The sequence below is a fragment of the Atractosteus spatula genome, unplaced genomic scaffold (assembly GCF_055471065.1).
Source record: "Atractosteus spatula isolate fAtrSpa1 unplaced genomic scaffold, fAtrSpa1.hap1 Scaffold_108, whole genome shotgun sequence".
NCBI lineage: Eukaryota > Metazoa > Chordata > Actinopteri > Semionotiformes > Lepisosteidae > Atractosteus > Atractosteus spatula.
In genome coordinates this window covers 52,111-124,199 of record NW_028296662.1, presented here as the reverse complement: position 1 = coordinate 124,199, position 72,089 = coordinate 52,111, and the positions used below count along the sequence as shown (strand labels likewise).

The following is a 72,089-nucleotide window of genomic DNA, read 5'->3' as shown; positions in this document are numbered from 1 at the left end:
AAGCACAGCCATAAACACACTTTGAACTTTTTCCGTTTGTTTAGGTAAATGCAAAAGAGCATGACAAGTATTGATCGAATAAAATATCCATGGCACAACTCGAGAAAGTACTGAAGGACTACACATCGACTTTTGATGATTACAAGAGATTCAAGAAACACAACCGTCCGCACCTGGGTTTGGATCCTGAACGCTAGAGTTAAAAGAACATAAGCGACGGATATGACCTATAAACTCTCTTAATTGTCTTATAGTTTATGAAATAAAACAATTTCTTAATAATTTCTTACTGTTGATAGACGATTTATTGAATTTTAACAAAATCACAATTACAAACTTTTTCGGTTAAACTGTTATTCACATACTCTAACGTAAATAAACGTTAGTGTCTTCCGGTGTGTGAGCCAATTTCTCCAAAAAATATTTGTTAGTCTGTCAGGAGGCTGTGCAAGGTGTTAAGAAATAGAATTTCTAAAAGACAGGCTCCCTAAGCTTAACATCAAGGCAGAAAAAATGCTGTTTTCTCTACAGAAATGCTCTTTAAATTTCAGCACTGTTGCAACTCCCTTTATAAAGGGTGTGCACACATATACAACCAAGGCATTGAAAGTTTTTTTTTAATTATTGTTCCAAAAAATGTTCCATTTGTTTTCTTTTTAATGTTGTTGATTAAAAGATTGTATTAAATGTGAAAAAAAATCTGAATGTGAAAAAAGGTCAAAATGCTATTGAAAAAATCAGTAATGTGAGGAAAGATTAATTGCGGGAGCCCCTTACCTCCCCATGTCATGCTGTATTTCTCACTCATTCTACTGGGAGTGGTGCCGTCGCTTCTGGATAAAGTCTGTCAGTGGTCATTCCAGACGGGTCAGGTATGACTGCTCTTCGGCACAAGAGACACGTAACTTGCGAGGATCCCGACAGTGTCGACTTTCTTTCAGAGCCCGTATAGCTCAGTCGGTAGAGCATCAGACTTTTAATCTGAGGGCCCAGGGTTCAACTCCCTGTTCGGGCGGTTGTACTGTTCTTAAGTCTATTGTGAATGTCATTCTAAATAGTCTTTTATCTTTCACTCTTCTAGCTTTACTGTGGTTATTTTAAATGTCCATTGCTTGTATTTTCTTTAGTGTTTCATTTCACAAACCGAAAATGTTCAAGTAGATCATGTTACTACACTCCACATAGATAATCTAATTGAAATCACAGTAGAGTACAGGACACGCAGTGAGGAGCTCACACAGTGAGTACTCTTGAATACGACAAGAGGAAAGGCACACTGCACATCTGCAGAACATCACGTCCGAGTTCACAGCGACAGCAGAGGTTGGAAGCGAAGTAGTTTTTTATTACTCGCTCGCTGAACGATCTCTCAAGAAACCTCGGTTGAGATTTAACGGGTGTCTAATAATCACGTTCAAAAAGGTGACGATAAGTTTTGTTTTTAACTAGGTAGCCTTAATGGCAACACGGTGTGAGTAGATATTAAAGCAGCTGCAGACAGAGTACCCGTAATGGCAACACATTTCTGCTTTGAGTTCGGCTTTTCTTATTTCTTCTGCAGAACCAGTGGTATCGGAATATACTGATCCGCATAAGAAGGCTTTCGGGTTCTGATCATTTTTATTAAGCGCTGCTCTAAACTTTACATTTGCTCGGGCTAGTTTTCCCCATGAAAAAAGGACATATCCCTAATTACATGATTTCACTTTTCTTATCAACGAGTAGAAATAAAATATATACTTCATTATAAGTACCACAGGCAAGATGGCTGGTGGTCTAAGGCATTGCGTTCAGATCGCAGTTACCCCTGGAGACGTTTGTTAAAATCTCACTTCTAATAAAGAGGTCTTTCTCGTTAGAGTAGAAACGATAGAAGCCTTAAGCGGGAAAAAAATCACAACATCTCGCATTTCACGTGTTCAATGTTAACTGTCTCAGTGGTTGCCTCGGTGATTGATGGCTCTTCTCCCTCGCAGGGTGACGGCAAACTTCTTCAGAGAGGGAGTCTCCCACGCACGGCTTTTCTTTATCAAGAGCTGAGACAACAGAAACAGACTTCAAACTGACATGAATTACTTCTTGAGCGTTTATGATCGTCTTTAAAAGCTGAGAGCAGGTGAAAAAGTCTTTGGAAATGAGGAAATGACTGCTGACAGTAAACAGAGCTGACGCTCAGCTGCAGACAAGCGCTCCTCGTTAGTATAGTGCTGAGTACCCCCGCTTGTTGTGCGGGAGACTGGGGTACGTTTCTGTGACAGGGCGCTGGTTTATTTTTTTAACAACCTGACTTTACTTAAAAAGTGTGTACTGTATACTACGTTTCGGACTAGTTACTGCGGTAGAATATGGAGATCATCTCCAGCTTTGAGCTCAACTGCAACAAGAAGTCATGCTAAATGTAGTATTGTGAGTAGACATCGTGAGACAACAGAACGAGAGAGTAGAAGGCGGGAATATAAGGTGTAAGGGCGTGATCTGTGTAGTTAATAAAATAGTTAAAATAATATAAAAACGTCTCTTTATTAAGATACACAACATTTATGGCGACGAGAGATGAGTGCTTGACGGACTCAAAGCGAGCAGAACACTGCAGATTTTAGTTCTCTTGCTGGTAGAAACGAGCTTCTGAATTTTCGGACTTTTCGTTTAGCTTGCGCCATGGAAGATATGGCAACCGCGCCGAGAAGCTTTGCTTATGCCCAGCTTTTTCCACCGCTTCTACTGAACCTCGGAGCTGCAGGAGGAAGGGCTGACTTTAGAAAGAGCTCTTAAAGTCGCTAGAATTCATGAAGCAGCTCAAGCAGAATCAAGAATGCTTTCTGACCACAGTGACAAAGTGACACTGAACGGGGCGCTCGCTCAAACTTTACAAACAAAAGCCGAGCAGCAGGACGCAGTCATGCTAGAGATATAGAAGAACAGGGGACGGCTGACATTACATGTTACAGGTGCGGACTAACAACGCACAAAGCAGATGAATGCGGAGCGTGAACAGCAAAATGTCTACACTGTAAGAAAACAGGACATTATGCACACGTCTGCAGAACATCACGTCCGAGTTTAAGGACAGCAACATCAGAGATTGGAAGCTAGGGAGTTTCAGGTCTGTGGTTGTAATATAGGTTCTAGAAAGTCTGAATACCTTTGCAAGAAGTATTTCAGAATCCCAGTCAAATCCAGTACGAATGCCGCATAGATCTGCATTGTACAATTAGTATACTGTTTGTCCGTTGAATCAAACACGACTTATGAAGCATTTCTAAAACAGGAGAGATCGTTAGGGAATGCGTCTTCCTGTAAAAATAAAATGACTTCAAGGGCACTATAAGCAGAGGTGTGAAAGCCTGCTCTACTGAAGAACTATAGCCAGAGATGCCAAAGAGGTCGAGATTTCACCACGTGAGAGAAAGCATCTCAGAAAACGAAGTTGCGGTCGTTTCCACGCGTTATAAAACCACTAGGTCAAACAACAAGAGCTGAAGAGCCGCTGTTGAGAGTAACGCGGCCGAGCGCTCTAAGGAGCTGGCTTAAACCTCCAGTCTCTTCAGGAGCATCTGTTGGAGTCGCACTGCTACTGCGTATCTCCTTGTTAAGTATCCCTTTTATTGTTGTTGCTGCCTCCAGGCGATGTAAACCAGATTCAGAAAAAAAATAATTTGAACAACATTATTCCCCTGTTTGTTTGAAGGCGCGGTGGCCAAGTGGTAAGGCGTCGGTCTCGTAAACCGAAGATCGTGGGCTCAATCCCCACCTGTGCCTGTTTCACTTGTCACTGCTTTCCTTTAGTTTCAAAGTCTTCAAAAACTCGCAATGTAGGAGTCTCAATAGTAAGAGAGCATAACTGTCGCCAGTGATTAGTATTCTTGCATATCCTGCCTTGTTTTTTAGTCGACAAAGCTTGTTTCTCTTCACACCCATCTTCCGAATGATCACCTCAGCATTGGGAAGGAACGTGCGCTTGGTACAGCCCCCCACTCCATGGTCTGATCACAAACAGATCGGGTGAGCTGTCAGTCCAGGTTGGAAGTAACGTTCGAAAGCACTAAAAATCTGACTTAGGAACGAGAAGACCGTGTTTTTTTAAACGAGTAAACGATAAAATAATATACTGCCTGCAAGACTATGTCAAGTTCAAGTTCAAGTTTATTGTCATTATACTTATACACAGGTATATGGTATAACGAAATGCTATTTAGCTAGCTCTCGGACATAAGTAGTACAAAGAAAAAAACACAACAACACAACAACAATACAATTGTATTACAAAAGAAAGACAGAGACAACAGCCGATGTGCAAAAAACAACAACAGGCAGTGTGCAAAACAACAAAAAGGTAACAGGTTATGTGCAAAAACATGCATCAAAAGAATGAAATAAAGGGATAGAAATTATGGGGAGTGAGCTTTTGACATGTATGGTAGAGGTAGATTTTCAATGTGTGTTTGGGTTTTTGGTAAGAAAGAAGGCACTGTGAGGTTCAGATCATAGGTGAGAGTGAGAGAGGCTGGGAGTTTAATAGTTTGATAGTGCGGGGGTAAAAACTGTTTCTGAGTCTGGTAGTCCGGACCCGAATGCTCCGGTACCGTTTTCCATGTCATGCTAAACGCCACAAATTTTGTTCGTCCAGTCGTATCAATCGTCCTAAAGTTACGGAAAATCGGATGCAACTGGTGCAATCAGCACCCATTTCTTCAGGATAGTCGAGCGTTTTAAAACAGCAAATTCACAGATTCGTGTCTTTTAAGCTTTGTGTTTCGCTCTCCAAATAGAGGCACGGGTTCAAATCCCACTCCCGACAGTCAGGCGTTTTACCCTGTCTTTTTTACCTGCCTTTACACTGTTTCAGTCTTGTTGTGCTCGCTGACAATCACAGTACGAGGAAAACGGAGAAACTACTTAGCAAAAACATAACTGACAGAAAAAAGCTTCGTAAACACGTGAATGTGATTAGCAGCAGTAAGGTATGCATTCAAATGTTTAAGGCTGATTTATAAAAGCAGCAGAAGAAAGGTGCAGCCTTTGTGAGAATTCGCGGGTTTTTATGCTGCTTGGACTTCTTTCAAGCCTATGAAGTGACCCCCGTTTTATTTACATTTTCAAACTTCAGAACCGAATAACAAAAAGGTTTCATGTGTGACAGCATTCCGTTGCAAATACCGTTTCCACGATGTATTCAGCGACGGGAATGAAATATTTTAGTGCTGGCTCAAATGCGAGGAATTTCCGAAAAGCCTGGAAAAGCAACGCTTGCAGTAAATGACAAATTTAAAGCGTATAGTCAGTATGAACAGAACAACGTAATGCTCTGTAAAAACGATCTGAAGCCGCAATTGCTCTTTTATCTCGGGCAGTTCATTCCGATACGATATATCCGAAGAATAAATGAAATGCCGAACTCCAAACATGTTGTTGCCATTATTGTTACTCCTGCTGCTGTAGTTTTAAGCTTTAATCAGTGGGTATGTAATGTTGTAAAGGGGCTGGACTACTTTGTTCAGTCCAAATTCCATTATGTGAATGTATGCTTTTTTAATATAAGCATTAACAATACAATGCGTGCTCAAAAACCATTACTTATTAGCTTAAGAAGCGGCAGTGTTTTGACAAAGTGTGGTATTCGAACAGTAAATGCTGAAGTGTTTAATACTTGCTTGTGAGCAGATCTCCCTCTGTTTAGACAAACTCTTGTTTGGCCGATGATTTCAGATCAAAATCTGAATCAAGTGGAAAGAAAGCTGAATTACGCAAAGGTCATATAAGGCACTGGGTATCACTGTTACGCCATCAGGTCCTGCTAGGAGGATTGGGGGGATCAAATTGACACAGAGGGACCCAATGTGGGGGCTGAACCCACAGTTCTGAGATTAAGAGATTCATGCTCTATTGACTGCGCCTGTATAACTCTTGTGCTACAGCAGTAATGTTTCTGGGTGTGGATGGACATGACATAATAGGCTGACAGCAGGAATACGTGGCCCACAGGCAGTGACAGTATCGCTATCACATTTGGCTGCAGTATATTGTGTTGAGAGCAGCAATAACTTTCCTGCAGAGATGGGAGTGCCTTTAATACAGCTCTTTCAATCGGACAGAGTAACAGGAACGGACCAAAAGTTTCTGCTGTGGATCCATCTCCACGTGGGGGAAAGAGACAGTAAAATAGCGATGAAGAAACAGAAAGAATTGTGCTCTCTGCAAAGTAGGAGAGAGGTGGTCAGACACATAAAACAGCTTGGTGATAATTTGCAGCAACAGTTTTATGTTATTTAGTACAAGGATTTCTCTTCATGTGACTTAAGATGTGTAATTTGTATGTTGGTTGTATGAGAACAGTTTCTTCTAAAGTCCTGTCAATTGACAGTGGAGAGCTAGCTGGTGCACATCTTCAAGAAGACTCTCTTTAAGGCGATTACAAGTTTCTTGAACAAATCTGTGTCATATTTTTAAAATAATTTAGCTAATGAGCAACGAGAGTATAAATGAATTCTCCCACCCTCCATTCAAAGATAAAACTCCATGTGCGAGTCTAAGTTTCCTTGGAGCTACTGATGTTCGTCATTATTGGACATTCCCGGTGATATTGACTAAGGAGCTCAAATTTTACGTGTTGTAGTTCAACATGTACAAAATATTCGTAACCCCTGCAAATATCGGCAAGATCAGTGATATTCTCAACAATGTGTGCTATTGCAATTCGTGCAATTCGTGCCATACTTTTTCCCAATGTATTCTGACATGCCAAGATCAGAGGGTCATATTTAAAAAACTGGTGCATTAAAATTTTTTGTACTTCAGGATTTTGATAGTCTGTTACATTGTCTTTCACACGTCGGTGTCAGAACTGTGAGACATTTTCATAATTGGGGGGGAAGGCCGTAGCAATAAGCAGAAAGTGCAATCACCTTTTCCCAGTGTAAGTCCGTGTTATGGTGAGTTTTCAAAATTGGTTTGCGATTTTCTGAAATATATTCCATACAAAAATATAATTTGGACAGTCGCTATTTATTTGGATATTCCCTTTCACTGAGGATGTCTACAGTATTCCAGCCGGATTAGTACTGATCGAAGAGATCCATCTACAGGCGAAAGGCGACATAACATCACAGCAGCAGCATTTAAGGTGGAACGAAAAACGCGAAGAAGAAGCTGGCGAATAAGAAGCCAACTTCAGCCTCGTAGCAGACCCTGGGAGGCACGCTCAAAATAATCATCTTTCCCAGTACTTTAGAGTCGTATTTAGAGCGCTTTACTGCAATTTTATGTGATCGATGGAAGATGTGAAGCCATCGAGCCTGTACTGCGATTCACATTGAAATTGAAGCCATTTCTCATGCTTTCTCTCAGTTTCGGGGCTGCAATTGCGTGTAAAGGAGGCGACTTGAAAATGAAACATGCAATCACCTTATAGAGGGTCTTCACGACGGGGTTCAACAGCTAGTTCTCCATTATTGTCAATTTACTGGACTTCTGAAGAAACCGATCGACATCGAAAATACAAACTGCACAGCTTAAGGCACATGAAGAGATCCGTGTGCTGATTGACTCAAAAATGTCCCTACAAATAATCCGCCGGGTTGATTTACTTGTCCGACCACCTCCCTCCGTCCCTCTTTGCTGTTAGCACAATTCTTTCAGTTTCTTTTCTTGTATTTTCCTTGCTATTTTACTGTTGCTTTTCCCCATGAGGAGATGGATCCACAACCGAAACCGTTTTCACCCTTTGTTTCTGCAGCGTCAGTCTGTATGAGGAGCACAACTTGCACAGCTCCAGTGGCGCAATCGGTCAGCGCGTGGTACTTATACAGCAGTGCACAGCGGAGTCATGTTGAGGTTGTGAGTTCAAGCCTCACCTGGCGCAGTATCTTCAGCTACTGAAAGCAACTGTCGAGTTTAGATACTCTTAGGTATTTGATGGAGATAAATTAACATCAAACGAACAAGTAAAGGTTTATTTCGAGTCACAATCAAAGAAGGCTCCACAGCTGAAACATTGTGTTTCCTTCTCTTTTCAGCATGGAATGTGTACCTCCAGTTGACCTGCACACAAATATATGAGAGAGGTCTACTGAGGTGAGTGGAGCACTGAAGACTTAATAAAGCTCTTGCATTAGATTCTGTTTTTGTTGTTCCCCAGATTTGTTTTTAAATGTTCTTTTTCTTTTGAAGTTGTTGCGTTTGGTTGTTTTTTTATAGTTGTTAGACAACTACAGGGATTTACCTAGGTTCCCGGAAGACTTCTCATTTTGTGTTTGTTGTGTTTTTGGGTTACAACTATTTTTTTTCTGTTAATAGGACCCCACGCATTACTCTGGGACTAGTTAACTTTAGTTCTTACATTGTACCTGAAATGACCTCAATAACTACTACTCTGTTTCCCTTTTTTTTAAAAAAAAGGCAAAACTGATGTTTGTTTCTCCTTGTTGCTGATTGGTAGCTACAACGGGTCAGTTGCAACAAACTTGGCCTCTGAAATTTGTCAGCAGCTCTGTACTGAACCTGTTCTCAATTGCAACAAACCTAAAATAACAGCAGCTGCCCATTAGATGTTACTGAAGTAGCAGACTAAGCGGAACAATAGATTACATTAGAACTGTCCTGAATGTAGTGGAAATAATATCGTCATTAAGTAATGAACTGATGCACCACTTGTTTGAAAATTATTTTTATATTTAACTAAAATTGCTTTCCAGACACTACAATTATTCACAAGGAATTTTATCAATACATATTTTATTAATAAAAGTGTGATATCTAAATAATAAAGTTTAATGTTATCTTTAACATTAGTACTTTAGTAGCTGTATTATGCTTTTGTGAATTTCCAGGTATCCCGGTGGAGAGAACTGAAATTAAGGAAATACATATTTAAAGGGGTGTAAGTCTTAAATTAGTTCTGTTACATCTGGGTGTTAATTGAATAGATTTGTTGTATTATGTAATTTGATTTGACTCTATACTTCTGTTTCTCATGAGATAATATTGGGGATTTGCAGATACAGATAATAAGTTGTACTATACAGGCAAATGTATGGTTACCTTAATGAAGAAACTGTTATCATTACCCTTTTCAACATTATTATTTAAGACAGTCTTTCAGAACAGTATTCTCGTATTAGTGGCTATAGTCTAATGATAACGGTGGTGAAACAGGCAAAATGTGTGGAAAGATTTGGAGATGGAACAGGAGACTCATACAGTCGATAGAAAGGTTGGGTAGGATTGCACACACCACCATGCCAGTGCTTAGTATAGTGGTTTAAAAACATAATAAGTGATTTAACAACATCAACTGCACTACTGAGAGCTCAGCTCCACTACTACTAATACATCGCCCCTTTTTGTCAATTAGATAGATGTGTTTTCTACATGTATTTAATTAGTGCTTCTTTCGTTTTAACTGATTTAAAATAGAATCTCTATAAAACAGATAAATGTGTATGTGTCGCGCTGAAATTCACACACGAGGGAAGCCACACGAGTAAGGAAAGATATCGCGTTTAGGAAGAAATCTAGGATGATGACCCCGCTGAATGGAAACAGCCTCATACATGAGTGGCATGTGCTCTACCACTGAACTGAACTCCCGACAACTACCTTTATCTGCAGCACTTTTAGGAAGAGTGAGGAGTCTACAAGCCCAGAAAACGTGAGGAGAATTCAGAACAGGAGGCTCTTCACCTTTCACTCAGCTTTCGTTGGACGTCTAAGTGAATGACAAATTTTCACTTTTTGATTAAAGAAAATAAAAAACACCTTTCTTCCAGCCAGATTCAAACCAGAGACCGAAGGATTCCTCACTGTTCCCACTATATTCCTCCGCTCTAACAACTGAGTTATCAAAAACACAGGAATCCCACCTTTTGTCATACAAAAAGCACAATGGAGTGCAGTGTTCCTATTTATTTAAATCCCAGTTCAAAATCAAATCTCATTCCCATAGTCCTGATTAGTTTAAATTTAAGCAATTAACCAGGCTTCTACTGTATAAACTTCTAGAGATATTACAAATTGTTTGAAGGGACATCATTTCAGATGGAAATTGACTTTTTTTCTAGTGGGATCACATTAAACCTTTCTTTTGGATGGAGAACAGGATCATTGTGAGATTCAAAACACATCTGTCTTTGCTTCTTTCAAGGATGAATGGATTATTGAGATGCAAACATTGGTTCAAATCAAAACAAAATTGTGCTAAATAGTACTTCTGTTTTTATTTTCAGCTACCAAAATTTAGCCTTAGTTGTAAAATTCCATATTAATATTCAATATTAAGTAGATTCAAACATGCACAGTAGAGAAACAGAATAAATGAAGTAAATGTTTCACTAACATTTAAGTGCAACCTATTGATCGTCTTTGGCCAGTGAATTGCATAAGGCACCGCACAACTTTTACTGGAAGAAATACTGTGTGTTCTGAGTGGCTGCATCTGTATATAATGTTATTCAGATAAGTTTAGGTGGAGGTCAAATTCTAACCTCGTACTTCTGCTTCCCTGCTAATAACAGCTCTCTGGCTACAGAGGGTGCTGGGCACCTCTTTTCTATCCCCTCCCTCCACTGCAACACCACTGCTGCAGGATTTTCTCCCTGGGGAGGGGATGTGAAGACACTGATCTCTTACCAGCACTATGCTTTCCTCAGCCAGGGAAGTTAAACCCGAAGCACTGTGTCACGATTATAGTCCCCCCTCCTTAAGGGTGCTCCAGCCCTTTCACTCAAGACTTTATTCTCTGCACCTGTTTCCCATTCCCAGCCCACCTTAAAAGCCAGGCGCTGACGCTCATCCGGGCTCTGCATCTGATTTCCATATCGTGCGAGTCCGGGACCTGGAAGCGCCTGGTCCCATTAAGGTTTTAACCTCTGTTCCCGTTCCTGTTCCCCGTCCGCCAGTTCTGACCCGGCCTTCGTGGTTTTTAATTCTTTGTTCTGATGGATCTCCTGGTTTTGGACTTACCCTTGTGTTTTGGATATTCCCTAAGGACTACTCTTTTGGATTGTTCGCCTCGGCCACACCTCCCCCGTGCACCAGCGCACCTTGGACACGCCCCCCTGTCTTCAGCCCCGTATTCCTGCATGACGTTTCCCTAGTGTTCCCCCACTTCTTCAGATTGTGTCGTCCGCATAGGGTCCGGAAAGAACTGTTCGTTACACACTGAGCACTCAATACCTTGATATTCATCATCTGGCTACAGTATTATTATACTTATTTACCAAGCTGCTGGATCTGTGAAGTTCTATCATCATGGAAACATTATTTGTATCAGGAAGTATGATGTGGAAACACAATGTACGTCCTTTCAAAAGCTCACAGCTGTACTACTCTAAAACATAATTCTAAATTGCTAGAGAGGAAAACAATCTTAGCTTGATACATTGTTGTGCAAGATTCTACTGTCATTTTCACTATTTTATTACTGACCAGGAAAATGACTTTTACCAGATCAATGAAAAGTAAAGCTTTATTTAAAAGGTTAATTCAAAGTGATACAGTACATTCAATGTGTAGTAAATAAATCAGATTAACAACATATTAAACATTTCCTCTGCAAATATAAAAAGTTAAATTAAACTAAAAGGAGAACCAGAAAAGCCACTGAGCAGGAATGAGACTTTCATTCTGTGTGTTCAGATGCCTGCTCAACAATCATCTTATCAACACTAGTCTTATTGTCTTATCCGAGTAATTAAGATTTAAAAAAAAAATCATTCAGCACAAAAAACAACAACATATACAGTAGGTTACATTCAGTCTTTGAAAAGCTCATTAGAAAGGAAGGGTCATCAGTTCAGATTGAAAAGTCTAAAATTTGAGCCTCGCTGCTGTGTCCTGGGTTGAATGGTGGTAAGAGTTATTTTCTTCATTGTTCTGTGTGTGAGATGCTTTTATGCATCTAAATATACAGATGCAATTATAATGTATGCAGATTATTTTCCATATGTAGCACTCTGTAAGTGGCAGTGACATGAAATCAGGCCAGATTAACTGATCATTAATTAATGTTGTATCTACTTGTTCTGATAATGACACACATCTGTAATCAGTAGACAAAGGGAAACAACAATCACAATTCAGTTCTTATCTCAGAATTGCAGGACATATAGACCTTCTGTTGTAGTGCAGTGTCTCTCAATGTAAAGGTATAAAAGTGCAGGTCAGTCTTACAGCCTGAGAGACACAGCAGGAGACACAGTAACAAGGTCTCACTAGGACAGTGACTGTGTGGGTACTGTACAGGTTTTCAGCTGTACAGTTACTGGATAATCTGAAATCAAACACCTCATAACCTACAGAACTACATACATTAAGGGAAATATAACAGTATTTTAACAGGGATGACTCAGAAACACAAGGCATATCATAATGGTATTGCTCAGTTAAAAACTCTAATCTGACTTCAGGACGAATCCTCTACAAAGCTGCACAGTGCTCTGACATAATCATACTAAGATCCTTTTTCAGAGGGTAGTGTGGTCAGGAGACTCCGACATCATCATAGTCACATCCATCTTCAATGGACTGTGTGGCCAGGAGACTCTGCACTTCAGGAGAAATGGCAGAGACACCTGCCAGAGACACACAGTCAGCAGAAGAGGTGAACAGGGTACAGAAAACAGAGTATTTCATACAGAAACAGACCCTCAAGATCTCATTACTCAAAGAAACAAGGTTGTGGAAAAGATATAAATTGTGTGAAGCATCTGTCAAGAGACAAAATACATGTGGCACAATCAACACTGAGAAACTTGCAATGGGCATTCTTGCCATTATGTGAAAATGTTAGTGAAAGAAGTCAATACTAGAATTTAATAATTATTAATTATTTACTGAAAGGATATATAGGAAATTATAGCTATGTTCGCCTTTTGTTTAGAGTGTACACATTTTGGAATACAAAAGTTTATTCCAAAAAATCACTAGTAACTAGCTTCTGATATCTGGGTACATTGCTTCAGACCTAGTAGCCCTTAATGTAAAAAGTCCCAGAAGTATGTCATGGCAAGAATAGAAAATTAAAAAATACAGAATATGTGCCCTCCAGATTTTTTCATATCCCCCATGAAACAGAAACAGAATCATCAAAAACAGATGTATGTCTTAGATCATGTGTCTCGCTTAAAAACATCTAAAAATGTTATATTGTAATTTCTATAGTACTGTACATAAAGTCCAGTAGAAATCATATTTATTTACATCCATGTAATATTTTGTAAATCCTCCCTTGTCAGGGATTACACTTACGGAACACCTCCTATAATAGACTGTTAGCATCTGGCACTTCTGAGGGGAGATTGGTGAATAACCTCATATGCACTCTTCAGAGAGCTCTCTGACTTTATCCATGATGACACATTTGTTGTGTTTAATCCCCTATTTCGGATGAGTATAAGTACTGTTACACATGCCTACCAGGGTTTTCAAATGCTCAGGTATTCCCTGCTGTATTTGTGTAATTGTTTAATTGTGAAAACATCCCAATAGGTACATTTAAATTTAGAAGAACAGCAAGTGAGATTAGGATAAAATCTTTCTTCCAAACTTCTGTTATAAACTCTATAGAAAACAGAATATATGAATAGGAAACACTAATAGAATAATAGATGTTTATTCAGAAATGTATTGTTTCTCAGCAGGGATTCCAGATGGGACTCCAGAGACTGAGTCAGACCCACTGTAAGAAACCCTCTTTCTCAATGTGCTGGGATTAAACCCTGAAGACCCCCTGCAGCTGAACCACAGTTAAGGTCTGGTCCTGGGTCTAGTTGACTTTGGAATGGTTCCCTGTGAACTATCTGAAGACCTGCTGAACCTCCCACGCCCACTGTGAGCTCCCCTGGCTTCCACAGCCCTCACCTGAGATGGGATCATTCTCATTGTTCTCCACATCATCATATTCAGACTGCAGCTCATCACAGAGGAGTTTTCCTGGGAACAAGAAAACAGTATTTTAGTAATTACTTACAGTATGTGTTTCACCTAGTAAATTAATTTCAACAAACTGCCATTTTCTTCTTCTACTTCTTACTTCTTGTGAATGTGGTTAGATTCTATATTTTAATTCCTTTAATTACTCCTAACTACGTCAAACTATTTCATCCTCTAAAATGAAAAGCTTACTCTTCCGTAGATACAGCTATCTGTCTCACACTATATCTCAATAGGTTGTAGGAAACCAAGAAAAAAAGGTTTGTAAATAAACTGTCCATTATTCAGACTAAAAATATTTTAATATCATTACTTATATGCAAAAAAGTGTAACACATTTAGTACAGTCTTGACACATATGAAGGCAAGTCGTCATCAATTGTATGTGTGGCTGTATAATTGTGTGTGTCTGGGGAATTGTGTCTAGGAAGATACAAATGAGGAGAATCTGGGGAAATATGTATCTTATGTTGACCACAGAGTGGCAACGTTTCAGTTTGATTTCATACAAATGAAAATATTTTAGACTATATTAAACACATATAAGATGGAATGGAATGAATTTGTTATTTTAGCTATAAAGAAATTGTTTGAAAGAATGCTAAAAAATTACATTGGTATTCTAAGAAAATAAATACTATGAATCTTTTCGCCATTAACAGTTTCACGGTGACTTTGCAGGTAACACGTCCATTTTGAAAATCATCTTTCGAACGTGATCAATATCTGAACCGGAAAAAAATAAAAAATGGCGAAAATCGAGAAAATCGGCTCTTTAGAAATTGGAAATATATTCGCGAGAGGAGTCCTTTTCTCAACGATTTACACTTTTTGCAGGAGTCACTTCTCCCAACGAACATCTGCAGGTTTCCGTAGTGTTCCTGCAAAGAGTGATCAATTTGAGACTGGCACATGTCCCGATTTAATTGAACAAAGCTAGATACGCATATTCTAATGCAGCCTTCATTACAAAACAGTTTATTTATCGAAAGCGTTTTATGTGAAAAAGAGTAAAACAAAAAAATATGGATGACAATCTTTTAAAGCTGAAGATTTTACTTATGAGAAATTGTCATCTTATGTAGATGCTTTTCAACCGATGCTTTTAGAACTTTGCTGTCCTTCCTGCATCATTTTCAGCGTTATAAACTGTGTGGAGGTAGCAATCACTTGCTATTTCTCAAATGCTTCCATCATTTTTCTTTCACGCTAGGACGCGAGTGTGTGCATGTGTTTGGTTTTCGTTTCACTGATTCTCATTGAAGATTTGGGAATTAACGACGAAAGAATCAGTAGCCTCGGAAAGCGGAAGCTTTGGTTCACAACGATCTTGAAGACACGCCCATGTAGAGCAGCGTGTGATGATTTGTACTACAAAAGACCAAGTGCTCAAAGTGACGTCCGCGTTTACCGTTGAGACATTTCATCTCGGGCGCACTTTTAGAAAGCAAAGAAAGAGCAGTCGTGTTGAATCAGCAGAGTGGCGCAGCGGAAGCATACTGAGTACATAACCCAGATTGTCAAGGATTGTCAAATTCTCCAACAAATCTGTGATCTAGTTTTAAAATATTTTTGCGTAGTATAAATTAATTCTCCCGACAGCCAGTTAAAGCTACAATTCCTCACGTGAAAATGGTTTTCTTGGACATTGACTTAGGTACTTAATTTTTTACTTGTAGTTCCACACGAGTAAAACACACACATTTCCTGCAAAGTTCAAGAGGGTTAACGTGTTGCGAAGAAATCCCATTAATTGTTAACGGAGATTATGTTTACATCAGAACAATCTGAAGCGCATCCCTGAGTGGGCTTGAATCGCCAGCTCTTTGTTTAACAGCTGCACAGAGAGACACCCCCGTTGCTTTTCACCATTCACGTTTGTAGTTAAAGGAAATAAAATACTGGCATTTTCCTGCCAGCCCGCAGTATTTCTTCTGCACTGACGAAGAATAACCAAGAACTGTATTTAATCTTTCGCAGGCTGTAATTTTCAGAAAAAAAGAAGTGAATACTTGTATTAAGCTAAATCAAGCCGACGGAGATGAACTGCTGTTGTTTTTCTCCACTTTTCTTTAAAAGGAGAAAAAATCACTGGCATTTGTTGTTTTTTTTTTGCAATATTTCTTCTGTCCGGATAAGCAAGATTTGTATTTTATCTTTCAGAAGTTGTATGACTTTCTTGAAATTCAGAAACAACTTGTTCCAGAAAAGAAATGAACACTTGCTTCAAAGTTAATGAAGAAGTATATCTCTCTCGCTGCGTGTGCTCGTATCTGTCCATCTCTCTCTGGCAGTCTGTGCAGAGTATCTGAAGGGGATGTAACACCACTTGGCAAAGAAGAAAAATCCTCAGAGGCAGAATAACAAATCATTATTCTCTTCTCAGTCAGATTCACAGCTCAGACTCACACTCAGACAGAAGCAAAATTTGATTACCAATTTTCTGGAGTGGTGTCATCTTAACCATCTCCAGCTTAACACCAGCAAGACCAAAGAAATGATCTTCAACTTTCAAAGGAATAAGTCTCCGCTGAACCCTGTTTCCATCCAAGGTGAGGACATAGAGGGCGTACATTCCTACAAGTAATTAGGGGTACACCTGGATGATAAGCTGGAGTGGTCTGGTAACACTGACGCCCTGTACAAGAAAGGTCAGAGCCAACTCTATTTTCTTAGGAGACTCAGGTCCTTTGGTGTGTGTGGAACACTGCTACACATTTTTTATGAATCAGTGGTGGCGGCGGCCATCTTCTACGCTGTTGTGTGCTGGGGCAGCAGCATCATGACAAAAGATGCAAATAGGCTCAATAAACTTATAAAGAAGGCTGGCACTGTGTTGGGAATGAGCCTTGACCCCCTGGAGGTGGTGGCTGAGAGGAGAATGCTGACCAAGCTCACAGCCATCATGAACAACACCTCTCATCCGCTTCATGGGACTGTTACTGGGCAGTGGAGCACTTTTAGCAACAGGCTGCTCCAGCTACGGTGTTCAAGGGAACGTTTCCGCAGGTCTTTCCTCCCGGCGGCGGTCAGGGTGTATAACGCTGCCCTAGGCTAGGACTGTTAGCCCTTCATTTGCTCCTCTATGGACAGCATGTTTACTCCATTGTACTTTTTGGACAATCAGTCTGTATAAACCTATGCACATTTTGCACATATTTTATTGTTTTTACAGTGACTATGATCAGCACATTTTGCACACACCTACTGTATGTACTTATTTATTTATTTTTATTTATTTTGTTGTCTTTTGTTTTATAACTATTCTGATGTCTGTTTTGCTTGTCTTGGGCTGGACTGCTGTAACACATCAATTTCCCTACGGGGTTTAATAAAGTATTATCTATCTATCTAAGCTCAACTCCATACTGTTCTTTGTCCTGACAGTCCAGATCCAGAAGACATTCAGACAATCAGTGCTGCTACATGAATAATATCAGACAGAACAGCCTGAACTCAGGTCACATCTCCCCCTTTTCTCCTTCCTCCCAGCCTCTCAGAAACACAGAAGAGCTCCCAATTCTCCACTCTGTGAACTGGGCTCAGGGGTCACTGATCTGGCAGCTGTTGGCTCTGTTCCAGGTCAGAAGCAAGAAGCTTCTATTAACCCTTTCCAGGACCTCCAGCCCTTCTGTATTACTTTCTTTACTGTATGTCAGCCCCCAAACATGTTTCTAAGTGTTTTATAATGCAAGTGAGTGTGGAATGATTTTAGTATTTATTTTATAAACACCAGTATTGACACTCTGATCATCATATTGATTATTAGTAGCTGATGGTCCGATGGTTGTGACTACTATAGTGACCAGTTGACCAGTCTGTAGCTCTGAGCAGTGGGACTCAGATCACACAGAAGACCTGTCTGTGTGTGATCCACACCAGCCCTGGGATTCAGCTGCTCTCACAAGTGTCTCACAGACAGTCTTATGAATTTACAATTAGATGAAGTCTTGTAACAGTTATACAGTTCATTTAAATCATCAGACTACCTATGGAACTGAGAACTGGGTGGAAATAAAACCAGGATACACATTTTATCCTCTAGGATCAGGAGTCTGATCCTCCTGGCTTCTATACTCTGAAGATTCGTGTAAAACTGTTAAAAGCTCTTATTTCAGGGACTCGTGCTCGTTCTCTACTGCTCCACACGGGTACGCTTTGTAACACATTAATCTGCGAAGTAAACAAATTTTTTTTCCCTGTTTAATTAATTGCATTTCTTGGTTTGCCGCTCTCCTTCTCCAACTGTTATGATTCGCTTCTCTTCACAGCCCAGTATGTATTTTTTTTTGGGAGATGTTTTATCTGTAAGAAAAGCCCCCCGGGCTCCGGACAGGAGTCTCCTCCCGCGGAGACGCGCTCTGCTCTGTTAGAAAGAGCGCTGTGATGTCACAGACACGCGCGCTGAGTGCACGGAGGAGAGTTATTGATCTCTGAAGAACCGTAGGATAAACGATTAACTTCACCGATTGGTGAGTACTGATTCATTTCCCATTCTTGACCCTGTTTTAAATATCTAGTAAACAGTCAATAAAGACTGTATCGATTAATTACCATACTGCGTTTAGTGTTAATAATGTTCAATCCAAAATTAAACAATGATTATTCATATTATTATTTAGGTAACTCTATCCTAGAGCTAGAAAATTATATTCCAAGTTGACACATGTATGTAAGTAACAGTTTAAATGCATTTTTTCCAGTGTTTATAAATCATAAGTATGGTAAACACGGCGACAGGCGTCACGTCACTGTGCGCGTCTAGGTGTCTCGCCTTCGTCACAAAGAGCGATGTGACGTCATGGGTAGCAACTAATACTAATACTAGTGTATTCATGTTAATATTAATGAGAGTACAACTGTTAGTTTTAATGCTAGTGTTCATGTGAGTATTAATGATGATAGCGCTACCGATAGTTTTAGTTTTAGTGTTCATATTCATGTTAATATTAATTATAATTATAGTGTTATAGTAGTAGTCGTGTTAGTTTTAATGATAGCATTAGTGTTATTATAAGTAGTTTGTGTCAGTGTTAGTAACAATGATAGAATAGTGTATGTTTTGGTGATAGTGTTACTGTTGCAATATTAGCAGTATCTGCACTAGTGTTAGTTATAGTGTATCTGTACCTAAGAGTGTATGCCGTGTCTATGTATGTATACGGTGTCTATGTGTGTGTCTGTGAATGTGTGTGAGTGTATATCTGTGAGTGCGTGAGTGTCTGATTGAATGTATAAATTTGTGTTGTGTCTGTGAGTGTGTGTAGTGTCTGTGAGAATACATGTGTGTGAGTGTGTGGGTGTATATCTGTCAGTGTGTGTGAATGTGTGTGTAGGTGGGCTTGGGCTCCACTGGTGTGTCTGACAAAAGTGGCCCATCAACAGGTGTTGAGGTCCAGAGCCACTTACAAATAGAAACACTTTCTAGAGTCCAGACCAACACCCAGAGAGCTGTGAGTCCTCTGTTTTTATCACTATTAGTAGTAATGACAGTAGTAATTCTAACACGAATAATTGTTAACCGAAACAGCCATCAGAAAATATCGCCTTTGCAATGATGTCACTCCTCTTCTTCATGAATTTACTTTAGTGACAGGAAAGTTTTTGTGTCTGAGTGCCTGCTGCGAATAGTGCAACAAGCAATTTCTCTTCAATATTTTCTGGTGTGGTTATTTTTATCACATACGAAACATTATTCTCCTTATTAATATTTTACCTGCAAAGTCACAGTGAAACTGCTAGGGCAAATGAACTTTTTATGGATGGAAAACATTCAAAAGGTTTAATGGCTCCAGAGAAGGCTTGAACTCACCACCTCACCATGACTCCACTGTGCACAGCTGTGCAAGTACCACACACTGACTGATTGCACCACTGGACTTCCCTAGAAAAGCTCCTACACAGATTGTAAAAGTGGCACAAACGCAGAGTGAAACTAGGTTTCGGATGTGAATCCATCTCCACATGGGGGAAAGGGACAGTAAAATAGCAAGGAAAATACAAGAGAAGAAACTGAAAGAATTGTGCTTACTGCAAAGTAGGAAGAGGAGGTTGGACAAGTAAAACAGCTTTGCGGATAATGTGAAGTGACATTTTTTGTGTCAATCAGCACACACATTTATCTTCATGTGTCTTAAGGTGTGCAATTTGTATGGTCGTTGAATGAGATTGGTTTCTTCACAAGCCCAGTCAATTGACAGTGGAACGCTACCCGACGCACGACTTCATGAAGACTCTCTGTAAGGCGATTACATCTTTCAGTTTCAAGTTGCCTCCTTTGCATACAATAGTAGCACTGACACTAAAAGAAAGGATGAGAAATGGCTTTTATCAAGCGATCATAGCATTTGTTTGCCTGAGGATCCTTGTGTGCTGAACTGGCCTCTGGAGAAGTGTAGTGCAGTAAAAGAGAAGGTTTGTGTCACTCAAGACTGTAACAGAACTCAACTTCTTTTATGAGAGTAAATATTTCTGTTGCATCACAGTTCTTAGAATGGTGAAAACAGGAGCACTTTCTCAACATTTTTGACTGAAGTATTTAAAAAGCAAGAAATACTATCACTATGCAATCTAATGCAATTGAGCTCCTACAAATGTAGCAGTCTGATGAAATGACATACAGAATTAGGTGACAATATCGGAAGATGAACACAGAATTGAAATGCACAAGATTCATTTTCAGCAGCAAAAATGCACTCGATTATATTTTACAAGAAAGAAACCTTACATTCACCCACTACATTAGGAGAGAACAGTAGGACAGATAGTTAGTGTCACTGGACACTCCATCACAGAGGCCGATCTCTTCTCCTTCATTATGCTTACTTACACACTCATGATGAACTGTCCTCCAGCGATAGTCAGCTGGCATCACTGTCTCAGACATGATGTTCATGTACATAATATACCTTAATTGTACCTGGCACTGCATTATAATAATTTGATCAAAACAACTGATGAACTAACAATAATCAAATTTTTCTTTCCTTCTTTTAGTGGAGAAAGACTTTGTCCAATAAAGATGCACCAGGCACGCGGACACAGAGAAATACATTGAAAAATCTTCAGTAACTGCAGGAGACACATGCCTGTATGTTTCAAACGTTACTGACAATTGTTCTGCTTTCAATAATCACCAAACCACAAACAAATATTATAATCAGTTACTGCAAGAGAGAACAAAATGATTATTTTAACAATTATTATTATAATTTTAACTTAAGAATACTTCCTGTCTATTTACAGTATATTTTACATTAGTGTTTCCTTCCTTGAAAAAACAAATCTTGCTGGTAAGAATGGTAAGAGCTTTGCTTTGAAGCTGCAACAACCTTGGTTTCAATCTGTGTTACTGTAGGACAGGAGTAGACTGAAGAGTCCCCTTGTGCTGTTTGCTTATATATTGGATTATATAAATGCAGAAATCGAAGCCTATCTAATTTTCCTTTCTGCTAAAGACATTTATGTGTTTGGGAAGCATTTTCCTGTCCTTTATGTTCTTGCTAAGCAGTTTCTACATTTTCCTCCTATTGTGATTGTCAGTGAGTACAAGTAGACTGGAACAGTGCAAGACAGGGAAAAAAACCCTAGCTATTGGGAGTGATATTTGAACCCCCACCTCCACTTAGAGACCAGGGCACATAAGCAACATGGAAAGACAAGACTCAGCCATCCTGATGAGTACTAGAAAGCACTGTGCTGAATGCACCCATTGTGTCCAATTTTCTGAAGCTTTAGGACAACTGACACCCGGATGAACACGTGGCGTTTAGCATGACAGTCTTGAAGGCAGGCAATGATTTGTTCCAATAAATATTTTATTGTGTACTTGTTCAAAAAACACAGTCTGTGCGTCCCTAAGTCAGTTTTTCAGGGCATCGAATGATACTTCTAACCTATACTAACAGCTCACCTGATCTGTTTGTGATCACACCATGGAGTGGGGGCTGTACCAAACACACGTTCCTTTTTACACTGAGACGATCATTTATAAATTGGGTGTGAAGAGAGACAAACATTGTCAATTCAAAAGCTGTGCAGATTATGGTAGGACAACAGAAGGATTATGAAGTTATTTTCTTCTTATTATAGAGATTCGTACAGTGCAAGACATTTAAAGACTTAGATAAAGGAACGTCATGATAAGTGAAACAAGCACGGACAGGGTTTGAAACTCCGACTTTCTGTTTACGAGACAAAAGCCTTAACATTTGGCTACCTTGCCTGCAATGCCACCTCCTTCCAATCAAGGCTAACACGTTTTTAAAATAAAATGAAATAAATATTTCGGTACAAATTGCAATGAGAAGAGGAACAGAACAAATATGATTATTACTTTTCAAATTAATTCTATTGAAACTGATTCAATTACATGGGGGCAACAACAACAAAACTGTGATTCTTAACAAGGAGATATTTGGCAGCAGTGGGATTCCAACTCATGCCCTCAAAGGGGCTGGAGCTTTCATCCAGCTCCTTAGACCACTTGGCAAATTACTCTGTACAGTGGCATTTGTAGTCTGACCTTATGGTGTTACAGTATGTAGAAGCAACCCCACCTCCTTTTTCTGAGATGCTTCCTCTTACTTGGTGAAATATTTTCTTCTTTGGTCCTTTGAAAATAGTTCCTTTGTGAAGCAGGCTTCAGACGGTGCTTATAGTGCCCTTGAAGTGATTTTATTTTTACAGGAAGACGCATTCCTAAATGTATCTCTCCTGTTTTAAAAAAGTTTTTTATACAACGCACGAATAGTATTCTACAACGGCGTATTTTATACAACGCACAAATAGTATTCTAATTGCAGACTGCAGATCTGTGCAGCAATCTTACTCGATTTGACTGTAATTCTGAAATACCTTAGCAAACATATTCAGGTTTCCTTGAACCTTTAATAAAAAAGCTACATCGTTTCCAATCTCTGATGTCACTGTAAACTCGGACGTGATACTCCGCAGATGTGCAGTGTGCCTTTCCTCTTGTTGCATTCAAGAGTACTCACTGCATGACCTCCTCACTGCGTGCCCTGTACTCTACAGTGATTTCATTTAGATCAGTGGTTCTCAAACTTTTTGGACCAAATACCACCCCTAATCCAACCAAAGCATCCAAGTACCACCTACAAGTCATCATCTCATAGGAACCCCAGAAATTCTCAATGACCAACATGAGCGTGTGTGTGCGCACACAATCACACACACACACATATAATAAATATTATAATAATAAACTTTATTTGATATAGCGCCTTTAAAGGTGGCTTCTCAAAGTGTTTTACAGGAAAAAAAAACATTAACAACAACTAATAAAAAAGCACCATTTCAGTGAGAGGGGTGAGCCTGTTTAGTTGAGCAAAGCAGAGGTGAATTAATTTTTCGAGCCTTGATACAATTTTTCGAGTCTAACAGATATTAAATCGTCAGGCATTTTCTTGACGGCAAAGGTCTCGCGGTGGATGTTGTAATGCGTACATTATTTTCTGGAGCAACCTCTCTAATTCGTGCAACTACACCGTTATGTCGGCTTGTCATTGCTCTAGCACCGTCTGTACAAACTCAGACGCATTTTATCCAGTCGAGGCCATTCTGTTCGATAAATTTATTCAGAAGCTGAAATATGTGCTCTCCTGTAGTTCCTGTTGGTAGCGGTTTACAGAACAGAAAGTCTTCATGGGACGTACCCTCAAACTCGTATCTAACGTAAACGAGCAAATTGACCAAATCGACTACAGACTCATCTAATTGCAGTGAAAAAAATCTGCTCATCTTAACGCGCTCTATCAGTGTACGTTTGATATAATCCTTCATTTCAATAATTCTATGAATGACTGTGTCTTTCACGGGGAGGGGGGCAGCAGGTCGAGCTGTTTAGCAGCTTTTTCTCCACACTTAATACGTGTCAGCTCTTTTGCCAACGGTAAATAAGGTTCTTCAAAATAGTGTAGCTTACCTGCTTTAGCAATCTGCAAGCTTGCATTTTTCCGCGTTTCCGTTTTTATTTCCGTATTTATTTAAAGTTTTTATTTCATGCGCATGGGAGCAAAACACAGAGACGCTCGGTGTATTTTTCTCAAATTAGAACAGTTATTAAATATTTTTCTGGTATCACGCTTTCGTGTGCTCACAAGATTACCTGCGTTCGTAGCACGTATTTCTATGCATTCCTGTGTTTACAACGTTGGCATTGTTCCAAAATCACACACATTCTCCTTTCTCCCTATTTGCTGGAGATACAGTAGCTTTTTTTAAATACAATTGGTCACTTGCATCCGTAGCACGCATTCCTATAGAGTGGTATAGAATTACAGAGTATCTCTTGTGTCCACTGAAGTATTAGCACGCAATGTATCGTAGTACATAGGCTGCGTATTCGACACGTATTAAAATACAAAATATGAAAACCCGTCCCGATTTTTCAGCGCACACAACACAGTTCCAGGGTCATTTGGCGTACCACCAGGCGGCACGCCACGTACCACTGCCGGTACGTGTACCACAGTTTGAGAACCACTGATTTAGATTATCTACTTGGAGTAGAGTGACAAGATCACCTTGAACAATTTCGGTTTGTGAAAGGAAACACTAGAGAAAATACAAGTGATGAACATTTAAAATAACCACAGTACAGCTAGAAAAGTGAAAGATAAAAGACGATTTATAATGACATTCACAATAGATTTAAGAAAAGCACGACTTGAATCCTGGACCCTCAGATTAAAAGTCTGATGCTCTACCGACTGAGCTATCCGAGCTCTAGAAGAAAAGACACTCTCAGGGTCCTCACAAGTCACATGTCTCTTCTTGTGCCAAAGTGCAGTCATACCTGACCCATCTGGAATGACCACTGACAGACTTTATCCAGAAGCGACAGCACCATCATTCCCAGTAGAATGAGAGAGAAATACAGCATGACATGGAGAGTCAAGGGTCTCCCACAATCCATCTTTCCTCACATGACTGATTTTTTCACTAACATTTTGACCTTTTCACAGTCCGATTTTTTCACATTTAATAAGATCTTTTAAACAACAACATTTAAGAAAAAAAAATGGAACATTTTTTTGAACAATAATTAAAAAAAAATCTTTCCATGCCTTGGTTGTATAAGTGTGCACACCCTTTATAAAGGAAGTTGTAACTATGCTGAAATTTAACCAGTCACATTCCAGATCATGTACAAAGGTTATTTGCCTTTGCCAGACATCAATTGTATTGATTCTGATTAGTCCTAATTTATATCAGCTGATCTCATATAACCAACTGATCTGGGAGAACAAACGTTCAAACTGCACGGCGGAACTTGAAGAGAAATCCATTCACCAAAGAATGTTGTTACAAATTATCCGCCGAGCTGTTTTATGTATCCAGCCACCTCTTTCCTTCCTAGTTTGCAGTGAGCACAATTCTTTCAGTTTCTTCTCTTGTATTTTCCTTGCTATTTTACTGTCCCTTTCCCCCAAGTGGAGATGGATCTGCAACCGAAACCCAGTTTTCGCCCTGTGTTTCTGCAGCTCAAGTCTGTATGAGGAGAAGGAGTTACACAGCTCCAGTTGTGCAATCGGTCAGCGTGCGGTACTTCTACAGCAGAGTCATGCCGAGGGTTTGAGTTCGAACCTCACCTGAAGCAGTGTAGCCTGTGTCTTAAGCTACCGAAAGCAACTGACGAGCTTAGGTGCTTTTAGGTATTTGCTGGAGATTTGGTCTAAATAAACAAGTAAAGGTTTATTCCAAAGAAGGCTCCACAGCCAAAACATTATGTTTTCTTCTCATTTCAGCATGGAATAAACCTTTCCTCATTCCTTTGCAGCCCATGCATGCTGACACAGCTACTTACTTAAGTTACCATCAGCTGTGGACCTCCAACTGACCTGAGTGATATCTACTTAGATGAGAGGAGCACGATGGAGTACCGAAAACTTGAAAAAGCTCTCGCAGTTAGATTCTGTGTTTTTGTTGTTTCCCAGATATGTTTTTAATGTTCTTTTTCTTTATTTTTTGAAGTTGTTTCATTTGTTTGTTTGTTTTTATAGTTGTTAGTCCTCTACAGGGATTTACCTAGGTTCCCTGAAGACTTCTCGTTTTGTGGTTGTTGTGTTTTCGTGTTACAATTTTTTTTTTCTATTGATAGGACCCCCCGCATTACTGTGGGACTAGTTAACTTTAGTTCTTACATTCTACCTGAAATTGCCTCAATAACTACAACTCTTTTTTCTATATTTAACTACAGTTGCTTTCCAGACACCGCAACTATTCACGATGAATCTTATGAATACGTCTTTATGAATAATAGTATTATTTATTAATAATTAACTTTAATGTATATTTTTATTAGTAGCTGTATTACAGGTAATGCATGTACAGCCTTTAATATGCGATAGTGAATTTGCAGGTATCTTGGGGAGGGAAGAGAACTGAAATTTAGGAAATACATATTTAAAGGGGGTGCAAGTCACCTCTGTCACATCTGGGTGTTAACTGAATAGATTTGTGGCATTATTTATTGTGTTTTAACTCTATACTTGTGTTTCTCAGGAGACGGCAGAAATATTGGGGATTTGTGGCTACAGAAAATAGTTTGAACTTTACAGGCAAATGTAAGGTTATGTTTAAGAAAAAAAAAACTTATTTTCAACTTTTTCAACGTGATTATTTAAGACAGTTGTTCGGAACAGTATGTCTTCTCATATCTGTGGCTGTGGTCCTACAATAACGGTGATGAAACAGACGTTATGTGCAGAAAGAACTGGAGATGGAACAGGAGACTCACCCAGTCTATAGTAAGGTTGTGTAGGACCGCACACACTAGGAAGAGTGTTGAGTAGCGGGTGTAAAACCTTCACGAGCCAGACAGGAATCAAACCTGCAATCTTCTGATCCGAAGTCAGACGCGTTATCCATTGCGCCACTGGCCCCACTATCATCTTACTCAACTGCACTACAGTGAGCTCAGAGCCGCTACTAGTAATACATTGTCCAGATCCGCATTTTCTCAATTAGATTCACGTGTTTTTTACGTGTGTCTAATTACTACGTCTTTCATTTTGTCTGGTTTTATAAAAATGTCTCTTGAAAACAGACAAAGGGTTTATGTGTCTCCCTGAAATTCACACACGAAGGAAGTCACACGAGGAAGGAAAGATATCGCGTTTAAAGAGAATCCAGAGTGGAGACGCCGGCGAATGAAAACGAAGCTTCATATAGTACGAGCGCACTACCACTGAACTAAACTCCTGATAGTGAACTTTTTCCGCAGGTTAATTGTGTTAGGAAATGTGAACAGTCAACAGAGCGCATTTTAAAGGCCAAAGCAAGACAATTAGATGTGAAGAGAATTCTGCTTCTCTGTTTACTGAGCTTTCGGTGAACGTCAAAGTGAAAGACAAATTCGCTATTTTCACTTTTTAATTAAGGAACAAGAAAACACCATCCTTCGAGCCGGATTCAAAACAGCTACATAACAATCGTCCGCTGCTTTTTTAAACAGTTTTACGCTCTAGCAACTGAGCTATCGAAAGGTCGACTCCAACCGCACACGTTTTGTCATACGCGTAGCCCAATGTAGTGTAGAGTTCCTGTTTATATAAATCGCAGTTCGACATCAAAATACTCACTAACAGTCTCGTTTAGTAGAAGAAATGGACCAGGATTCTACTGTATAATCTTCCAGAGGTCTTACAAAACGTTTGGAGGGACATCAGTGCAGGTGGAAATTGACTCTTTTTCTAGTGGGATCAGTACCATATAAAACCTTTCTTTTGGATTGAGAAGAGGATCATGGTGACACTCAAAACATCCCTGTCTTTGCTTCTTACGAGGACTTTTGAGCTGCAAACATCGGTTCAAAACAAAACTCTGCTACTGCAGTTGCTTCTTGGAGGGTTTCTTCAAATCTTTCAACTGAACGTCTTGGGATATTGACGATGATATAATACAGATTGTGGTTTTCTTTTGATCGAAAATTTTATTAAAATATGAGCCTCTTTTACCTTTGTCTTGGATGTTTCGCAAGGTATAATACTTTCCCTTGCATCCTCAGATAAACATTCTAAATACCACAAAGTTACAATATATGGAATAGCATTTATTTTTACATATGTTTTAAAATGTACTCTTATTTAAAGCTACATTTAGTGCTAGGTAAAGATAACGTTGCTAATACTGATGTAGTAGAAATGTAAGATGAATTGATAGCTTTATCTGAGCTAAAAAAGTCCTAAAACGCCTCCTATAACAGGAAAGGACTCGTAGCAAGATTAAACTCCAAACGTTGCTATTACATTATGCATTATGTAAACACGACCCATTTCAGCTTCTGGTGAGTGCAGTTTTTCCAAATTGAATCAAAACTACAGCTCGAATGAAATAAAAAAAAGTTTATGTGTCTCTTTGCTGTAACAACTCTGCCAAAACTATTCAGATAAATCAGAATAGCATCAGAACGTGACTAGATTTTATTGGATATTAGGAAATTTATTTGTGTGCATTTCCCCCTACGATCATAATACCTTCCTGTTTTCATCGTGTTTATTGTTTCTGCCTGTGATCTCGGAAATAAAGTATGTGTTCACCGAAATATTCCGGGAGTTTGCTGTGGTTTGAGAGGAGTGTATGAAGGTAATGAATGAGGGAGGACACGCGCATTCAGCACGGGGAGCGCAGAGCAATGAGCCGCGCCTGCAGCTCGCTGAGTCTTTTCTTATATAACCACTGAGTCCGGACACACAGCGTTTCCAGCCCGTGTTGGAGATTTACAGTTCAGAAAACGACTGTCTCGAGCAGAAACTGATCTTCCTGCTTTAGTTAAGGTTATCGGAATCGGCGGCTGCTGTGGGGGTATAGCGCTTGTATCTCTCTTCTCTGGCTAAACACTATCTACTGTAAAGTATAGAAATAGACAGAAGATGAAATACAGCTACAAATACTTCAGTAAGGCCGAGCAGATAGGAAAGTTTAAATCAAATGTTCTATAACTCGATCTGCCTATATTTTCGAACTCTCTGTTCGAGCTCTGATATAATCCTCTCTGCTCCTGTCGTTGTCACTCTGCATTCCGTAGGGCTACAGGTTGATTTCACAATGCCACAATTAATTAAATACAGGAGAAACCGCACGGACAGCAATATGTTTTAAGAAATCTTCTTCTGGATTTATATTTCGGTCTTTCTCCTTTAAATGCATACCTTGCCGTAAATCTTTACTCGATTACAGGCACCCCAAACAGTTTTTAAGGCAGAAATCGAACCCCATTTGATTTTCTGCTAATAACGTGTAAGTGTTCACGAAGCATTTCCCTGCACATCGGGTGCCCACAAATCGGTTTCTCCGTTTTCCTCTTCCTGTCGTTGTTAGCGAGCACAAGAAGACGGGACAAATGCAAGAGAGGGAAAAGGGAGCGGCTGTCAAGAGTGAGATTTGAACCCACGCTTCTATTCAGAGACCAGGGAGTGAGTTTCCCGAAAGCATCGTAGCGCTAAGAACATCGTAAACTCGCTCTTAAGATCGATCGTTGATTTACGAGTGTTTCCTAAAACCTATCGTAACTAAAGTAGAACGTTATAATCCTTCGTAATCTACGTGCTCCCCGACCCACTCGTTAATCACTAAGTGCTTCTTAAACTGGCTACCTCTTGCGCCAACCTTAGCGACAGAGATCGCCAGACAGAGCACATTCAATTCACATCATGGGAATTCTCTGGAAATATAGAATACTAAGATTTTATATTAAGGATTTTGATATTTTGTTGTACTATGTAAGAGGAAATTCGAAAAAAGAACATTTATTTATACAGTTATGAATTTATTAGTCATCTTGGGTAAATTTCATATTCATAAATCAAATGTTTTAATAATACTCCCTCTTTTAGTACTTTTGGGGTGGGGTTTAAATTGTATTTAAATTCCATAAAGAACGTGAAACATGTAACATGTATTACAATGTAGCGCCACGCAGGGCGGGCTGAGAACAGCACCTGGGGACTACCGGACTGTATATAGTGGGACGGAGGCTGAGATACAGTCTCTTCCCTTCGTGTGTGTGTATGTTAGTGTAGGTGCAGCGCTGTAACCCCTGTCCCTGTGTGTGTACCTTTCCCGATTCGAGTTATTAAATGTGTTGTTCAACCCCATTCCCTGAGTCCTACGCCTGTTCCATTCCGTACCGAAACCCGCGGTCCATACAATATTTTAAGTTCGAATGCCGTTTTATGTTCTGTCTTGATTGTTGACGGTAAAGCTTAGACCTACTTGTTTTTAAATTTGATTATAGGTCCTGTATTTGTTGAGTGACACGTGCCAAGCTTAGTAGTTAATTTTTCCAGATGTCATGTTAATAAGACCAATTAAAAAGGAGTTCCAACACACCCAACAACTTTAAATAACAACAGTATTTTCTCTTGAAACACTGTGATTCCTAACGATGGCAGCGTGACAAAAAATATTGCTTTAAATCAAAGACGTCGTGCAGGACGCATACACTGTTCACACAGTTAAACTTGGTTTTCTTTTACAGCATGTCAGTCATTTATTTTATTACACCATATAATGAAAGTATTGTCAATCAATTGTTTGTCAATCGACTTGTGATGCTTTTTGCTAAGCGACTTCAGGGGCGGGGTTAACAAAGAAGTACTTTATACTCGCTCGTTAAATGATCGATTAAGAGGGGTTTTGGGAAACCCACGAAAAAGTAGCTTGTATGTTACCTACGTACATCGTAAAGTTGCTCGTTCGTCTCTAAGATTCATCGTTTTCGGGAAACTCACCCCAGAACACCCAAGCGATGAAAAGACAGGAGTCCTTGAGTCTGGCGCCTTAGACCACTCGGCCATCCTGATAAGGTACTGTAGGTTTATTCCATGCTGAAAAGAGAAGGAAACACAATGTTTCAGCTGTGGAGCCTTCTTTGATTGTGACTCGAAGTAAACCTTTACCTTTCCTTGTTCGTTTGATGTTAATTTATCTCCGTCAAATACCTAAGAGTATCTAAACTCGACAGTTGCTTTCAGTAGCTAAAGACAGGCTATATTGCTCCAGGTGAGGCTCGAACTCACAAAGAGGGTAAAACGCCTGATTGTCGGGAGTGGGATTTGAACCCGTGCCTCTATTTGGAGAGTGAAACACAAAGCTTAAAAGACACGAAGCTGTGAATTTGCTGTTTTAAACAGCTCGACTATTCTGAAAAAATGTGTGCTGATTACACCAGTCGCATTCGATTTTCCGTAACTTTAGGACGATTGATACTACTGGACTAACACAATTTGTGGCGTTTAGCATGACATGGAAAATGGTACCAGAGCATTCGGGTCCGGACTACCAGACTCAGAAACAGTTTTTACCCCCGCACTATCAAACTATTAAACTCCCAGCCTCTCTCACTCTCTCCTCACCTCTCACCTATGATCTGAACCTCACAGTGCCTTCTTTCTTACCAAAAACCCAAACACACATTGAAAATCTACCTCTACCATACATGTCAAAAGCTCACTCCCCATCATTTCTATCCCTTTATTTCATTCTTTTGATGCATGTTCTTGCACATAACCTGTTACCTTTTTGTTATTTTGCACACTGCCTATTGTTGTTTTTTGCACATCGGCTGTTGTCTCTGTCTTTCTTTTGTTATACAATTGTATTGTTGTTGTGTTTTTTTCGTTGTACCCAGTGGGCAAAAGACGTATAATATACGTCTATTAAACGCATACCTTAAACGTCTAAATGTGGTCCGCAATTCGTCTAGAATGAAATTCTAATATACGTCTATTGTTATACGTCAATTATACGTCTATGATTAGATGTTCATTATACGTAAATGGTTAGAGTTCTATTATACGGATAAATTTAGAAGACAATTATACATATATGGTAGGAGTTCCGGATAACTTTAGAGGTCTATTATACGGATAACTTTAGAGGTCTATTATACATCAAAGATAGGTTTTACAGGTGTAGAAACTAGTAAATCAACCCAATGATTTGGTTTAGAAATTTATTCTGAAAATACACATTCACACCTGAAAAATATGTATTTCAAATTATACATTGTATACAATCAATCAACAATCAACATACTTGTACATACTTTTGGTGAACAAAAAAATTTGCTTGCATTTCATCTTTCGCAAGCTATATGATTTAAAAAAAACAAGTTGTTCTGCAAAGGAAATTAATAAACGCATAAAACCAAATCAAGACCTCTTTGAGTGTCCCAAATTACATGTTCTGTAAAACAAGACAGGAAAAAAGGTACCGCTGGCATTCGGATCCAGGATCTCCTCTTTATGAAACAGGTGTTTTAACCAGCTTTACCACAGCACCGGCAGAACACTATTCTTATACAGGTGGGTACCCACCCTCAAACCTTTGTTCTCCCGCTACTTTACCTTTGCCTACTGTCCTGTCTCTCTCACACATGAAGAAGACTCCACGGCCGAAACATTGTGTTCTCTTTCTTCTTTTTTTCAGCATGGAATAAACCTATTACCTATTCTTATACAGCCGCTTGGACACACCGCTCTGAGACATCTGAGGTCGATGTGCGCTGAGCCTGGTCGCCGAGCAAAATCATGCCCAAGGGGAAGTGGTATGCGAGACGAGGTGGCCGAGTGGTTAAGGCGATGGACTGCTAATCCATTGTGCTTTGCACGCGTGGGTTCAAATCCCACCCTCGTCGGTTTATGTCTTCGACTTGTGATCCGTTTCTAAGTTGGACTTGCTATCTTTATCTACTGTAGTAGAGTAGTAATATTTCTAGCGTTGGCTGAATATGGCTTACAGCAGTAGCTGACAGATATAGTCTCTTAATAGGTTAAATTTATGCTTTGTACTGCTTTCACCTGACATTAATAGTAGTCCTGATGAACGATTTAGGGACATGGCGCATCTTGAAAATGTTCTTGTTAATTTCAGTTTGGAAAAAATGCACTCACCAGAAGCAGAAACTGGTCGTATCTGCAAAATGCGCAATGCAATAGCACTGTCTTGCTATGAGTCCTTACCTGTTACAGGAGGCGTTGTAGGACTTTTTTAGCTCAGAAAAAGCTATCAATTCATCTTACATTTCTACTCCATCAATATTAGCAATGTTATCTTTACTAAGCTCTAAATATAGCTCTAAATAAATGCAAATTTTAAAATACATTTTAAAATAAATGCTATTCCATATATTGTAACTTTGTGGTATTTAGAATTTTTATCTGAGGATGCAACGGAAAGTATTATACAAATGTGAAAGAGGCTTGTATTTTAATACAATTTTCGATCAAAAGAAAACCAAAATCCGTATGATATTACCATCAATATCCCTCGATATTGACGTTCAGTTGAAAGATTTGAAGAAACTCTCAAAGAAGCAACTGCAGTTGGAGAGATTTGATTTGAACTGATGTTCGCAGCTCAATAATCCATTCGTCCTCGAAAGAAGCAAAGGTTAGTATGTTTTGAGTGTCAACATGATCCTCTTCTCAATCCAAACGAAAGGTTTTATGTGATCCTGATCCCACTAGAAAAAGAGTCAATTTCCGCCAGCACTGATATCCCTTTAAATGTTTTATAAGAACTCTGGACGTTTATAGAGTAGAAGCCTGGTCCATTTCTTCTACTAAACGAGACTATGGGAGTGGGTATTTTGATGTCGAACTGGGATTTAAATAAAGAGGAACACTACACTACATTGGGCAACGCGTGTGACAAAACGTTTATTTTCTGACCTCTCGATAGCTCAGTTGCTAGCTCTTAAGATTGTTGAAAAAGCAGCGAGTATTTCTTATGTCCCTGGTTTGAATCCAATTCAAAGGATGGTGTTTTCTTGTTCCTTAATCAAAAAGGGAAAATTGCGAATTTCTCTTTCACTTTGATGTTCACCCGAAAGCTCAGTATACAAAGAAGTAGAGGCTCCTGTTCTGAATAATCCTCAAGTCTGATTGTTTTGCTTAGACCTTTAAAATGTACACTGTTGACTGTTTGCGCTTCCTAACACAATTAAAAACCCGCCGACAAACTTACCGATCGGGAGCTTAGTTCAGTGATAGCGCGCACTTAAGACGCTCCGTTTTCTATCGCCGGCATTTTTGTATTCTCTTTCATCGCGATATCTTTTATTCTTCGTGTGTGAATTTCAGGGAGACTCATAAACCCTTTGTCTGTTTTAAAGATACATTATTTTAAACCAGACATAATGAAAGACGTAGTAACTAGACACATGTACAAAACACATGAATAGTAGCGGCTCTGAACTCAATGTGGTGCTGGATGGGAATGCAATACAAACGCCAATGGCACAATGGATAACGTGTCTGATTACGGATCAGAAGACTTTAGGTTTCTACTCCTTACTGGTTAGTGAAAAAGCTTTTAAACCACGCTATTCAACACTGACATCGTAGTGTGTGCGGTCCTACACAACCTTCCCAGTGGGCAAAAGACGTATAATATACGTCTATTAAACGCATACCTTAGACGTCTAAATGTGGTCTGCAATTCGTCTAGAATGAAATTCTAATATACGTCTAAAGTTATACGTCAATTATACGTCTATGTTTAGACGTTCATTATACATAAATGGTTGGAGTTCTATTATACGGATAAATTTAGAGGACTATTATACATATATGGTTGGAGTTCCGGATAACTTTAGAGGACTATTATACGTATATGGTTAGAGGTCTATTATACGGATAACTTTAGACGTCTATTATACGTATATGGTTAGAGGTCTATTATACGGATAACTTTAGACGTCTATTATACGTATATGGTAAGAGGTCTATTATACGGATAACATTAGAGGTCTATTATACGTATATAGGTAGAGGTCTATTATACATCAAAGATAGGTTTTATAGGTGTAGAAACTAGTAAACCAAGCCAATGATTAGGTTTAGAAATGTATTCTGAAAATACACATTCACACCTGAAACATATGTATTTCAAATTATACATTGTATACAATCAATCAACAATCAACATATGGGCAATAATCATAAAAAACACAACTAGTCTTAAACTTCAGCTACAAATTCTGGTAACATGGCAATATACAGTATAGTAATGACAAACACAAACTAATTACATTAACACACTAACTCAAAACCACATTTTGATTCAAATATACATTTTAAAATGTACAACTTCTATATTTCCAAGAAAAAAAATATTACAATGCAATGCAAATATTACAAATATTTGCAATGTATTTGCAAACCCTGTCTAATTGTCCTAACAGTTAGAACCAAAAACCTATTATTTTCAGTGTCCAGATCTCCTGGCCCCCTGCCTTGCATATGCATTTTTCAAGTAACACATTGCGTGCTCCTTTATTTCTTTTTCTGTCGATGTAGGGTGGGACTTCAGCACCGCAGCTAGGAGAAAATTATATAATATTACTTCCCAAATAAATGATGATTAATATCTTCTTTAGTATAATCTAAAAAATGAACGGTTTACTAAGCTCAAAGCTGAAATAAATGTATAAAATTTGGCTTGCATCATAGCAGTTGAGCAATAAAGTCTGTCCTAATTAAAGAGTACCCAAAGTTTGAAAGTACAACATAGAATAAGAATAGAGAAACGGCAAAACGATTTTGTGTCATCTTCCCCATTCACACTATTTTTATGTGCCATTTTTTGCTTATTCACGTACTATTTTAATCAAAATAATATTAAGAAAGATCTGTATGTATTCAGATACTATTATTATTGTTCATACTTACTCGTCAAAAGAGGATTGCTGAGATATTTGCGGATATACTTCTACGTTTGAAAAACGTGTCCAAAATGGTGACCAACGAATATTAGCAATGCATTGTGGTATATAACCGGAAAATATGCTGGGTTCGATATTTTCTCAACGTATGCGTTTATTAATGTTGTCGATATTATGGTTGAAATTTAACATTGATAATACATCGCGGCTATGTGCCCCCTGCTATGAGCTGATGTGCAATTTTAACGCATGCAGTTAGTAAGGATCGGTCACTGTTGTATGGTATTATATATAATGACATTATGGAATAGGATGGGTACAGGCCTGGCATCACGGGGGGAGGGAGGAATGTCGCCCCTTCAGTTTTGGGCAAAAAGATTTACCTAACTTAATTTGCGTCCTAAAAAAATAGTTGTACTTTGTCAATGGTCAGACAACACTAAATGACACGAACAGTCACTCAGTCTGTTTGATGGGCAGGAGGGCTATCCGTCCAGGAACTGCACATATCAGTGTTGTTATTGAGTGTCAACATTATGATCCTGTTTGCTCATGTGGACCGATTCCTTGCAGTAGTTTATCATTATACTTAACATCGTTATATAACTAGGACTAGTTATAGCAGTCTGTGCTTTCTGTTGGTTTTACAACATTTTTTTCTTAACGATTCAGAACGTCCATGTAGCTGCAAAAATGAACGCTTATGGTACTTTTCGCTCCAGGCAATACAAACCGTGAGAGTGACGAAAAATGTGAAACTGAACTTCATCGCAAATACCAGATTGCTAGTCGTTATCTTCTATCATGAAGCACTAATCAATGGCATAGCTACGAGATTTCATTTGGGTAGCTGCACCGTACAGCTCCGTTTCAACCGAAATATCACCCCCCTCAGAATTTCAGACGCCCCCCTACAGATTTTTCCCCGGGCACCGCGCACTGATGGGGGACGGGGTGTCCAGGAAATGGTATCAACTTTTCTCAAGAAAATAAAAATAGAAACTCTATAGGCACTCAAACATTTTACTGTTTTTTTTCGGGCAGGTGGCAAGACCCCCTCAGCAAAACCCTTGTATGCCAAGCTGTGGGCATTGATTCGTCGAATATACGTATATTTACGGCGAAAATACGGCTATACGTATATATACGTCGCCTCGACGTATAATCAACGTCGAATTGCAACCGTAAAATCGACGACATGAATAAACGCATATATAACGTCGAAAACACATCTAACATAGTGTCTGAGGCTTTTTACTGTATGTATCGTGTCGCAGTAATTAATTTACACGTGTATAATAAATATAGTAAATATAATAAATTAATTACTGCGAAAATAATTTACTTCGTACACTGTGCAGAGTGCCGTATACTCTTAGTTGCGGCACACACGATACATACAGTAAAAAGCCTCAGGCACTGTGTTAGATGTGTTTTCGACGTTATATATGCGTTTATTCATGTCGTCGATTTTACGGTTGCAATTCGACGTTGATTATACGTCGAGGCGACGTATATATACGTATAGCCGTATTTTCGCCGTAAATATACGTATATTCGACGAATCAATGCCCACTGGGTATGGCAGCCGCGCCGAGAAGCTTTGCTTATGCCCATCTTTTTCCACCGCTTCTACTGAACCTCGGAGCTGCAGGAGGAAGGGCTGACTTTAGAAAGAGCTCTTAAAGTCGCTAGAATTCATGAAGCAGCTCAAGCAGAATCAAGAATGCTTTCTGACCACAGTGACAAAGTGACACTGAACGGGGTGCTCGCTCAAACTTTACAAACAAAAGCCGAGCAGCAGGACGCAGTCATGCTAGAGATATAGAAGAACAGGGGACGGCTGACATTACATGTTGACAACGCACAAAGCAGATGAATGCGGAGCGTGAACAGCAAAATGTCTACACTGTAAGAAAACAGGACATTATGCACACGTCTGCAGAACATCACGTCCGAGTTTAAGGAGAGCAACATCAGAGATTGGAAGCTAAGGAGTTTCAGGTCTGTGTTTTTATTCTAGGTTCAAGAAAGTCTGAATACCTTTGCAAGAAGTATTTCAGAATCCCAGTCAAATCCAGTACGAATGCCCCATAGATCTGCATTGTACAATTAGTATACTGTTTGTCCGTTGAATCAAACACGCCTTATGAAGCATTTCTAAAACAGGAGAGATCGTTAGGGAATGCGTCTTCCTGTAAAAATAAAATGACTTCAAGGGTACTATAAGCAGAGGTGTGAAAGCCTGCTCTACTGAAGAACTATAGCCAGAGATGCCAAAGAGGTCGAGATTTCACCACGTGAGAGAAAGCATCTCAGAAAAAGAAGTTGCGGTCGTTTCCACGCGTTATAAAACCACTAGGTCAAACAACAAGAGCTGAAGAGCCGCTGTTGAGAGTAACGCGGCCAAGCGCTCTAAGGAGCTGGCTTAAACCTCCAGTCTCTTCAGGAGCACCTGTTGGAGTCGCACTGCTACAGCGTATCTCCTTGTTAAGTATCCCTTTTATTGTTGTTGCTGCCTCCAGGCGATGTAAACCAGATTCAGAAAAAAAATAATTTGAACAACATTATTCCTATGTTGTTTGAAGGCGCGGTGGCCAAGTGGTAAGGCGTCGGTCTCGTAAACCGAAAATCGTGGGTTCAAACCCCACCTGTGCCTGTTTCATTTGTCACTGCTTTCCTTTAGTTTCAAAGTCTTCAAAAAACTCGCAATGTAGGAGTCTGAATAGTAAGAGAGCGTAACTGTCGCCAGTGATTAGTATTCTTGCATATCCTGCCTTGTTTTTTAGTCGACAAAGCTTGTTTCTCTTCACACCCATCTTCCGAATGATCACCTCAGCATTGGGAAGGAACGTGCGCTTGGTACAGCCCCCCACTCCATGGTCTGATCACAAACAGATCGGGTGAGCTGTCAGTCCAGGTTGGAAGTAACGTTCGAAAGCACTAAAAATCTGACTTAGGAACGAGAAGACCGTGTTTTTTTAAACGAGTAAACGATAAAATAATAGTTCAGGTGGGTAGCTGCGTCAGCATGCGTATATACTGCCTGCAAGACTATGTCAAGTTCAAGTTCAAGTTTATTGTCATTATACTTATACACAGGTATATGGTATAACGAAATGCTATTTAGCTAGCTCTCGGACATAAGTAGTACAAAGAAAAAAACACAACAACACAACAACAATACAATTGTATTACAAAAGAAAGACAGAGACAACAGCCGATGTGCAAAAAACAACAACAGGCAGTGTGCAAAACAACAAAAAGGTAACAGGTTATGTGCAAAAACATGCATCAAAAGAATGAAATAAAGGGATAGAAATTATGGGGAGTGAGCTTTTGACATGTATGGTAGAGGTAGATTTTCAATGTGTGTTTGGGTTTTTGGTAAGAAAGAAGGCACTGTGAGGTTCAGATCATAGGTGAGAGTGAGAGAGGCTAGGAGTTTAATAGTTTGATAGTGCGGGGGTAAAAACTGTTTCTGAGTCTGGTAGTCCGGACCCGAATGCTCCGGTACCGTTTTCCATGTCATGCTAAACGCCACAAATTTTGTTCGTCCAGTCGTATCAATCGTCCTAAAGTTACGGAAAATCGGATGCAACTGGTGCAATCAGCACCCATTTCTTCAGGATAGTCGAGCGTTTTAAAACAGCAAATTCACAGATTCGTGTCTTTTAAGCTTTGTGTTTCGCTCTCCAAATAGAGGCACGGGTTCAAATCCCACTCCCGACAGTCAGGCGTTTTACCCTGTCTTTTTTACCTGCCTTTACACTGTTTCAGTCTTGTTGTGCTCGCTGACAATCACAGTACGAGGAAAACGGAGAAACTACTTAGCAAAAACATAACTGACAGAAAAAAGCTTCGTAAACACGTGAATGTGATTAGCAGCAGTAAGGTATGCATTCAAATGTTTAAGGCTGATTTATAAAAGCAGCAGAAGAAAGGTGCAGCCTTTGTGAGAATTCGCGGGTTTTTATGCTGCTTGGACTTCTTTCAAGTCTATGAAGTGATCCCCGTTTTATTTTCATTTTCAAACTTCAGAACCGAATAACAAAAAGGTTTCATGTGTGACAGCATTCTGTTGCAAATACCGTTTCCACGATGTATTCAGCGACGGGAATGAAATATTTTAGTGCTGGCTCAAATGCGAGGAATTTCAGAAAAAACAACGCTTGCAGTAAACGACAAATTTAAAGCGTGTAGTCAGCATGAACAGAACAACGCAATGCTCTGTAAAAACGATCTGAAGCCGCAATTACTCTTTTATCTCGGGCAGTTCATTCCGATACGATGTTTCCGCAGAATAAATGAAATGCCGAACTCCAAACATGTTGTTGCCATTATTGTTACTCCTGCTGCTGTAGTTTTAAGCTTTAATCAGTGGGTATGTAATGTTGTAAAGGGGCTGGACTACTTTGTTCAGTCCAAATTCCATTATGTGAATTTATGCTTTTTTAATATAAGCATTAACAATACAATGCGTGCTCAAAAACCATTACTTATTAGCTAAAGAAGCGGCAGTGTTTTGACAAAATGTGGTATTCGAACAGTAAATGCTGAAGTGTTTAATACTTGCTTGTGAGCAGATCTCCCTCGATTTAGACAAACTCTTGTTTGGCCGATGATTTCAGATCAAAATCTGAATCAAGTGGAAAGAAAGCTGAATTACGTAAAGGTCATATAAGGCACTGGGTATCACTGTTACGCCATCAGGTCCTGCTAGGGGGATTGGGGGGATCAAATTGACACAGAGGGACCCAATGTGGGGGCTGAACCCACAGTTCTGAGATTAAGAGATTCATGCTCTATTGACTGCGCCTGTATAACTCTTGTGCTACAGCAGTAATGTTTCTGGGTGTGGATGGACATGACATAATAGGCTGACAACAGGAACACGTGGCCCACAGGCAGTGACAGTATCGCTATCACATTTGGCTGCAGTATATTGTGTTGAGAGCAGCAATAACTTTCCTGCAGAGATGGGAGTGCCTTTAATACAGCTCTTTCAATCGGACAGAGTAACAGGAACGGACCAAAAGTTTCTGCTGTGGATCCATCTCCACGTGGGGGAAAGAGACAGTAAAATAGCGATGAAGAAACAGAAAGAATTGTGCTCTCTGCAAAGTAGGAAAGAGGTGGTCAGACACATAAAACAGCTTGGTGATAATTTACAGCGACAGTTTTATGTTATTTAGTACAAGGATTTCTCTTCATGTGACTTAAGATGTGTAATTTGTATGTTGGTTGTATGAGAACAGTTTCTTCTAAAGTCCTGTCAATTGACAGTGGAGAGCTAGCTGGTGCACATCTTCAAGAAGACTCTCTTTAAGGCGATTACAAGTTTCTCGAACAAATCTGTGTCATATTTTTAAAATAATTTAGCTAATGAGCAACGAGAGTATAAATGAATTCTCCCACCCTCCATTCAAAGATAAAACTCCATGTGCGATTCTAAGTTTCCTTGGAGCTACTGACGTTCGTCATTATTGGACATTCCCGGTGATATTGACTAAGGAGCTCAATTTTTACGTGTTGTAGTTCAACATGTACAAAATATTCGTATCCCCTGCAAATATCGGCAAGGTCAGTGATATTCTCAACAATGTGTGCCATTGCAATTCGTGCAATTCGTGCCATACTTTTTCCCAATGTATTCTGACATGCCAAGATCAGAGGGTCATATTTAAAAAAACTGGTGCATTAAAATGTTTTGTACTTCAGGATTTTGATAGTCTGTTACATTGTCTTTCACACGTCGGTGTCAGAACTGTGAGACATTTTCATAATTGGGGGGGAAGGCCGTAGCAATAAGCAGAAAGTACAATCACCTTTTCCCAGTGTAAGTCCGTGTTATGGTGAGTTTTCAAAATTGGTTTGCGATTTTCTGAAATATATTGCATACAAAAATATGATTTGAACAGTCGCTATTTATTTGGATATTTCCTTTCACTGAGGATGTCTGCAGTATTCCAGCCGTATTAGTACTGATCGAAGAGAGCCATCTACAGGCGAAAGGCGACATAACATCACAGCAGCAGCATTTAAGGTGGAACGAAAAACGCGAAGAAGCTGGCGAATAAGAAGCCAACTTCAGCCTCGTAGCAGACCCTGGGAGGCACGCTCAAAATAATCATCTTTCCCAGTACTTCAGAGTCATATTTAAAGCGCTTTACTGCAATTTTATGTGACGCAGCTCCCTACTTAAATTACTATCAGCTGTGTACTGTAATATGATTTGACTCCACGCTTGTGTTTCTCGGGAGACAGCAGAAATATTGAGGATTTGCGGCTACAGAAAATAATGTGAACTTTACAGGCAAAAGTAAGGTTACGTTAAAGAAACAAAAACTTATTGTCACCCTTTTCAACTTGATTATTTAAGACATTTGTTCGGAATAGTATATCTTCTCGTGTCTGTGGCTGTTGTCCTACAATAACGGTGGTGAAATAGCAGGAATGTGCAGAAAGAATCGGAGATAGAACAGAAGACTCATCTAGTCGATAGTAAGGTTGTGTAGGACCTCACACACGTCGATGTCAGTGTTGAGTAGTGTGGTTTAAATCTTCTTCACGAACCAGAAAGGAGTAGAAACCTAAAGTCTTCTGATCTGTAATCAGACACGTTATCCATTGTGCCATTGGCGTTTGCATCGCGTTCCCATACAGCACCACATTCAGTTCAGAGCCGCTACTATTCATGTGTTTTGTACGTGTATCTTATTACTACGTCTTTCATTACGTCTGGTTTAAAATAATGTATCTTTAAAACAGACAAAGGGTTTATGAGTCTCCCTGAAATTCACACACGAAGAATAAAAGATATCGCGTTTAAAAAGAATACAGAGATGCCGGCGATAGAAAACGGAGCGTCTTAAGTGCGCGCTATCACTGAACTAAACTCCCGATCGGTAAGTTTGTCGGCGGCTTTTTAATTGTGTTAGGAAGAGCAAACAGTCCACAGTGTACATTTTAAAGGTCTAAGCAAAACAATCAGACGTGAGGATTATTCAGAACAGGAGCCTCTACTTCTTTGTATACTGAGTTTTCGGGTGAATGTCAAAGTGAAAGACAAATAAGCAATTTTCACTTTTTGAATAAGGAACAAGAAAACACCATCCTTCAAACTGGATTCAGACCTGGGACATAAGAAATACTCGCTGCTTTTTCTACAGTCTTAAGAGCTAGCAACTGAGCTATCGAGGGGTCAGAAAATAAACGTTTTGTCACACGCGTAGCCCAAGTGTAGTGTAGTGTAGTGTTCCTCTTTATTTAAATCCCAGTTCGACATCAAAATACTCACTCCCATAGTCTCGTTTAGTAGAAGAAATGGACCAGGCTTCTACTGTATAAACTTCCAGAGTTCTTATAAAACATTTGAAGGGATATCAGTGCAGCAGGAAATTAACTCTTTTTCTAGTGGGATCAGGATCACATAAAACCTTTCGTTTGGATTGAGAAGAGGATCATGGTGACACTCAAAACATACTAACCTTTGCTTCTTTCGAGGACGAATGGATTATTGAGCTGCGAACATCGGTTCAAATCCAATCTCTCCAACTGCAGTTGCTTCTTTGAGAGTTTCTTCAAATCTTTCAACTGAACGTCAATATCGAGGGATATTGACGGTAAAATCTTACGGATTTTGGTTTTCTTTTGATCGAAATTGTATTAAAATTCGAGCCTCTTTCACAGTTGTATAATACTTTCCCCTGCATCCTCAGATAAAAATTCTAAATACCACAAAGTTACAATATATGGAATAGCAATTATTTTTAAATGTTTTTTAAAATTTGCATTTATTTAGAGCTACATTTAGTGCTAGGTAAAGATAACATTGTTTATATTGATGGGATATAAATGTACGATGAATTTATGAGCTAAAAGGTGTACGCAGGTGCCTTTTGCGTACTTTAATCAAAGACAATAAATAACTTTCACTCAGACGTTGATCAGAAGCTCAATAAATGACGAAGCAGAGGCTCCTGTTCCGAATTCCCCTCACGTCTGATGGTCGTGTTCTGATCAAGATCAATCTAAATTGGTACAAGGGATTTTAACAAATCTGGTCTTTAAGTTCAGGGACTGCTCTGTCTGCTTTGTAATTCAAAAATAGATACAAATGTCAAGTTTTTTATAGATAATGTGTTGTCTGTTTTCAAAAGTTAGGTACTTACAGATGCAGCCATTCAAAGTGCGCGTCACAGACACGTACCGCAGGTGACGTCGCTCAGTATGACGCAAGATGACGCGTGGCACCGCAGTACGTGATTGGTTGACCGACAGGGGCACTCGTGGTCCGTTGGTCTGTCGTAGAAAGACTTACAGTAAAAACGTCTTTGCTGTGCCCGTTGTAGATATTGAATTTTACCACTGAAGGGAAATCTTAGTAGCTGAGCATAAAAAGAATAGGAGCATACTGTAACGCGTGTGAAGGCCATAAACGATATTAATTTTGGAACATAAACATACAGTATATACTGTAGCTGGTCTTGGTACTTTAAAGAAAAAAATACACACCAGTATTCCATTTCTCCCTAAACATTTTAAGCTTTGAAGTCTTTAACTAACATGATACCGGAGTCAACAAGCATACTTTTAGAATTTGATTAAAAGGGAATATAATATGGAATCGCGTATCTAAAGAATTTAATAACGGTATTCGTGTGCTGCGACAGGGCTGTGTAGGGCTTTTTCGCCTGCCTGTTCATGCGAGCTGTCTTCTAGCCGACTGGTCTAGGTGCGTGACTAGCAACTGGGAGGTTGTGTGATCGAATCCAGCTGGTGCCGGACTTTTCTTTTAACAAACATTTCTTCGAAAAAATAGAATAGCGATATTATGGACAATAAATTGACTTTTATATTTCAAAATATCGCAACATGAACGATATTTGCGATATTTTGAACATATCTTCCCTTCTGACAGCGGTTCCTCCTTCTATTGTGTGTGTGTGTGCAACAGAGTAAATTTTTATAGAGAAATGGAGGCTGGACAGTATGCGTTACAATATAAACATTTATATTGATTTAAATCGTGTTCTGATTTAAATCGCAAACGCGTGTTTAATTATGTGTTTTTTAATCATAATCAGGCTAATGCATTTCTACATTTTCTGTATGAACCAGCTTAGAGGTTCATACAGAAAGACAGCTTGTGTTTAAATTGAGTGTAAGGTAATTTATGCTTCTAAAGTCATGGTCAGCATTTATTATTGTACTGTGCTGTAAACTTTTTCTGTGCCTAGTCACATTATTTTATAGCGTTTTTATTGCGTTATTAAATCCGGTGGCGCTGTGTGTTAGAGTAGTTTCCTGACTCCCTTGTCACATGGTCTGTGATTGAATCCCATAGAACTATGACTTTATTTTTTAACAAACATTTCTTTGAAAAAATGAAACGTTTCCCTTGGTCAGAGATTAAATAAAACCTCACTCGCACCAAACAAATTTATATTTCTAAATATCACAAAATACGTTCATTGTCTTCCAATCGAGTCGAGTTGACATTGGAAGCCTGCCACACCCGGACTGTTAAACCAACGCATTAGCACGTCAAAGCCCATCGAGGGTATTGAGCCAGTATTGCCTTTAGTATTCCCCCCTCTCCCCTCAATTCAATTCAATTCAAGGTGTTTTATTTGCATGACAGATGGGTACAAGCAGTGTTGGGTATGTATATTGTAACGCTTACGGCAGACAGGCACTGTGTAAGAGCCGGCGCACCAGAGCAGCGCACCGAGGGAGCGTCTGCATTTCTAACTTAGTTTTTAAAATTAGTCAAGCAATATGAAGCATCTCCTTTTACTTAGTGCCTGAGCATAAAAAGAATAGGAGCATACTGCAACGCGTGTGAAGTCCATAAACGATATTAATTTTGGAACTTAAACATACAGTATATGGCTGGTCTCGGTACTTTAAAGAAAACATACACACCAGTATTCCATTTCTCCTAAACATTTTAAGCATCGAAGTCTTTAACTAACGCGATACCGGAGTCAACAAGCATACTTTTAGAATTTGATTAAAAGGGAATATAATATGGAATCGCGTATCTCAAGAAATTAATAACGATATAATTATATTCATGTTGCAAAAGAACTGCAACGGACATAAAAACTCCCTTGCTTTTAACAGAGCGTTCCATAATTTCTAACTACGAAAATGCCAGGTGAAAGGATTTGTAAACATATTTTGTTAAAGCAAGTCAGAACCCATTCAGAGCCTACATTACATTTTAGCGTTTCATTCTGAGCAGAAGACCCTCACACCTGAAGAAGGGGGAGGTGTTTTTCGCTGGAAATCTCGCCTGCTTCTACTTTACAACCGGAGTGCTGGCTGTGACGAATTAAACCGGTATTACAGGTTACAATCACAGACCATGTGACATGGGAGTCAGGAAACTAACACAGCGCCACCAGATTTGATAACGCTATGAAAACGCTATAAAATAATGTGACTAGGCACAGAACAAGTTTACAGCACAGTACAAAAATGCTGACCATGACTTTAGAAGCATAAATTGCCTTACACTCAATTTAAACACAAGCTGTCTTTAGCCCTCTAAGGTGGTTCATACAGAAATGTAGAGATCCAGGCTCAGAACACACAGCTTCATTAGCGAATACATATGCAGGACAACTAGAGAAGACGTTTTACAGAGGATGGATTTTTAGAAACATCCCATCAGTGACATCACTGAAGTCAACTCCTAGGTACTGTAACTGTCGTGTGGATAGTTTCACAAGAATCAGACAAAGGTTTAAGCATCGCTTGTTCTAGATAAAACTGCAAAAAAAAACAACAACCCATAATGTACTTCTTTGCGGCTCTGTTTGCCCAAATCATATATTCACAACGTGAAATCTAGAAAATAATATTACGTAACCAAAATCCGCAATATGGAAACAGAACCTGTGTAATTGTTGATAGATGATGTACTCGTAACATTTTTTCAAGACGAACTACAACATTTAAAAAATGACTTGTATGTACTTGATATCTCTAATCAATCCACGGGTCCCAGCACGAAACGAAAGTAAAACGCATACCGTTTCGCGCTTCTTATTAGTTGCTCAAAAGTAATTTGACCGTATGAAATGCATAATATAAACCTAGAAACATATACGTGAGTAGTACTTAAGCACTGTAGTATCGGTGTTAAGACATACCTCTCAAATACTGTAAATCAAGTTAAAAATATCTCAAGATTCTGGTCATAATGAAACCATGTTTCGTGTATGTTTTCTTTAAAGTACCGAGACCAGCCATATACTGTATGTTTATGTTCCAAAATTAATATCGTTTATGGCCTTCACACGCGTTGCAGTATGCTCCTATTGTTTTTATGCTCAGCTACTAAGATTTCCCTTCAGTGGTAAAATTAGATATGAATATTCAATACTTAAACGGGCACAGTTAAGACATTAAATATACATATACATACTGTATACAGTACAGTTTGCATACGGTAATATGTTTATGTCCCTAAATCAATCTCTTTTATGAGCATGTGAAAGGCATGGTGAATCACTGTACTTTGCATGATTGGAAAAAAATGCGTGATTGCGAAATGCTGTGGCGTTACTTTTACAAAGACGGTCAATGAAAAAAAGAATGTGGACCAGGGCAATACTTTGAGTTTACAGCTTGTCCAAGGTCATTTATTATTAATACTATTATTAATATCTTCGTTAAAGACTTTGATGGCTACAGCTCAAACATGAGAGGTTGAGCTTTATTAGCTCCACCTTGCGGAAATTCCGGATACTATTATTTTGCTAGCGGTATTTACCGGTAACTCGCGGTATTTACCGGTAGCTTGCGGTAGACTGCGTACAGCGTACCGGAAAATAATGCGGTATCGCCCGCGCATTTTGAATGGCTGCATCTGTAATTGACTTTATGATTTGGTTTTGATTTTGAATCGTTATATTATTAAGTTTGTGCTTTCTCTGTTTTTATCGTATTGTGAAGTTATTTTTTAAACAAACGCTTACAAAGGCAAACAGGGCACACAGTACAAGCTACTGTGCACTTTTGGGAGTATACCAGGTTCGATATAAAATCACAAAAATGTAAAAGGAGAAAATACCCCAGACTGCGTGTAAAGCCCTCCTTGAGGTATGCTTTCAAAATAGCTGCACCAGGCACTTGGACACAGATAAACACAGGGATTTAAAATTCAGGAATATGAATGGTCAATTGCTTACAGTTGGTTTTTTTACGTTTCGTATTTAGCGATTTGTGTATAAATCTTTTAAAAATTCATTAAAATGCTAACAATATGTAAAATAAAAGCAACAGCACCGTTAAATGCCGGGGAGACGGGCAGTTTTTTTTTTTACAATCAGATTCCAATCTCTAATGCTGTGTGTGAGAGCTGTGTGTGAAAGCTTACTGTACATAACTTTCCTTTTCTCACATTTTCTGACAACTATTTTTTCTGACCAAAGGGGCACCCTGTCAAGATGTGAGTCGCTCTTGAATCAGAGCTGGGTGACACGGGCTTCTGTTCTGATATGGTTGTACGAGAAGCAGGAGGAATCACTTCACTCGTATGAAGCATGAGCTGAATCAGGAGTGAGACATTTCGTGTGTTTGTGCATATGTCAACGCCTGACCTACATCGTAAAACTAAAACTAAATTAAAAACTAACATTAAGTTGTCAGAGACATTCATTTATATACAAACATTACTTGTTTCTTTGCAGATAGGCATGCTGAAGTAGCTACCCACCTGAATATATTAAACGTTTCATCTATACAATCAACATAGTGTTCTCCTGAATAACTACTCAAAAGAAGCCGCAGCTCAGGTGTTAGAGAGATTTGAAATCAGATCGATGGATTTAGAGTCCAGACTGCTAACCGACAGCTGACACAGGTCTTTTACAGAACTGTTTTGATTTTTTCTACTTTGTCCCCGTGACGTCATTGTCCTGCTCGCAGCCGAGCCCGACACACGGTACCATCTGGTTTCTGTCGCTGGGCGCTCACCCTGCGGTCCATGTGGGTCCTCATGCCCCAGTATAATGACGGGGACACTAAACTGTAAACAGGTGCCGTCCATTGGCTGAGAAGTAAAACTGAGGTCCTGACTCTCTCTGGCCTTTAAAAATCCCAGGTCGTCTCTTGAAAGAGTAGGGGTGTAACCCCGGCATCCTGGCCCAATTTTCCATTGGCCCTTACCAGTCATGACCTCCTAATAATCCCCATCTATGAACTGGCTTCATTACTCTGCTCTCCTCCCCACTGATTGTTGATGTGTGGTGAGCATTTTGGCACAGTATGGCTGCTGTTGCATCATCCAGGTGGGGCTGCACATTGGTGGGGGTAGTGGGATTCCCCATTACCTGTAAAGCGCTTTGAGTGGAGTGTCCAGAAAAGCGCTATATAAGTTTAAGCGATAATAATAATAATAATTATTATTATGTAAATTGCAATAAAAATAGAATATTTGTTTCAAAATCGATTAATGTAAAAACTGATAAAGCTAATGCTTTTTTCAGGGCTATATCTACTTTTTTAAAAAAAAGAGAAGTCTGTTGCAATTGTGAAATTTGGAGAAGATGCACCAGCGGGTGCCTTCACATCTCCAGCTTCAGTCTCGCCTGTAGCTGGGAGAAGGTTAAAAGCACACAAGTGATCTGTAGACGATGTTCGGGGAAGAGATAATTCTGTTTTCAGCACAGGGAGTGAGAATGATAAAAACACAGAAAGCACAAAGTTAATAATACAACGATACAAAATCAATACCAAATCATAAAGCCAATTAAGTAGCTATCCTTTGAAAACAGAGAACACCTTTATATCTACAAAAAACTTGACATTTGCATTACAAAATGTATTTTTGAATTACAAAGCAGACAGAGAAGTCCCTTAATTCATAGATCAGATCTTGGCCAAAACAAGACAATCAGATGGGAGCTGAATTTGGAACAGGAGCCTCTGCTTCGTCGTTTATTGAGCTTTTGATCAACGACTGAATTAAACAGATTCACTATTTTAACTCTTTGGTTACAATACACAAAAGGCACCTTCCTTCAAGCTGGAGTCAAACCAACGACCTAAGGATTCCCAAGTGTTTCCATTACAGTTCCCTACTCTACCAACTGAGCTATCGAAGGGATACCAGGAGCTGCACTCTGACACATACTGCCCAATGTAGTGAAATGTTCCAGATGAGTAAAATCCCAGATCGACATTGTTTCCAACTCGTTTCCTTAGTCTTTTTTACCTTGAATTTAAGCCACAAACCAGGATTCTACCGTATAAACTTCCGGGGATATTAAAACATGTTTGATGGGGCATCAATCATTCCAGGCGGAAATTGACTCCTTTTTTTTTCTTGGGGGAAATGAGGAACAAAACTAAATGTCATTCTGTGCTTCTTAGAAGCATTATCACAGCTAATGCATGTAATGCCTTTAGTATGTGAAGGTGAGAGTTCAGTTATGCCAGGGAGTGAAGAGAACTGAAATTTAGAAAATTCATATTTAAATAGATTGCAAATCTTCAAAGTGTTCTGTCACTGCAAAATTATTACAGGGGTCTACCAGCTGCGATACGTGCTTGTTTTGGGACTATTTCCAATAAGTATCGCATTAGTAATTGTGTGTCCTTACTGGTATCTTTTAAACTGTGAGGGACATTCGGTTATATAGTCATAATCCGATTTTAACGTGTCCTGCATTTTAATTTACTGAACAGATAAATTGAAACGTTCTGATTCAGAGCCCCTGCAGTTCGTGCTAATTAGAGCCACAGCAATGCTCCCGTGTCCTGAGCACCACACTGAGCACACGTTCAGCTGGACTCTGACTTTGTTCAGCACGACTTCTTGTTGCAGTTGAGCTCAGAGCTAGAGATGATCTCCATATTCTACCGCACTAAGTAGTTCGAAAGTTAGTACACAGTACACACTTTTAAGTGGAGTCAGGTTGTTAAAAAATTAAACCAGCGCCCTGTCACAGAAAAGTACCCCGGTCTCCCCCGCAGCAAACGTAGGCACTCAGCACTGTACTAAAGAGGAGCGCTTATTCGCAGCTGAGCGTGAGCTCTGTTTACAGTCAGCAGACATTTCCTCATTTCCAATGACGTTTTCGCCTGCTCTCAGCTTTTTAAAGACGGTCATAAACGCTCATGAAGTAATTCATGTCAGTTTGAAGTCTGTTTCTGTTGTCTCGGCTCTTGATGAAGAAAAGCCGTGCCGTGATTTTTTTTCCCACTTAAGGCTTCTATCGTTTCTACTCTAACGAGAAAAGCTTTTCATCAGAAGTGTGATTTGAACATACGTCTCCAGGAGAAACTGCACTGGCTGTAAACTCCAGAGACTCCCTCTCTGAAGAAGTTTCCGTCACCCTGCAAGAGAGAAGGTCCATCATTCACTGAGGCAACCACTGAGACAATTAACATTGAACACGTGAAATGCGAGATGCTTTCTACCTAGGGATTTTATCGTTTCTACGTTGTCAGAAGTGGGGTTTAAACAAAAGTCTCCAGGAAAAGCTGCAACCTAAACGCAACGCCTTAGACCACCAACCATCCAACCTGTGTCTCTTATACGGAATTATATTTTATTTCTTTCTACTTGTTGAAAAGAAAAAAAGTGAAATCATGTAATGAGAAAAATGTCTTTTTTCATGGGAAAAACAAGTACGAGCAAATGTAAAGTTTAGAGCAGCGCTCAATAAAAACGATCAGAAACCGAAAGCGCTTCTTATGCGGATCAGTATATTCCGATGCCGGTGGTTCTGCAGAAGAAATAAGAGTAGCCGAACTCCAAGCACTGTGTTGCCATTACGGCTACTCTGGCTGCAGCTGCTTTAAGATCTACTCAGCGAGCACAGAAAGTTGAAGGAGGTCAGACTGGTTTGCGCTGTCTAAATAACAGTGTGTGATTTTAAATAAGACTATTTACAATGTAATACATGCTCCAAAAGTACTGCACTGGCTGCTATTTGAAACGCCTTCATAAATGACGCGTAATAGAGATTGATGCAGCTGGCTTTTATGCTTCACAATACATTGCAATCAGGAAAGTATACTGTATTGTAATCAGGAAAATAAATCAATTATTAATATGCAATACAACGTCTGTTCTTAAAAATGATAGCTGTTTTACACTGACGTCGCTCTTTATGAGATAATCCAGATTGTGAAGACGACTGCACCCTAGCAGATCAAAATATAACACAATGGCTGTAAAGCACACTCTGAATCGATCCGAAAATTTGATTTCCTCGATCCGTTTAGGCTACAACAGGCAACTTGGCGCTTCTCCAGCAAACCATTTCTCAGTTTTGTGAATGACTTGTGCTTCCAGCACACCAACTTCTGTAGCTTGTCTGGATGGCCGAGTGGTCTGATGCGCCAGTTTTAAGGGCTCATGTTTTTCCATTGCTTGGGTGTTTTGGTCTCTGAATAGAGGCGTGGGTTCAAATCCCACTTCTGACAGCTACCGTCTTTTCCCTGCCTTGCGTTTTTCCTGTCTTCTTGTGCTTGCTGACAACGACAGGAAGAGGAAAACGGAGAAACCGGCTTGGGGGCACATGATGGTCAGGGAAGTACTTCTTGAACACTTATGTGATTAGCAGAAAGTCAAATAGGCTTCGATGTCTGCCTTAAGAACTGTTTGGGCTGCCTGTAATCGAGGAAAGATTAACTGCAAAGTATGCATTCAAATGTGAAAGACCGAAATAGAAAACCAGAAGAAGACTTATTAAAAGAAACATTGTTTTCCTTGCGGTTTATCCTGTATTTCACTGGCTGGAGACGCTGTGTCCGGGCTCAGCGGTTATATAAGAAAAGACACAGGCGGGGTTCATGGTTTTGTGCTCCCCCTGCGGAATGCGCGTCTCTTCTCTCCTTTAATACCTTCATACACTCCTCTCAAACCACAGCAAATTCCCAGAATATTTCGGTTTTACCTATTTCACAGGTAGTGGGTCTTCCTTTCCGAGATCACAGGTAGAAACAATAAATACGCTGAAAACAGGAAGGTATTCCTGATCGTAGGCGAAGATGTGCAAAAATAAATTTCCTAAAATCCAACAAGGTCCAGTCACGTTCAGGTACTATTCTGATGTAGATGAATATTTTTGGCACAGCTGTTACAACAAACAGGCAAATAAACTTTTTTTATTATTTCATTCGAGCTTTTTTTGAAAATGTTTTTTTCCATTCACTAAATAATACAAAACACAAACCCACCATAAACGTCTGACCATTGATATTCCTGAATTATAAGCTCGTACACACGTACCGCGAAATTCGTGTAAGAGTCACAGCTGGGAGGCAGTTCAACGAATATGATGCCTTTCAGAGGCCGAGTATTAGACACGCGTTATCGTGCGGAGCTTATTCTTCCTCTACCGCAGTCTTTGCCTCGGGCCACCCCTCTTGGCACATTAGCACTTTTAATTTTCGATTTTCTGTATAGAACACCGAATATCTTGAGGAAGTCTGTCAAGCAAAGACTGCTGGATAATTGAGGTGCAAACGTTGGTTCAAAATCAACATCCTCTGCTATTGCCGTTGATTCTTTGAGAGTTTCTTCAAGTTCTTCATCTGACCTTCAATATCGAGGGATATTGAGCATAATACCGTACTATTTGTAGCTTTCTTTTGATCGCCTGTTTTATTAAAATGCCAGCCTATTTTACAGTTATTTAGATATTTGGCAAGGTGTAATAGCCCCCCTCGCATCCTCAGCTAAAATATTTTAAAAGTACAACAAAATTACATTATATTGAACAGCGTTTATGTTAACATTTATATTCAAATTAAAGTAAATATACGAAAATATTAAAATACAACTTCGGCGATCTGTCGTTTTTGCTTGTCAAGTTCTCAAACAATTTTGCTATGTATTTTAAATTACTTTAGCTGAAGATGCAACGGGAGCATAAGTGAATTCTCCCGCCACCCACTGGAACCTATAATTCCATGGGTGAATACTAACTGCTTGGAAATTGCCAATGTCCGTAATTATTGGAAATTCCCGGTAATGTTGACTCTGGTACTCAATTGTTTACTACTGCAAATATCAAAATAGTTCAGGTTTTGCGGAACAATTTAATTTTTGCGGCGATGATGTTTACTATAGGAAGAAGTGCGTCCCTGGGTGGGATCAAAAAACCCACCTTGGAGTTAATAGCCAAACACGCTAACAGGTTGCACCACAGAAATGCTTACACCTTGCTTTTTTTCATTTACATACTTTTGGTGAACAAAAAAATTCGCTCGCATTTCATCTTTCGCAAGCTATATGATTTTAAAAAAAGCAAGTTGTTCTGCAAAGGAAATGAATAAACGCATTAAACCAAATCAAGACCTCTTTGAGTGTCCCAAATTACATGTTCTGTAAAACAAGACAGGAAAAAAGGTACCGCTGGAATTCGGATCCAGGATCTCCTCTTTATGAAATAAGTGCTTTCACCAGCTTTACCACAGCGCCGGCAGAACACTATTCTTATACAGGTGGGTACCCACCCTCAAACCTTTGTTCTCCCGCTACTTTACCTTTGCCTACTGCCCTGTCTCTCTCACACCTGAAGAAGGCTCCACGGCCGAAACGTTGTTGTCTCTTTCTTCTTTTTTCCAGCATGGAATAAACCTATTACCTATTCTTATACAGCCGCTTGGACACACCGCTCTGAGACATCTGAGGTCGATGTGCGCTGAGCCTGGTCGCCGACCAAAATCATGCCCAAGGGTAGATAGCTTTCGTGACGAGGTGGCCGAGTGGTTAAGGCGATGGACTGCTAATCCATTGTGCTCTGCACGCGTGGGTTCGAATCCCATTCTCGTCGGTTTAGGTCTTCGACTTGTGATCCGTTTCTAAGTCTGACTTGCTTTCTTTAGCTACTGTAGTAGAGCAGTAATATTTCTAGCGTTGGCTGAACATGGCTTACAGCAGTAGCTGACAGATATAGTCTCTTAATAGGTTAAATTTATGCTTTGTACTGCTTTCACCTGATATTAATAGTAGTCCTGATGAACGATTTAGGGACATGGCGCATCTTGAAAATGTTCTTGTTAATTTCAGTTTGGAAAAAATGCACTCACCAGAAGCAGAAACTGGTCGTATCTGCAAAATGCGCAATGCAATAGCAATGTCTTGCTATGAGTCCTTACCTGTTACAGGAGGCGTTGTAGGACTTTTTAGCTCAGAAAAAGCTATCAATTCATCTTACATTTCTACTCCATCAATATTAGCAATGTTATCTTTACTAAGCTCTAAATATAGCTCTAATTAAATGCAAATTTTAAAATACATTTTAAAATAAATGCTATTCCATATATTGTAACTTTGTGGTATTTAGAATTTTTATCTGAGGATGCAAGGGAAAGTATTATACAAATGTGAAAGAGGCTTGTATTTTAATACAATTTTCGATCAAAAGAAAACCAAAATCCGTATGATATTACCGTCAATATCCCTTGATATCAACGTTCAGTTGAAAGATTTGAAGAAACTCTCAGACAAGCAACTGCAGTAGCAGAGAGTTTTGATTTGAACCGATGCTTGCAGCTCAATACTCCATTCGTCCTTGAAAGAAGCAAAGACAGGGATGTTTTGAGTGTCTCCATGATCCTCTTCTCAAGCCAAAAGAATGGTTTTATATGATCCTGATCCCACTAGAAAAAGGGTCAATTTCCGCCAGCACTGATGTCCCTTCAAACGTTTTACGTTAAGAACTCTGGACGTTTATACAGTGGAAGCCTGGTCCATTTCTTCTTCTGAACGAGACTATGGGAGTGAGTATTTTGATGTCGAACTGGGATTTAAATAAAGAGGAACACTAAACTACATTGGGCTACACGTGTGACAAAGCATTTGCTGTTCGACCTCTCGATAGCTCAGTTACTAGATCTTAAGACTGTAAACAAAAACAGTGGGCACTTCTTATGTCCCTGGTTTGAATCCAGCTCGAAGGATGGTGTTTTCTTGTTCCTTAATCAAAAAGTGAAAATTGCGAATTTGTCTTTCACTTTGATGTTCACCCGAAAGCTCAGTATACAAAGAAGTAGAGGCTCCTGTTCTGAATAATCCTCACGTCTGACTGTTTTGCTTAGACCTTTAAAATGTACACTGTGGACTGTTTGCTCTTCCTAACACAATTAAAAAGCCGCCGACAAACTTACCGATCGGGAGTTTAGTTCAGTGATAGCGCGCACTTAAGACGCTCCGTTTTCTATCGCCGGCATCTCTGTATTCTTTTTAAACGCGATATCTTTTATTCTTCGTGTGTGAATTTCAGGGAGACTCATAAACTCTTTGTCTGTTTTAAAGATACATTATTTTAAACCAGACATAATGAAAGACGTAGTAACTAGACACACGTACAAAACACATGAATAGTAGCGGCTCTGAACTGAATGTGGTGCTGTATGGGAACGCGATGCAAACGCCAATGGCACACTGGATAACGTGTCTGATTACGGATCAGAAGACTTTAGGTTTCTACTCCTTCCTGGTTCGTGAAGAAGCTTTTAAACCACGCTACTCAACACTGACATCGTAGTGTGTGCGGTCCTACACAACCTTACTATCGACTGGATGAGTCTTCTGTTCAATCTCCGATTCTTTCCGCACATTCCTGCTATTTCACCACCGTTATTGTAGGATAACAGCCAAAGACACGAGAAGATATACTATTCCGAAGAAATGTCTTAAAAAATCACGTTAAAAAGGGTGACAATAAGTTTTTGTTTCTTTAACGTAACCTTACTTTAGCCTGTAAAGTTCACATTATTTTCTGTAGCCGCAAATCCTCAATATTTCTGCTGTCTCCCGAGAAACACAAGCGTGGAGTCAAATCATATTAAATAACACAACACATCTATTAATTTAACACCCAGATGTGACAGAACACATGTAAGACTTACACACAGCTTTTAATATGCTATAGTGAATTTGCAAGTGTCCTGGGGAGGGAAGAGAACTGATATTAAGGAAATACATATTTAAAGGGGATGTAACTGAATAATTTTTTAGCATTATTTATTGTGTTTTGACTCTATACTTGTGTTTCTCAGGAGACAGCAGAAATATTGATGTTTACATTTATTTTCACATTCCCGGTGATATTGACTTAGGTACTCAACTATTTACTCGTAGTTTGACTCGTGTCAAAAGTTGAAAATCTCTGTAAACATCAAGATGGCTAAGGACGTGGAAAGAAACTCAATCACATTTAGAGAAGGTAATGTTTAGATCGGATTAATTCGAAGTGTGTCTCTGCGTGCCTTTGATCTACCAACGTTGTGTTTAACTGAAGGACACCCTGAGTGTGGCATAGAAACTAACACATGTCGTATTTTTTCTACATTCACAGATTTATGGCTAAAGTAAAAACAAATCGTTGTCATTTTCTTGCCAGCTGGCAGTAATTCTTTTGCATTGATAAGAAAGATGAGAACTTTATCTTTCGCAATGTGTGGATTTCTTGAAAAATAAGCTGTGCCAAAAAGGAAATGAACACTTCTTTTAAACATAATGCAGAAGCATGTTGTCTATATCAATAAACGGTGCGAGAAGACAGGAAGAAAGGCACCGCTGGGATTTGAACCTAGGATTTCCTGTTTACTAAACAGGAGCTTTAACCAACTAAGCCACAACGAGGGCGAAGCAGTACCCTTTTACAGCCAATTGCACACACTGCTCTGTCACATCTTCGTTCGGTGTGCGGTGAGCCTTCTCGCTGAGCATGTTGAGAAAGGATGTGAAATGGCTTTTATCCGGCAATTTCATTACCAAGGAGCTCAATATGCTTTTGATGATCTACAGGGTGTCCAGTGCAACACAGGCGATGGACTGCTAGGATTTGGAGCCAGGATTTCCCGTTAGCTAGACAGGTACTTTAACCAACTAAGCCACGGCGCCGGCAGAATTCTCCTCTTTTACTGCCACTTGGACACACCGCTCTGAGACACCTGCGTTCAGTAAGCGCTGAGTCGGCTGGCTGAGCACGTTCCCTCCTTTACATTCAATAGGAGTCCCGACACGAAGGGAAATGGCTTTTATTGTGCACTTTTCATGTCCAATGCGCTTGACATCTCCCAAGGGCGACAGAGTTCATTTACGACACTTTTCCTTTCTTTCTTTCTTCTTTCTGTACTCTTTGATGAAACAAAACGAGAAATCATGTAAGGGAAAATGTCTTTTTTCATGGAGAAAACATGCACCAGGAAATGTTGTGTTTAGAAGAAGTGAGTTAACATGAAAAGTGACCTAATTTACCGGAGCAAATGCTCACCTAGCAAGATCTGCTTTACTACTAGAGAGAAGTAGAGTGAAAGACGTGATCATTTCACGCCGTTGTGGAACAAAACTCTTTTTTCTTGGAATTCTAAATCAATTAGAAATTCAGAGCGACACATAAAGGCTTTGTCTGCTTAAAAGTGATGATTTTTTAAAACTGATAAAAATGTAGAAAACACGTTTCTCACGTAGAAATTTAAGATGGGGGTGGGGTATTACTAGTAGCGGCGCTGAACTCACCATGGTGCAATTGAGTTACGTGACGGGCTAGTGGTTTAATGGATAACGCGTCTGATTTCGGTTTATAAGATTGTCGATTCGACTTCTACCGGGGTTGTGTGATTTAAATCAGGCTCCTCAGAAATATATGTCCGTTATGTAAATGAACCGCACCTGAAAGCAAACGTTGGGTCTGGGTTCCTTTCTTTCCTGCATGAAATAGCAAATCGTTACAAAAAAAACACCAACTAATGTCCAATAGTTAGTCATTTAAGTAAACATGAATATACTGTAAGGTCTTGGTACATGGGAGTGGATTTCAACCACAATTAAAAAAGGGCAAATTATAATTACAGGCTTCAGACACTTTTTCATACAAAAGTGACCAAACACTCCCTAACTTTCAGGTTTGCTTGAACCTGTAACAAAAAAGCGGTCTGAAACTTCCATTCTCTGATGTCACTTTCTCTAAAGTCAGACGTGATGTTTCGCAGACGTGCAGTGTGCCTTTTCTCTTGTCGTGTTCAAGATGAAACGCTGCATAAGCTCCTGACTGCGTGTTCTGTACTGTTCTGTTATTTCGTTCAGATTACCTATGTGGTGTACAGATAAAACTGAACAGCGTGGTGTAATTTCCGGGTTGGGCACCAGCAGCACCTGCAAACCCATCAGCTGACCTTGACGTGATTTGAACACGCAATCTTCTGAGCTGGAGTCAGACGCACTATCGTTGCGCCACGAAGTCACTCGCTATACATGCTTTTAATTCCCTCAAAGAGAAAAATCAGCGTCCCTGAAAAATATATATTTTTTTCATTCTCTCCTGTGTGGAGCGCCTCCGAGGGTCTCTTCTTCCCAGACCACAGATTATTCTTCCCGCCCGGCTCTCTCACAGAGACCAGACACACCGTCTCCACTAATGTGTTTACTACATCTATAGATCTGACCCCCTACAGCCCCGATATTCCTGGACAGGATATTTACCACCCTTTTATCATGAACTTCTCAACTTGACCTCTCCCAGGAGAAGCACAATTAACACAGAATCCTCTCTCCATTTAGTTGAGATCACCTTTGTGTCAGTGCAAATGTTTGTGAGCTGTCAATTAAATTTTAATATTGGTTGTACTGGTGTGCTGCTTGTCTGTGAAAAATTAATCTTCTGCTTCTTCATGCCGAATCATCTGCAAAGGTCGAGTTTATTCAATGTTTGCGCACAGCACTCCATCAGGAATATTTTGTCCTAGTTCAATAAGGACTTACTGCACGCATTCACAAACCTCACAAACCGATAAAACCGGTTTGCTGGTTAAAAGATTTTATTAAATGTGAAAAAAGGTCTGATTGTGAAAAGATCAAAATGTTAGTGAAAAAATCAGTAACATGAGGAAAAACAAACTGTGGGAGCCCCATGACTCCCCATGTCATGCTGTATTTCTCTCTCATTCTACTGGGAGTGGTGCCGTCGCTTCTGGATAAAGACTCTCAGTAGTCATTCCAGACAGGTCAGGTATGACTGTGCTTTGCCACAAGAACCTCAGAGATTGTAAGCTGGGTAGTTTCAGATCACTATTTTATTAAAGGTTCAAGCAAACCCGAATACCTTTGCAAGAGACATTTCAGAATCCCAGTCAAATCCAGTATGATTGCTGGATCCTTCGAATTCGACTGAACTATAGCACAGATCTGCAGTCCACCATTAGAATACTGTGGGTGTGTTGTATAAGCCATACCACCCAAAATAGTTCTAAAACAGGAGATGCATTCTCGTTTAGGAATGTGGTATAAAGTGAAATGGTCTGGGAAGAGTCCTACGTTTGAACAGTTCAAAATAGACGTAAAGGGGTATTTACGGACTCTTTCGAAATGTAAGAACAAGCTGTGCGTACCTTATCTTTATTTACCTTGTGTAATCGTTTTTCATAAAGTGTAATTGTATTATAGCATGTGCCCCTGATGATTTTCTTGATACGTTATATGTGCTTTTGTTTGTATTGTATGTAGTTTTGTTGTTCAAATAAAACGTAAAAGACACAACTTTCCAGATGCGGCTGCTGTAAAAATAAAATGACATCAAGGGTGCTGTACGCAGAGGTCTGAAACCTGCTCCACAGAAGATCTTTATCCAGAGGTGTTAAAGAAGTCGAGATCTCGCCATGAGAGGGGAAGCATCTCAGAAAAAGCAGGTGCAGTCGGTTCCACGGTCATAACGCCACTAAGTCGGGCGACAAGAGCAAAACCCACCCGGCTTCCTCCCGGCAAGTAATGAGACAAAGAGACAGCGCACAGCGGGTAGTGTGGCCGAGCGGTCTAAGGCGCTGGATTAAGGCTCCAGTCTCTTCGGGGGCGTGGGTTCAAATCCCACCGCTGCCAGGTGCTTCTGTCGAGACCCCCTTTCAGCTGACTTCAGACGAAAGGGAGGGAACTGCTTTTTGGCAGTCTCTCGAGAAACTAAGCAAAGTGTTTAAAGATACTTTCTCAGCTTGACATCAAGGCACAAAACAAAAACCTTCTTGCGTCCTCTCAACCCAAAAGCGCTTTGCCACTTTTTGCGTTATGCAGGGAACGACGTCTGCCCAGATCACTTTTGTGTCAATGCAAATCGTAGTGTGCCCTCCGTTTTAATGTTGGCTGTGCTGGCGTGCTGCTTCTGTCTGTGAAACTTGAATGTTCTGCTTCTTCACACCGAATCGTTGGCGGGGGTTGAGCTTGTTAAATCTTTGCGCATAGCGCTCCTTTGGAAGTACTTTGTCCAAGTTCAAAAGCGATCGTGGGATTTACTTCATGCGTTCAAAAAGCATGCCTCGCACGACAGATTTAAATGGGGAATGGAGCCTGCTTCTTGCTGTTTTTCCTGTGGTTGCAGTTACAAAGTTGATCGTGCTTTCACATTCTGTTAACAGTATTCACTGGCTGAGCTTTATCAGTTGGTTCGTAAAGGAATCTCTGCTTCGGTTCCAGAAAAGTCATCTGTAGTGTGTTTTTTTCTGTGCCCATGGCAGTCTTTTAAAGCTGGTAGTAATGGCGGCAAAGTTAATTTTTTATCCTCTTTAAAAGAATAAGGACGGGCTGGGGCGAGCTCCATTTACCACTCTTTCAGCTAACCGCGGAACTCGCGAACTGATTACACTGCAGAGCCACAGGTGCCTCGCTTTTCTCCATTCTCTGGGTTAGGGTGAAAAAAAAAACTTTGCTGGTATTAGCTGGCCTGCTCGGAGTACCTCTTCTTCACTGATAAGCAAGATTTGTGTTTCATCTTTCGCAAGCTGTATAGATTTCTTTCAAAACAAGTTGTTCCAGAAAGGAAACGAACACTTGCATTCACCTGAATTAAAAGGCATGGGATTTGCCCGTAAGGATAAATTCTGTACAGTAAGACAGGAAGAAAGGCACCGCTGGGAAACGGACCCAGGATCTCCTGTTTACTAGACAGGCGCTTTAGCCAACTAAGCCACAGTGCCGGCAAAGGGCTGTCCTTTGACAGCCACTTGGACACGTCTCAACTGCTCTGAGACATCTGCGTTCGGTGTGCACCGAGCCTGCTCGCCTTGCAAGTTGCCTCATTTACATGCGATAGCTCCAGCACTAAGAGAAAGGAAGAGAAATGGCTTTTATCTGGCACTTTTCATGTGAGAGGATCTCAATCTGCTTTCCGTGTACAAGAGGATGTCCAACTCATGTAGCTAAAGACGTAGACGACAGTGCTCCACTGAAATCTTGATCTCACAACCCTCGGCATGACTCCGCTGTGTTCTGCGTTAGACAAAGGGGGGAAAAGACTTCTTTCATCACACGTTTTGCACTGTTTACGGTGTTTGCAGTGCTCTTTCTTAAATGAAAACCAGGAATCGGCACCATATGAGGTGAGACTAGATAATATTGGAACAAGTAGCCTCGCCATTCCATGCGTGACGTGAGCAAAGTGTAATTCCTGTCTTTATAGTGTGCTTGTTAGAGACTTAGCTGGCACCCAGAGCGCTTTAAATCCGGGAGTCAGCAGCCCAAGACAAGAGAGCTTCCTTCGTCTATGTTTTTTGCGTGAAGGGGGGAAACCATGTGTGTGCTGAAAACGATCTTAGTATCGAAGTGCCGTCCCACATAACCGATCCGAACAATCTGCTTTACAGAGGAGCACTGCCGGAGCTTATCGTTGGCAAACTGAAGACCAGGCCGACCTCTTCTGTGACTCTTGAACACTGAATCTCAAGGTTGTGAATTCAAGCTCCACGCTGGCGGGAAATTCCATAGGTAATGATCACATTTTCTTCCATGCTAATCAAAAGAAATATTAAGAAACTTTTCCCGATACCAGTTTTTTACAAAAGTAAAGGCACACGGCACATGTGTGCCACACCACGTCCAAGTTTAGTGACAACTACCTCAGAGATTGTAAGCTGGGTAGTTTCAGATCAGATCACTTTTTTTATCAAAGGTTGAAGCAAACCCGTGTAGCGGCAATGCTTGTTAGGAAGACAGAATTAAGTATTGCGGTGCTTTCCCAAATGAGGCCTCAAATCTCTGTTCATCTCTGTGGTGCAGCCACAGAGAAACTATTCATGCAGGCTGATTTAAAGATGTTTTCTTTTGATAAGGGACAGCTCCCAAAGGGGGATGCACTTAGCTAAGCCTGGCTATCATGATCAATGGTCATCCATTGGCGCCTATCTGTCTAGGGAGTGCCAGATAGACATCTGGACTGCATTCCTAAGTGTCAGGAGTAAGTGACTCATATCTCACCTTGATCAACCAATCAGGGACTGGTAGGGCCGAGTAACCCACGTGGGACTCTGATGCCCATGGAACTTTCAGCCAATGAACGAGCTGAAGTTCCTCCAGGTAACAACAGGCAACACAGAGAGCCTGAGAGAATTCTGTGAACTTTTTCGGACAATTCAAAGGAGAATTCCAGGGCAGGACAGCCCAGGAGCAGAAGGCTCCCAAGGGAAAGGCATTCTCGCAGCGCGCCTCCTGACCATCCTGAGACTCAGCCCGGACAACCACGGAACGGCCAGTGTGTCCGAGTGCCAGAACTTTCCTTTGCTCTAAGAGTCTAGAGCGGAGGTTGCCAGAGAGTAACCAGAGGATCCACCCGAGGTTAGCATCAGCAGCAAGCCTCGTGAACAGGTCGGAACTGTGGACAGCTGAATCACTATTCAGAACTAGCGCTTCATCAGGAACGAACCGGTCCTCTTCCTGACTTGCTGGGACCCACAGTAATCTTTTCTCCTGTGCACAAACTTTGCTAGTTAAAGCCAACACTAACTAGCCGGTCAATGAGCGTCAGCAGCGCACCGTCGCAAGCCGCACAGCACAGCCTGGCACGGAGCCAGAGAGCCCTCAGGAGATCTGAATCTCCAGAGATTGGATGAGTATTCAACTTCAATGCATTACAGCTCGAGAATTCAATTGTTATCCCAACCAATTGATATCGATTTAATTCCTAAGAGTTATGTACTTGTTTTGAGTATCCAATGTAGATGTTATAACCAAGTTCATTTACGAAACGTTCTAAATGAATGATATACTGAACGTATGTCCTCTTGATATATGTAACTCTTCGTAACTCATTGAATATATACCTTTTGGATTCTGATAACCCTCTCGATAAGATCTGTTAGGGTTTACATGCATATTCTATGTATTAATAAATGTATCCTCCTGTATTAGTACCTGTGTGTGTGCGTTGTTTGAGTTATATCGCATGGTTGGATTCTAAAGCCATTAAAAGAATCATTTTGTGATTTACTGCTACAATTAATAATTGTCCCAGTAAATGCCCAAACCCTACAGAACTGGTGCCTTCAGAGAGCACACTACACCCGAATACTTTTGCAAGAGACATTTCAGAATCCCAGTCAAATCCAGTACGATTGCTGGATCCTTCGAATTCGACTGAACTATAGCACAGATCTGCAGTCCACCATTAGAATACTGTGGGTGTGTTGTATAAGCCATATCGCCCAAAATAGTTCTAAAACAGGAGATGTATCCTCGTTTAGGAATGTGGTATAAAGTGAAATGGTCTGGGAAGAGTCCTACGTTTGAACAGTTCAAAATAGACGTAAAGGAGTATTTACGGACTCTTTTGAAATGTAAGAACAAGCTGTGCGTACCTTATCTTTATTTACCTTGTGTAATCGTTTTTCATAAAGTGTAATTGTATTATAGCATGTGCCCCTGACGATTTTCTTAATATGTTATATGTGTTCTTGTTTGTATTGAATTTAATTTTGTTGTTCAAATAAAAATTAAAAAACATAACTTTTCAGATGTGGCTGCTGTAAAAATAAAATGGCATCAAAGGTGCTGTACGCAGAGGTCTGAAGCCTGCTCCACAGAAGAACTTTATCCAGAAGTGTTAAAGAAGTCAAGATCTCCCCATGAGAGGGGAAGCATCTCAGAAAAAAGCAGGTGCAGTCGTTTCCACGGTCATAATGCCACTAAGTCGGGTGACAAGAGCAAAAGCCACCCGGCTTTCTCCGAGCAAGTAATGAGACAAAGAGGCCTACTATGACAGGTAGCATGGCTGAGTGGTCTAAGACACTGGGTCGAGGCGTAAGTCTGTTTTGGGGTGTGAGTTCAAATCCCACTGCTGCTAGCTGCTTTTGTTGGGACTCCTCTTCATCTGACTTCAAATGAAAGAGAAGGAATTGCTTTTTGACAATCTTAGGGCAATGGATGTTAAGTTTCTGCAGCTGAAAACACAGGCAAAACTGCTCCATGTGAGTCTTGAACTCACAAGCTCGGCATTACTCCGCCGTGTACTGCTGTATAAGTACCGCGCTTACTGGAAGGTTGCAGAACCTTGGAGAGAACTGTGCTGGAAATCGAAATTACAGATTTCATTATCTGCACATTTAATAACTAGGAGAGATAACTCCTTCGGGTTCTAAAGCTCAGAAGTGCACTTTAAGAAGTCTTTGCTTTTGTGAGATGGATCTCCGAGGTGCACCTTTTTTCTTATTACTAAAGATACCTCTACATTGTGAATTATTTGAAGACCTAGAAAAAGGAACGTGGCATTAGTTGAAATAAGCACCGAATGGTTAGAATTCAACCTACATACTTGCACAGGTCACTCGGCCACGGACAAGAATGATCAGCTACCACCACTATTATTATTGTTATTATTATTCAACCAGTTGGGGAACAACACAGTCGAACAATCCCACTGTTCTTATTGCAAGAAAAATAACATGAGACCACTGTAAGAGGAAGAGTGTTGTAATTCTTTGAACAATGGATGTCTATTTTTCACTCTTATGGGCAACCCTGTGGTATTTCTTTTTCTCTTCGGTGTTGTGCACAGGCAAGTTCTGCAGCGATATTTGCCGCAGACATTTCTCCGCAGCTCCGTATTAAATCCGTTCTCAACTGCAATGGACAGAAGATTGTCACTTCTCTACTACAGCAGCATCAGTAAAAGACCCTCTGAAAACAGTAAAGCACTAAAGCACTGCAAAACTGAATTCGGAAGAAACATATTAGGGATTTTGAGTGATGTCCGCATACAAGCAGTCCAGTACAGACACTGAAGTCTTTGAATATCGACTCTCTATTTTGCGCTGCCTTTTCCTTGGAGTAAAACTATTCAACTGGAAGAATGTTTATCACAGGTTTAAAACTTGCCGTTGCTATTTGGAGAAATCCACAACCTCGTGTTTTCACATGCTTTAAAAGTACACCCATACACACAGAAAAAAATAACGACACTGCTAATGATTTTTACAGAGCCAAATCACAGTTGACCTTTCTGAGCCAATTGATAAAGCCGACCCAGTGAGTAGTATAGCAGAACATCAAAGAGCGTTCAACTTTCTAACTACCGCAACCACAGGAACAACAGCAAGAAGCGAATCAATTTCCCATTAAATGGTGTTGTTGTTTGAGGTATGCGTTGTAAACACATGCACTAAATCCCAATCTCTTCTAAATTTGGACAAAGTATTTCTGATGGAGCACTGTGCGCAAAGATTAAATAAACTGTACTCCTACCGACAATTGAGCGTGAAAAAGCAGAGCGTTCAAGTTTCACTGACAAAAACGCTACCACAGAAAAGCCACACAAAAGCACTATTAAATGGAATTGACGGCACACTACGATTCGCACGGACTCAAAAGTTGTTCCCTGCATAATGAGCAATCCAATGAGCATTTCTGTTGAGAAGAAAACTAAAGCTTTTTTCTGCCTTGACATTAAGCTTACAAAGACAATCGTGAAAAACCTAGCTCAGTGAGCAAGGCTTTAACACAGAAAGACCTGGTAGTGGTAGGATTCAAACCCACACCTCTGAAGAGACTGGAGCCTAAAACGCACCACTCAGCCACACTACCATTGATGAGACCCTCCATCCTCACATTACTTGGTCGGAGAACGCCGGGTGGCTTCAGCTCTTCTTGTCCGACGTGTGGAAACGACTGTACCATCGTTTTCTGAGATGCTTCCTGTCACTTGGTGAAATCTCTACTTCTTTGGCAGCTCTGAATATAGTTCTTCTTTGGAGCAGGCTTCAGACCTTTTATTTAATGTATAAAGGAGGGCACATTCCGAAATGTGTAATTCCTGTTTTAGAAATGCTCTGCTCTGACACATGTCAGTGTGGGGAGTGGGCAGGTAGAGAGCTTTTACAAATGCTCATGATGTTTCTCACTTGGTGTTACCTGCGGTATTATCTCTCTCTGAGCCTTTGGAAAGAAAAGAGTGGCTCCAGTGTGAGGTAACTTTTTGAACAGCCGGTCTCCTTGTCTTACAAAACAAGAAAAAAAAATCAACTGGGAAACTGCCTAGTGGACATTTTGTCGTCTTCTTCTGACCTGTATTTGATGCGATTCTCTGAAAACGTGGCACATTATATCTGTGCTACCTGAATGGAGGGTGACTGTACTCATAAGGATCATAGATTCGATGACAAGCATCTAAAAATGAGCATGAGAAAATGACATCATGCTATACGGTTGAATGGCACAAGTTCTCCTGTTCCCTCCACAGAAAATGTGTGTTTTAAAGGAAGTGTCATGTTATTTTTTTGCCAGACAATGCCATGCCATAAGAACAGCGTGGTTGTTTAAATTAATTGGTCTGAAATTGGTTTAAACTGCAGGGAAATAACAACAAAAAAAGAAGTGCTTCTTAACACAGAGATAGTTGGAGATATTTGGCAGCAGTGGGATTCCAACTCACACCCCCAAAGAGACTGGAGCTTTAATCCACCTCTTTAGAGCGCTCGGCTGCATTAGCCTCGACTGCCTCATACCTCACACTGGCTCACAGAAAACTAGGTGACTTGTAAAGGCTGGTAGGAGACGAAAGGAATAAATGCTTCTTTTTTGGACAAAGTCTTTATCTACTAAAAGAAGAAAAGAAATATTTGATTATTATTTTTTCACCAGTTGTTTTGATCAAATTATTGTAATGCAGTGCCATATTAAGGTATAATATGTACATGAACGTCATGTCTGAGTCGGTGATGGCAGCTGACTATCGTTGGAGGACAGTTTATTATGAGAGAGTAAGCCGGCATAATGAGGGAGAAGAGATTGGCCTCTGTGATGCAGTGTCCAGTGACACTAACTATCTGTCCTACTGTTCTCTGCTAACATAGAGGGTGAATGTTTATTTAGGTGAATGTAAGGTTTCTTTCTTGTAAAATATTTTCGAGCGCATTTTGTTGCTGAAAATTAATCTTGTGCGTTTGAATGAATTCCGATATTGTCACCTAATTCTATACACTGTTTCATCAGAGTAGAACATCAGTCAAAAATGTTGAGAAGGTGCTCCTGTTTTCACCATTATAAGAACTGTGATGCACCAGTAATATTTACTCTTATAAAAGTATTGTAATTGTAGTGTTCTATTACAGTCTTGAGTGACACAAACATTCTCTTTTACTGCACCTCTACAACACTTCTCCAGAGGCCAGTTCAGCAAAAAAGGATCCTCAACAAACACTGCAATCGCTTGATAAAAGCCATTTCTCTTAGTGTTGGTGCAACTATTGTATATAAAGGAGGTGACTTGACAATGAAAGGTGTGATCATCTTAAAGAGAGTATTCATGAAGGTGTGCGTCGGAAAGCTCTCCACTGGCAATTGACTGGGCTTGTGAAGAAACCAATCTCGCTCAACAACCATACACATGAAGCTGAATCCGTGAGCTGATTGACACAAAACAATGTCACTTCACATTATCCGCAAAGCTGTTTTGCTTGTCTGACCACCTCTTCCCACATTACAGTGAGCACATATCTTTCAGTTTCTTCTCTTGTTTTTTTCTTACTATTTTACTGTCCCTTTCCCCCATGTGGAGATGTATCCACAGCCAAAAAACCCTGTTTCACCCTACGTTTGTGGAAATTTTACAATCTGTGTAGGAGCCTGGCTTACAGAGGTCAAGTGGTGCAATTGGTCAGTGTGTGGTACATATACAGTTGTGCACAGTGGAGTTATACTGAGGTTGTGTGTTCAAGCCTCCCCTGTAGCCATTAAGTCTTTTGAACGTTTTCCACCCATAAAAAGTTCATTTGCCGTAGCAGTTTCACTGTGACTTTGCAGGTAAAATATTCTTAATGAGAATAATGTTTCGTATGCAATAAATAACCACACCAGAAAATATTGGAGATCAATGGCTTGTCGTACTTATCGCAGCAGGCACTCAGACACAGATATGTCCTGTCAGTAAAGAAAATTCATGAAGAATTCAATGTCAAGAGGAATGACATCATTGCAAAGGCAATATTTTCTGATGATTATTTCGGTTAATAATGATTCGTGTGGGAATTACTACTGTCATTACTACTAATTGTGATAAAAACAGAGCACTCACAGCTCTCTGGATGTTGGTCTGGACTCTAGAAAGTGTTTCTATTCGCAAGCGGCTCTGGACCTCAACACCTGTTGATGGGTCACTTCTGTCAGACACACCAGTGGAGCCCAAGCCCACCTACACACACATTCACACACACTGACAGATATACACCTACACACTCACACACATTTATACTCACAGACACTACACACACTCACAGACACAACACACATTTATACACACAATCAGACACTCACACACTCAAAGATATACACTCACAAACATTCACAGACACACACGTAGACACTATATACACACATAGACACCGCATACACTCTTAGGTATAGATACACTACAACTAACACTAATGCAGATACTGCTAATATTGCAACAGTAACACTATCACCAAAACATACACTATCATGGTTACTAACACTGACACAAACTACTACTAGACTAATAATACTTATAATAACAGTAATACTGTCATGAAAACTAACATGATGAGTACTCTGACTCTAACAGTATAATTATCACTAATATTAACATGAATACTAGCATTAATACTAAAACTATCAGTAACACTATCATCATTAATACTCAAATAGACACTACACACACTGACAGACATACCCACACATACACTTACAAATAAACAACTACACACTGACAGACACCACACACTCACAGACACACACCAACACACATATTCACAGGCATGCATTTACAGAAACAAAGAGACACTACGCATACTCACAGACACACATTTATAGAAACCACACACTCAGAGACCCCACACATTCACACCCTAACAGACACAACAAGCTCACAGACACACATCTACACACTCACAGACACACACCCACAAACAGACAGATATCACACACTTAACAGACACATGCACAGACACCACATACACACGTATCTACAGATACACAATAACTAACACTAAAACAAATACTCCTCATATTACAACAGAAACACTATCACTAAGACATACACTATCATTATCACTAACACTGACACAAACTACAAATAATAACAGTAATGCTATCATTAAAACTAACACTACTACTACTGTTAATACTCTAACAGTAACACTATAATTATAATTAATATTAACATGAATTCGAACATTAAAACTAAAACTATCAGTAGCGCTATCATCATTAATACTCACATGAACACTAGCATTAAAACTACCAGTTGTACTCTCATTAATATTAACATGAATACACTAGTATTAGTATTAGTTGCTACCCATGACGTCACATCACTCTTTGTGACGAACGCGAGACACCTAGACGCGCACAGTGACCTGACGTCTGTTGCTGTGGTTACCATACTTGGTATGCATGTAAACTGTTACTTACATACATTTATCAACTTGGAAAATAATTTTCTAGCTCTAGGATACAGTTACCTAAATAATAATATGAATAATCATTGTTTAATTTCAGATTGAACATTATTAACATTAAACGAACTATGGTAATTGATCGATACAATCTTTATTGACTGTTTTCTAGATATTTAAAACAGGGTCAAGAACGGGAAAAGAATCAGTAGTCACCAATCGGTGAATTTAATCGATTATTCTACAGTTCTTCAGGTGAATTAATTGTTTGTCGACAGATAAGTGATCAATAACTCTCCTCCGTGCGCTCCGCGCTCCTCCCGCGGTCTCGTTCTCTGATCCCAGCGCTCTGGCTGGTGTCTGTGACGTCACAGCGCTCTTTCTGACAGAGCAGAGCGCGTCTCCGCTGGACGAGACTCCTGTCCGGAGCCCGGGGGGCTTTTCTTACAGATATAACATCTCCAAAAAGAACACACCGGGCTGTGAAGAGAAGCGATTTATAACAGCTGGAGAAGGAGAGCGACAAACCGAGGAATGAAAATCATTAAACAGGAAAAAAAATAGTTTACTTCGCAGATTAATGTGTTACAAAGCATACCCGTGTGGAGCAGTAGAGAACGAGCACAAGTCCCTGTAATAAGCGCTTTTAAATGTTTTAAACGAATCATCAGAGTATAGGAGCCAGGAGGAACAGACTCCTGATCCTGGAGGTTAAAATGTGTATCCTGGCTTTATTTCCAGCCAGCTCTCAGTTTCATAGGTAGTCTGATGATTGAAATTAACTGTATAACTGTTACAAGACTTCATTTAATTGTAAATTTATAAGACTGTCTGCGAGAGATGTGTGGGAGACGCTGAATCCCAGGGCTGGTGTGGAATCACACACAGACAGGTCTTCTTCTGTGTGATCTGAGTACCACTGCTCAGAGCTACAGACTGGTCAACTAGTCACTATTGGAGACACAACCATCAGACCATTGGCTACTAATACTCAATATACTGATCAGAGTGTCACTACTGGTGTTAATTACATAAATACTAAGATAATTCCACACTCACGTGTGTTATAAAACATTTATAGAACATGTCTGGAGGCTGATATACAGTAAAGAAAGTAATACTAAAGGGTTGGAAGTCCTGGAAAGGGTTAATAGAAGCTTCTTGCTTCTGCCCTGGAACAGAGCCCACAGCTGCCAGATCAGTGACCCCTGAGCCCAGTTCACAGAGAGGAGAACCAGGAGCTCTTCTCTGTCTCTAAGCGGCTGTGAGGAAGGAGAAAAGGGGGAGATGTGACCCGAGTCCAGGCTGTTCTGTCTGATATTATTCATGTAGCAGCACTGATTGTCTGAAAATCTTCTGGTTCTGGACTGTCAGGATGGAGACCAGTATGGAGCTAAGTGTCAGTCTGAGTGTGAGTCTAAGCTGTGAATCTGACTGAGAAGAGAATAATGATTTTTTATTCTGCCTCTGAGAATTCTTCTTCCTTGCCAAGTGGTGTTACATCCCCTTCAGATACTCTGCACAGACTGCCAGAGTGAGAGAAGAGGAGAGAGAGATGGACAGATAAGAGCACACACAGCGAGAGAGACATACTTCTTGATTTACTTTGAAGCAAGTGTTCATTTCTTTTCTGGAACAAGTTGTTTCTGAACTTCAAGAAATTCATACAACTTCTGAAAGATAAAATACAAATCTTGCTTATCAGGACAGAAGAAATACTGCAAGAAAAAGCAGGTAATTTTTCTCCTTTTAATGAAAAGTGGAGCAAAACAACGGCAGTGCATCTCCGTCGGCTTGGTTTAGTTTAATACAAGTATTCACTTCC

At 39.9% G+C, this 72,089-nt stretch overlaps 7 non-coding genes across 7 annotated transcripts; 6 read left to right on the top strand and 1 right to left on the bottom strand.

Moving 5' to 3' along the window:
* The first annotated feature begins 942 nt into the window (after nt 1-942).
* Nucleotides 943-1,015, top strand: trnak-uuu (transfer RNA lysine (anticodon UUU)). The gene has a single exon. It is a non-coding gene; the product is annotated as a tRNA-Lys (tRNA).
* Nucleotides 1,016-3,687: 2,672 nt separating this feature from the next.
* Nucleotides 3,688-3,759, top strand: trnat-cgu (transfer RNA threonine (anticodon CGU)). The gene has a single exon. It is a non-coding gene; the product is annotated as a tRNA-Thr (tRNA).
* A 23,002-nt stretch (nt 3,760-26,761) lies between these two features.
* trnar-ucg (transfer RNA arginine (anticodon UCG)) lies at nt 26,762-26,834 on the bottom strand. Its single transcript has one exon. It is a non-coding gene; the product is annotated as a tRNA-Arg (tRNA).
* Nucleotides 26,835-32,508: 5,674 nt separating this feature from the next.
* On the top strand, nt 32,509-32,590 carry trnas-gcu (transfer RNA serine (anticodon GCU)). The gene has a single exon. It is a non-coding gene; the product is annotated as a tRNA-Ser (tRNA).
* A 5,617-nt stretch (nt 32,591-38,207) lies between these two features.
* Nucleotides 38,208-38,279, top strand: trnat-cgu (transfer RNA threonine (anticodon CGU)). Its single transcript has one exon. It is a non-coding gene; the product is annotated as a tRNA-Thr (tRNA).
* Nucleotides 38,280-54,347: 16,068 nt separating this feature from the next.
* On the top strand, nt 54,348-54,429 carry trnas-gcu (transfer RNA serine (anticodon GCU)). Its single transcript has one exon. It is a non-coding gene; the product is annotated as a tRNA-Ser (tRNA).
* Nucleotides 54,430-60,394: 5,965 nt separating this feature from the next.
* trnal-aag (transfer RNA leucine (anticodon AAG)) lies at nt 60,395-60,476 on the top strand. The gene has a single exon. It is a non-coding gene; the product is annotated as a tRNA-Leu (tRNA).
* Nucleotides 60,477-72,089: the final 11,613 nt, after the last annotated feature.